General features: G+C 37.6%; 1 protein-coding gene across 4 annotated transcripts; it reads right to left on the bottom strand.

The window, feature by feature from the left end:
- Positions 1-20,868: 20,868 nt before the first annotated feature.
- On the bottom strand, positions 20,869-56,185 carry MRPS30 (mitochondrial ribosomal protein S30). 4 transcript variants are annotated; one of them, XM_032415253.1, is made up of 6 exons: positions 55,034-56,183; positions 53,511-53,656; positions 52,095-52,200; positions 50,627-50,803; positions 48,584-48,745; positions 20,869-21,912 (listed from the first exon to the last, which is right to left on the bottom strand). In XM_032415253.1, exons 1-6 carry the CDS (start codon positions 55,617-55,619, stop codon positions 21,890-21,892), a joined length of 1,200 nt encoding a protein of 399 aa, XP_032271144.1. In that variant the 5' UTR covers positions 55,620-56,183; the 3' UTR covers positions 20,869-21,889. The 4 variants fall into 4 exon arrangements, with proteins under 4 accessions (XP_032271144.1, XP_032271145.1, XP_032271143.1 ...); XM_032415252.1 differs by lacking the exon at positions 20,869-21,912 and adding an exon at positions 43,121-44,332; XM_032415254.1 differs by lacking the exon at positions 48,584-48,745 and having other exon boundaries at positions 55,034-56,185.
- Between the last annotated feature and the right edge of the window lie 15,904 nt (positions 56,186-72,089).

Here is a 72,089-nt window from a genome sequence, read left to right as displayed (position 1 = left end):
AGTATATTTTCAGTATACTATTCCAGTATTGTACCTTTCACAAATCGTATAACCAAAAGATATATAACTACACTTAGTCTAATTGCTGTCTGATGTTTTTTTTTTCCAGTGGCAGATGTAATCACATTTTGAAATTAATTGATGATGTAGTGAAATAAAAAAATCTATCTGAAGCTTGCTACCTTCTTCACTTACTATTTTTCTAATTACGTTGGTACAGAGGGACACACATTTGTCCTAAACTAATTGTGCCTTGCTCATTACATTTATACTAGAATATTTGCCAAGTCAGTATGCACATATTTTTTTCTAATTAGATTTTCATTTTAATCATATTGAGGTCCCAATCAATTCAAAATCTGCTGAAAAAGCTAAATAGGCACTAGAATATATGCAATTATACCACAATTAGCATAACAACATTGGGCAATAAATATATCCATAAATGTATTTTTGTTGAAGGATTTTCTTCTAGATCTGGACTTGTCTTGTTCTTCACTCCACTTTTCTGTGTGCAGGAGTCTCGTGGCTGCACCTCCGTCCCTGTGGGTTGGCTCTCTCTACTTGTTCTTAAATTCCCTTACTCCCTGCCTTGCTAACATGTCAAAACGTTTGGCCTATCATGTGTGAAATCATTAGACCATGGAAGCACTCAGTTACCAGTTACTGCTGCCTGAATCATCTGCTGCACTTACTGAAGAGGCTGATCCTCCTCAGGTACCTGCAGGGTCCACCCCTCTTTTCATTGGCTGCCGCTAAAACCTGCCCTGGATTCCTGACCGGTTATGGTAGTTCTGTCTACTTGCCAGGCCTAGCAACCCACAACGCCATGTGAATCCCAGTACTGACGGAAATCTATTCAACATGCTTTGTCAGGGAAAACACAGGAGGATTTGTTTTGCTTTGTTGGTCTTCTAAGAACGGGTTTTTATTTTTAAGATCCTCTCCTCTTCTCCCAACGAAAGTTGTGCTCAATAAAGAAGGGAGGGGAGGAAGAGGAATGAGTGGAAGAGGAAAAGAAGGAATTGGTGGAGAAATTAAAAGAAAGTTACATTAAAGGCTGTTTGTCATTAGAGGTGAACTTACAGAATTTTCTCTGAAAAAGATGTTAGAAGTCAACTCTGAATTAAAACTTCCGGCTTGCCTATGATCCTGCCCTACTTGAGGAGGCAAACGGGAAATGAGGTATGATCATTTTTCCCTAGCAGTTCAAGGAGCTTGCATTGTTTACTCGTGATTTATTGATGAAAAGATCAATAGCACTTTCTCTGTTTCTAGCCATTATTTCAGCAAATAACTGTGTAACCTTGCTTGGATTCAGTGCCCCAGACGCAAGAGAAAATGCAATTCATCAGTCTCCTTTTCTTTGACATTGTGTCCCAGACTGGTCCTTTTGTGGACAGATTGCAGAGTAGGTGAGATACAGAATTGGTTCCCACTATTCTTTTTGCTGGAATTTACTTTATACCTCACATGAAAATATTCAGCCGTAGGCATTTAGCAAAAATAGAATCACATAATTCAAATTAGGAAAACGACTATTTTCATACAACATTTACCATTTAGTTAAGGTTATATTGCTTTAAAAAAACTTTTCAGATAATAATTTTGAAACTAGTCATTGATAAATATCTATTTTTAAAGTACCAAATCAATTATATCTAATATTATTTCTCTAAATCATATAGCACTTACTCTATAATAAGAATATCATCAATTTCCATTACCACATCTAGATAACTCCACCTAGCTTCATTTGAGAAAAATTTTGTTCTCAAGTTTATTTATAGGCTCTATTTTCCTAAGGATTTGAACTGTCTTGGATAACACATAAAGTCGTAGAGAAATGCAACATGTTTGTGTCAGAAATAGGAAGCTGTGCAAAAACTAACGAAAAATCAGGTGTTGTTTAACTGTCCAACCATAGGGGAAGGATGGGATGAATTATGGGAGATCAACCCAATGAAATATTTTGCAGATATTTAAAACTATATCTGTGAGAAATTTACAATAATCGAGGAAAAATGTGATGTGTACTGGTTAAAAAAACACAGTTTGATATTGCTTTTTCACAATTGTGAAAATTTCTAGGGTAGACGTAGATAAGACACCAAAAGGAAATATATTGAAAGTTAAAAGACATTGCCTGGGAATGGTAAAATTTAGAGTGGTTTTTTTTTCTCTTATTTCTCCTTTTGGTATTTTCCAAAGTTTCTGTGATAAAAAAGTAAAATATATTTAAAAAATGGGAAACTATACAGCTCTTCTCCTTCCTTTTAGTCAGATCTCCCAGTAGGGCTTTATTATTTTATAACAATGGCATTTTCTGTTCTGGGAAATAACCTCAAAAGCAGGGAAACAACTTCAAAAACCAAATGTTCATTTGTTTTAAATTAACCATGATTTTGGATTCTTCATGATTAGTATACATAATCTAAAGCTAACATCAAAAAAAGGTAAAACTTGGAAGTCATGTAACTTTCTATTTAAATCCAACGTAGAGTGCTCATTGGGTAGCATGAAGAGTGTTATTTGAAATCATTGTTGTTATTTTTAAAGTGCCAAACTACCAAATGAAAACAAAGAAATGTCCCAGGAAAAAAGCCATTACTAATATTGGTACATGCGAATATAACAGATTTAGCTATGCAAAGACTAGACAAGTGATTTATATGTTTAATGAATTTATGCAGGAAACAAGTTATTTATAGACCTGTAATTTGGCTGAATATCCTAAGCTTTACTTGTATTAAAAAATTATCATATCATAGTTATCGCTTTCATTTTTTAAATTTATTATTCCTTTAATAATCACTGTTTGAGAAACTACCCTTCAAAATATGTCTTAGGGTCTCCTTCCATGTAAAACATATGACACCTAATATCATGTGAGCTCTTAATTTGAACAGATGAGAAATAATACTGTGTAATTACCTGCCGTTTTAATCTATCTTAGCCATTTCCAGATATTCATGACCATAACTTACAACTTAAAATACAACAACAATAATAAAAGGACTGACAACCATGTATTAGTTCTAATAGGATATAACGATATTCTGGGATGACAAAGAATAGAGTGAATTCTCCAAATATTTTATGCAGCTCATGGCCCATTCCAAAGTACTGGACAAATTAAATGCAAATCATTGTTATTTGATACCAAAAAATGAGAGTAGCACTTTCAAAATAAAGCAAATCTCCCATGAACTGAATGTGGCACATCTTGGCCTATTTCTATGATAGAGATTGCCATAAGGAGATGATATATATCTCATTCTTATCCAAGGACCTAGAGTTCATATTTATTTATGTATATATCTGTTTGATTTATTTAAAGTAATAGACCTAAGATAAGAGGTGTACTGTAAAATACATGTTTTGTGACCTAAGACAATTCATCTGTTGATATCCTGGATAACAACTGAAAGCAAAATATGCTTTAACATAACCATGTTTGGAGAGGCTACTAATTAGTACATAATTTAATTTCCCATAATTGCCTGAAGTCTTATTTTCTAATCAAAGTTTCAATTATCCTCCTCCATATTCTAGAACTTCTGAAGTCAAATGCAATCTCTGAAATATATAGATACTTGACCAGGGAAACACTGATGCACTCCAAGGGAAAAAATTTAGTGTGTGCTTTGGGGTGGGGGTGGGAGTGTGGTTGGGGGCAACAGAAAGAAAGTAAGAGAGAAAATTAGGTATCTAGATAGATTTAAACTACATGAAAAATATGTGTACAAAAATTAAGGACTGCAAGGAAATATTTCAAAACTCTTTGAAAAATCTCTTAGCGATATTTGGGGTTGAAGTAATCAACTGAATTCTATATGGTTAGGTCTGGTTTAATGGTTAAGAGTTCACAGTCTAGCAATTTTTATTTTGAAAATGAATAATCATTCTTCCTTTTGGGTGGAGAAATTGAAGGAGATTGAGCATTTAGACTTCTAACTACAAGATGCCTTCCAGAAGTTACTTTACCACACACACACCATCTCTACATACACTCATTTTCAGATGATTTGTCTCTTACCCTCAAAGAGGAATGCAGAAAATAAAACTAGCTTTTGAAATAGTTCTATTGAATTCATGTGATAACACATATGGAACTAGACCTAAATATCCTACTAACTGGCTTATATTAGGAATTCCAAAATATGAATTTTCTGTCCTTCAGGACAAATCAGATGCCTTTTGAATGAGAAATTAAGATATTGAATAAAGAAAACTTAGAAGTAGTGAAATAACAATAAATCCAATGTCATGGTTGGCTATGTAGTAAAATGGAATTTCTCCCACTCCCTTAGAGAGTTGGCAGTCAATTGAAAGATTACCCGAGGTAATTTTTATCACCACGCAAGTTTGGCAAATGCTCTATTAAAGAAAACTGGATCCCAAGTTTAAAGCTCAGAGGAGGTCTTCTTCCTAAAGGTCAGAGGCAAGAATGAGAGATCTGTTTGACTCCAGAGCCCCTAATATTTTACTACACCAAACAGAACCCCATTACTGCCCACCTCCAAACGCCTTCCAGCACCATAATCATCTAATCAAATTCAGTTAAGTATACCACACAGCATGGGAGTGGTAATTTACATTATAATGAAATGATGCTCTTGTCTGTAGAATTACAATTTGCAATTCTATCTCCATTTTCATTATAGTGACTTTTCTTAGACTAAATGGAAACTGTCTTTCCTCAGCATAAAAGAAGTTGAAAATGCAGTTAATAAGCTATACTATTTGAATTTTAGGATGCCTTTGAAAAAATATGCAGGCAATAGAGAACATATTTAAATTTGATATTGTTTTTATAAAGCAAAAAACAGAGAACTTTTTGCTCTAATGTGAAATTGGGCCTTTCAGCATGAATCACAACAAAGAAATAATTTCCTCTTTTTCTTGAAGCTAAATTGCTCTGAAGCCATGCTTCTGAGTCTCAGCTTAAGGCTTTTAAAAGACTTGGAAAATATGTCATTATATGGATCCATTTTAAATATCATAGGACTTTCTGGCTTATTCACTGTTGGTACTCAAGGTTCCTAATCAACAGTCTAAAGGCCAATGGAGTTCACTAATCCCCTATGACAATTAAACAGATTGCAGATTTCAGTACTCAATGGAAATTTAAAGACAAAGCTTGAAAAGATCAGGAAGCAGCTCTTTTGGTGTCTGTTATCTGGCCAACTCAAAGCATAAAGAAGCTCCCCACTTACTTTTTTGTATTCACTCAGGCAGGGAAGGAAAGTATATGGGCCACTTGCATCTTCTGGCTTTATCTCAGCTGTGCAATCTTACCTCACTGCAATTTCCTTTTAGCCTACCTTGTTCCAGACATACTGTTCCTTCTTGTTTCTCAAGGCTGAATCCTTCCTACCCTTAAGATTCCAACCCCAGTATTATATCCATAGAAAGGCCTTCTCTGATAACTATAAAATAGCCACTTCTGTTTATTTTCCATCATAGCACATATTTTTCTTCCATAGGACAGAGGATTTGTCTGTCTTGTTTACATCTGTATACCCAGACCATGTAACAGTCTCTGGATCACTAAAAGTGCTAATAGAAAGCAAATGAATGAATAAAAGAGTGAGTTAGTAAATCTATCCTATATCCAGCATTCATCCAAACTTTAGAGATGCAAAGTTGGATCATGTGGTAAACTCATGGAACTTACATGGTAAGTTGGATCGGACATGGTAAACTCATGGACCAAAAGAATGCTAGACAAATTTAAAATCCAAAGTTCATGTTTTAGAAAGATCACTGTGGATGGGGAATGTACAAAAATGGATTGGAAAAGAGCTGAACTGGAGGTAGGCTGAATATTTTGGAGGTTATTGCAGTAAAGTAAGCAAAATATTATGAGGCCCTGAAGTAAGACAGTGATATAGGGAAAGAAAGAGGGACTGATCCCAAATATGTTAAAGAGGGTGAGTTAATTGTCTGTAAGAAATGAAGAAGATGTCAGAGTTTTGATTCAGACTATAGTCTTAGATAGCTACCTAAATAAAGGTGACATGCACTGAAATAAGAATATAGTAAAAGGGCCATGTTGTCGTGAAAACATAGAAAGAGGGAAGATATTATGTGTTAAGATTCTAATATATTGTGTTTGAGCTGTCCAATATGTGTGTTTTTTCCACATCACCAAGCAATTAATTCAGTACTCCATGGACACTGACAAAGGGTCCCACAGATTTAACTCCATTCTGACACTATGCATCTGGAGTAAGCCATCACATCCCACTGGTTAAGGACTCACACCCACAAGACTGCCCTCCCCTACCCACTTTAGACACAGATTCTCATGTACAGGTTGTCAACTGGTTCTCTGACCAACAGGCTGTATAGAGTGGAGGTTCTGACTGTTGCCAGATGGACTGGGGAGACCTTGGGACCTGAGGCCTCAACCCAGCCCATCCAAAAGATGTCACTGGAGGTTCTTGGTCTCATCCTCACAAGAAAGAATTCAAGGACAGACATAACACAGCAGGGGAGCAGTGCAAGCAAGAAAGTTTATTAAAGGGAAAGTACATTTCCAAGATGTGAGAGCAGGTGAGCTCAAGGGAGAGCTCCACCCCCTGGGGTTGCAGTTTCTATCTTTTATTGACAGTTGTTAACAAATGGGTGGAATATTCATTACTAGAGGAGGGGATTTTTTGGAAGCAGGATGATCTCTTCAGGAATGGGGAATGCTACCAGGACAGGCCTGGTGGGGAGTGCTACCAGGACAGGCCTCTGACTTCCCCATGTTGGCCATGACTTCCTCTTTGCTGGCCTCCAGACATCCGGTTTTACAACCTAACCAACTACCTACTCTAACCACCCTCTCCTGGGGTTCAATTAATTTGTTAGAGCAGCTCACAGAATGTGGAGAAACATTTACTTACTAGACAACCAGTTTATTATAAAAGATACAGATGAAGAGTGAGATGGAAGACATAGGTCAAGGATGGGGAAAGGGGTGTGGAGCTTCCATGCTCTTAGAGTATACCATTTTCTCCAAATCTCCACATGTTCACCAACCTGGAAACTCTCTGAAGCCAGTCCTTTTGGGTTTTTATGGAGGCTTTATTTCTCAGGCATGACTGATTAAATCACTGACCATTGGTAATTGAACTTAATTTCCAGCTCTTCTCCCCTCCCTGGAAGTAAGAGTATGGGGTGGAGACTGAAAGTTCCAACCCTCTAATCAGATGGTGGTTGGTTCCCCTGGCAACCAGCTCCCATCCTGGGGTTAGCCAGCCTGTTTTCCAAAAGTCACCTCATTAACATAACAAAAGACACCTGCATTGCTCTCAGCACTTAGGAAATCCCAAGAGTATAGGATAGGAGCTCTGTGCCAAGAATAGAGACAGAGACCAAATATATGTTTCTTTTTGTAAACCTCAATACCACAGCTGTCGGTTGGGTATAGAAGTTGAGACATTCAGGGGACATTTAGATATATGCATCTGAGTATTCAGGACAGAAATATGGGTTAGAAATTTAAATTAGGTAGCTTTGGTACATATAGAATAGTACTAGAAACCATAGGAAGGAAGGAAATAAGCCAAAGAACATCAATAGAAATAGAAGGCAGAAAGGTCAAGGACAAAATCTAAAGGTGTAGGTGCGAACTGGCACTCAGAGAAACACATGCAACCTATGCATATGGGGGTGGCTGTCTTAGCATTCATGAAAGGAGTAAAAAAATCCCACAGCACCTGGCTAAAGCAGTTGCACATAACAGCATAATTATAAAGTAGAACAGTCCCCTTGGGAAAGCCATGTGCTGAATGGAGAGTTGGAATAAAGCCAGAAACTCTCTTCAGAGTAGAGCCGTACCAATACATCATAGCCTTTGGTAACTGTTGGCCTTTAAGAAAACAAAACAAAATAAAACAAACCTGACATTTACCCCAAATCTAAAATATTTTCCTTAGAAAATTCAGAATTGTCAATATAATTCAGTAGACTAGAAAAATAGAAAATAAGATGACGTAAGTTTTCATTCAGTCCGCTGATGTGTATCTGATCCTCCTCCTCCCAAACGAGTCTTCTTACTCTATAACTCCATACAATTGAGCTACAAAATTATAAGGGTAACATGTTTACCATGTATGTGCAAATTTAAAAGCCCCATGATTAAATCATTATGGTTTTTAATATCCAGTAAAGACCTGGTTTCACCCCCATCACTCTGCTGTATTCTAAATCACTACCTAAGAGACATGTATATTCATAATGATGGTTTGAAATGATACCTGGAATTATTTCTCTTTTTTTTAAGATTTTATTTATTTGAGAGACAGCACAAGCAGGGGCGTGGCAGAAGGAGAGGGAGAAGCAGGCTCCCCACTGAGCAGGGAGCCCATGCGGTGCCCGACTCCAGGACCCTGAGATCATGACCTGAGCGAAAGGCAGATGCTTAACCAACTGAGCCACCCAGGTGCCCTGATACTTGGAATTATTTCTTAAATGCAGAATTGTGAACGAGAGCAAAAATTTTTTTAATTTAATTAAAATTTAAAAGCAGCAGGTTGTTTTACTTTATATAGAACTACTTATTTAATGACATTTTAGTTCAGTGAATATAGTTTAACATAGACGTTTGAACTTCCATACAACTTAACTGTGCATACTCTCCCTTCATTCCTTCATCTCTATTCTAATCAAATAACCAAGTCAGTGAACACTTCAGTTGCCCTGTGTTAGATGGTGGGATCATAGCAATGAATTAGACTATGTGCCTGCCCACATATAGCTCACCATCAAGTTTATATAGCTCACCTCCTGCTGGATTTCCATGCTACTTCATTCCATCCATTATGATTCATTTTGGCAGATCCTTGCTTAGGGCTCTCACCTATTCTACCTCCTTTTTTTTTTTTTTTTTTAAAGATTTTATTTATTTATTTTGAGAGAACGAGAGAGAGCGAGCAAGAGAGAGCACGTGAGAGAGAGAGCGTGCAAATGCATGAGCAGGAGGAGGGGCAGAGGGAGAAGCAGACTCCCCATTGAGCAGTATGCCCAATGCAGGGCTGGATCCCAGGACTCCGGGATCATTACCTAAACCAAAGACAGATGCCTAACCGACTGAGCCACCCAGGCACCCCAAATCTATTCTACCTTCTAACAAAAGAGCCTTATCCTGATCCAGGATACTATACCACCTGACCCCCCCACCCCTGAGAGCAGGCAAACCCATGAATCCACTGGCCTGTTCTAGTTCTATAACTAGTTCTGCTTAGCATTTAGCTCCTTCTTAACATTTGTGTTTTTCCTCATTAATTTTGGCTCCAGAGCAGAAAAGACATCTTTTCAGAGGAGGTAACATTTGAGCTGGGACTTTGAAAAAAAGTAAATGGAAAAGAGCACAAGGAAAGGCAGAGAAGTCCCAGAATTACATGGATAATTTTTAAACTTTACCAATGTCTGGGGTCCCAAAAGGAAGTGGATACAATAAAGACATAAATACAGTGAGAATCTGTATTTTACTAGACTTCATTACAATGGTAGATAACAATGTCTTCTTTTTTATTGAGCAATTTTGCTTAGAAGCATGCACTGTACTAATAGTCCTTAACCCTCATTTAATCCACACAGACTCAATGAAATGAGTCCTGTAATTAGCACAATTTTATAGAGGAGGAAACTAACACTTAGAGAACTGGAATTTGAATCTAGCTCTTTCTTACCCCAGAGCACTTGCTTTTACATTAAATTTCTTGGACAAGCCATGACACCTTCTAGCACCTTGGGAATCTAAGTCCTATTTCTAACATTGCTTCCAGAGGAAAATAGGTTATAACTCCAAAAAATTAACTTTCAAATGAACTTCTAGAACACAACCTATTTATAACTAGATGTAATTGTCTATGTAGTTTAAAATGCCCTCTCTCCTCATGCAAAATGATGTTTCCTACAAGAATAGCAAAATTGCTAGATATGTGAAATCTTAAGGGAAAACATGTGAACTCATTGAACATAGTTTCTAATTCTAACCTGTTTGGAAAATGTAATTGAGCATTGTTTACTTATTGAGCATTGTTTGCTATATTACTTGTTCACTTTTTCTTTTCCATTAATTCATATTTATCCAAGACATGTCTTGTGGTAGTCTACAAATAAATTATCCAAAAGATGGCATTAAAAGATAATTACACTACATGGACTTATTGACCATTCACACCCAAATTTGGGTTCCTAATTTCTAATAACCTTTTACTTCAAAGCCTTTGCCACTTAACCCTTTGTTTTACAAACATTTTTCCATTTGATAATGCATGAATGAGTCTCTCTCATCTAAAAACCACACCACCACCACCACCCCCCCACACAAAATCACATTTGTAATATTCCCATTAATCAGACAAAGCTTACCCATCTAATAAATATTGAGATCCCCTTATATGCTGGACACTGTTCAGGTCCAGTGCTCTGTGCAGGATGCAGGATGTATGTAATCCATATGTATTTCAATAGAATCACACGCCCTCTCTAAGTTAAGGAAGTCCTGTGATTGAGACCATTGTCTTCTAAGACACAACCTTACTTGGACACAGATGCACTGCTTAAAATGTAAGGGACTTCATGTTTCTCCTATTTCCTATGGGTACTTTAGAGTTATTGATTTCAATACACACTCCAAAACAGTAAATGTTGGGAATGTAGAATTAAAATTTGTTAACACCAACTACTTCTAAAAACAAATAATATTGCCAGAGATGTTGTCAAAAGAATTAGTTAAGCATAAATCTGCAAACTTCAAAGGGAAAAATATGCAAATCCAATATTGTCCCTTAATTTATTATCAGTATAATATTTTGTCTTTGATTATCTACCATTTGTATAAGAGCTTTAGTGAAATTTTAACTGTAATTCTTTTATGGTGGCTTTTTCTCTAGCACTGGGAATAAGTACTAAAGTTTGAGACCCGTATATTAATAAAATCAAAGGGATTCTGGTTTTTCCATTTAAAACATTCATAATTTTGTGAAGTTTTCCATCAGAAACAAATAATACATTATATGTTAATAAAAAATAAATAAAAATAAAGACAAAAAGTAAGAAAAAAAAGACTTCCAGCCTCTTATCAATTCATTAATTAATGTTCATTGAACACATAGTACTTACCAGATATTGCTCTAGATGATAGGGTTACAAAAATGATTAAGACAGAATTCCTGTCCTCTTGGGGAGGACACATCTTCTTTATCCATTCGTCTGTTGATGGACATCTTGGCTCTTTCCATAGTTTGGCTATTGTGGACATTGCTGCTATAAACACTGGGGTGCATGTACCCGTTCAGATCACTACATTTGTATCTTTGAGGTAAATACCTAGTAGTGCAATTGCTGAGTCATAGGGTAGCTCTATTTTCAACATTTTGAGGAACCTCCATACTGTTTTCCAGAGCGGCTGCACCAGCTTGCATTCCCATCAACAGTGTAAGAGGGTTCCTCTTTCTCTGCGTAAGAGGCTGGAAGTCTTAAACCAACTCCAGTCACAATAACATGCAGAAAAAATGTTTTAAGATAGAAAAGTCCTTCAAGGGGTGCCTGGATGGTTTTTTCTGTTAAGCGTCTGCCTCAGCTCAGGTCATGATCCCAGGGTCTTGGGATTGAGCTCCACGTTTGGCTCCCTGATCAGCGGGGAGTCTGCTTCTCCCTCTGCCCTCTCCCTGCTCATGATCTCTTGCTCTCTATCTCAAATAAATGAATAAAATCTTTTTTTTTAAAAAAAAGAAAATTTCTTCAAAGTTTGGGATCAGTTATATAACAATATTTTTCCCCAAAGGTAAGAACAGGCTACATTTTTCTGCAGCAGTGATTTTCCTTTTTGCATGAGCAAATTACACATCAGAGCAGCCACATACAGTGTCTTACAAAAGAGAACAAATATGATATAGAAAGCATTTTACTGATTGTAAGGGGGAGAAAACACAAAATAAACAGTAGAGATAATAAATGTGTTGATGTCTATAATTGTAATAATCTACTACAGTTTCTAACTATATTTTTCCCAAAACGTCAATATATTGAAGTCAGATAGTTACATTCTTAAAATATACTGATTGATTATGAGTGAAACCAGTAAGAGATTCAATATATTTGTAACCCCAAAGTTTGTAAGTTAAATTTTATTGTAAGGTAAATTATATTTTAATTGCCTTTGTCAAGAGTTTTAATTAAGGAAATTCATTCATTCACTAGCCAGATATTTATGGAGCAATATTATGTACCAGGCACTGTGCAATGTACTAGAGACTGAACAAGGAACAGACACAATTCATACGCTGAGGAACAATAAAATACAATACAATGACAATATAATGGAAGTGCCCAAGGGGTAAATGAAAGGAGAGCCTCAGTCTGTGGAAGAGCCAGGGAAGGGTTCACAGATAAAGGCAAATCTGAAGCTATGCCATGAACCAATTCTCTATGAAGGTGAAAACAAACAAACAAACGTAAAGACAGAGAGCTCAGGGCCATAGTGTATTTAGTGAAAGGCAATTTTTCCAGTATTGTTAGCCCTTAGGAAATGAAAAATGATGGGATTTGAGGCTAGAAAGGAAACCAAGGACATGGATTAGAGAGTGTGAGACTGTTGGCAGGGGGACTTAGAGGACCTGTGAGACTGTCCAGTGGAGGAGTGATAAGGATCTGATACAGGGCAGAATTGGTAGGGGAAGAAATGAATGGTGAGTAGGAAACACCTTTAGATATTTGCAAGACTTAATATCTGACGGTGTGGGGAGAGGAACAAATGTAAAAAATGACTCCCAGCTTTCCCGATGTGAGACTGTGTAAACAGCAATGCTAAGCCCTGGATCTGAGAATACTGAAAAGGACAGGAAGCCGATGAGTCCATGTTGAATTTGAGCATATTTGGGACATCCAAGTGGTGATGTCTAGAAATGTGCTTAGGAGCAAACTTCTGGCTGAACAAAGAGATTTGAGAGTTTTTTGGGTCCACATGGCCATTGAAGACTTAAGAAAACACCACAAGTGTTACCTCCAATTTGTCTACAGTCTAAATCTAGATTTTCACATATGAAGGTTTGTTGAAAACAGTGGTTCACAAACTTTTGTTTCCTACTACAAAACATGCAGGAAACATGAAACACTCTTAACAAGTACTAGAAGCTTAGTACAACAGGATTTTCCCAAACAAAAGTTAAAGAAAATCATGACCACTAAACCAGCCCTACAAGAAATGCTGAAGTAGACTCTTTGAGTAGAAATGAAAGACTATAAAGAAGAGTAAGGAAATAGGAAGCAGAAAAGCAGGGGGAAAAAAGTATATCTGTAAAAATCAGTCAAGGGACTCACAAAATAAAAGAATATAAAGTATGACACCATGTACCTAAAACATGGGGTGGAGAGGAGTAAAGAATGAGCTCAAACTTAAGTGACCACCGACTTAATATAGACTGCTATATAAAGAAGATGTTATATAGAAGCTGAAGGGTAACCACAAATCAAAAAACCAGTAATAAATATGCAAAAGAGAGAGAGAGAGAGAGAAAGAAATCCAAGTATATCACTAAAGAAAGCCAACTTATCATGAGAGAAGAGAGTAAGGAAAGGAAGAAATAGACTAAAATTACAGGGGTGCCTGGGTGGCTCAGTCAGTTGGGCATCTGTCTTTGGCTCAGGTTGTGATCTCAGGGTCCTGGGATAGAGCCTCACATCAGGCTCCCTGCTCAGCGGGGAGTCTGCTTCTCCCTCTCCCTCTGCTCCTCGCCTCCTGCTCATGCTCTCTCTCTGTCTCATAAATAAATAAATAAATAAATAAATAAATAAATAAATAAATAAATCTTTAAAAAAATACAAAACAGCCACAAAACAATTAACAAGATGGTAATAAATACATACCTATTAATAATAACTTTGATGTAAATGGACTAAACACTCCAACCAAAAGACATGATGGTATGGATTAAAAAACAAAATCCATCTATATACATTGCTTACAAGAGACATATTTCAGACCTAAAGACACATGCAGATTGAAAGTAAAAGGATGGAGAAGCATTTATCATGCAAACGGATGTAAAACAAAGACTGTAACAGAGAAAAAGGACACTATATAATCATTCAGGGAACAATCCAACAAGAAGATATAACAACTGTAAATATTTATTCACCAAACATGGGAACACACAAATACTTAAAGCAGTTAATACCAAATGTAAAGGAAATAAATGATGGTAATACAATAATAGTAGGGGACTTTAACACCCCACTTACATCAAGGGACAGATCTTCCAAACAAAATCAACAAGGAAACAGTGGCTTTGAATGACACATTGGGCCAGATGGACTTAACAGATATATTCAGAAAACTCCACCGTGAAACAGCAGAATACATATTCATTTCAAGTGTACATGGAACATTTTCAAGAATAGATCATATATTAGGCCACATAACAAGTCTAATAAATTCAAAAAGATCAAAGTCATTCCATGCATCTTTTCTGACCACAATGCTATGAAATTAGAAATCAACCACAAGAAAAAAATCTGGAAAGAGCATAAATACATGGAGGTTAAATAATCTGCTACTAAACAATGAATGGGTCAGTCAAGAAAGCAAGGAGGAAATAAAAAAAATACATGGAGCCGTGGGGCACCTGGGTGGCTCAGTTGGTTAAGCATCCAACACTTGATCTCAGCTCAGGTCCTGACCTCAGGGTCTTGATTTTAAGCCCTGCGCTTTTAAAAAGAAAAATACATGGAGACAAATGAAAATAAAAACACAATGGTGCAAAAATCTTTGGGATGCAGCAAAAGCAGTTCAGAGAGAGAAGTTCATAGCAATACAGGCCTATCCCAAAAGCAAGAAAGATCTCAAATAAATAACTTAATCTTACACTGAAAGGAGCTAGAAAAAGAAAAAAATGCAAAGCCAGTAGAAGGAAGGAAAAAATAAAGATTAGAGCAGAAATAAGATAGAAACTAAAAAAACAATAGAACAGATCAATGAAATCAGGAGCTGGTTCTTTGAAAAGATCAACAAAATTGATAAACCTTTAGCCAGACTCATAAAAAAAAAAATAGGACTCAAATAAACAAAATCATAAATGAAAGAGGAGAAATAACAACTGCCATCAGAGAAATACAAAGGATTATAAGAGAATATTATAAAAAATTATATGCCAATAAATTGGACAACCTAGAAAAAAAAATGGATAAATTACTAGAAACATATAACTTCCCAAAATTGACTACATAGAAAACTCTAAAGACCCCACCAAAAAACTACTAGAACTGGTAAATGAATTCAGTAAGGTCACAGGATAAAAAAATCTATGTACAGAAATCTGTTGCACGTCTATACGCTAATAATAAAGCAACAGAAAGAGAAATTAAGAAAGCAATTCAATTTACAATTTAACCAAAAATAATAAAATACCTAGGAATAAACTTAACCAAGGAGGTAAAAGACCTGTACTCTAAACTAAAACACATTGATGAAAGAAATTGAAGATGACACAAATGGAAAGATATTCCATGCTCATGGATTGGAAGAACAAATATTGTTTAAATGTCCACACTACCCAAAGCAATCCACAGATTTAATACAATCCCTATCAAAATACCAACAGAATTTCCATAGAACTAAAACAAATAATCCTAAAGTTTATATGAAACCACAAAAGACCCCAAATAGCCAAAGCAATCTTGAAAAAGAAAAGCAAAGCTGGAGGTATTACAATTCCAGATTTCAAGTTACATTACAAAGCTATAGTAATCAAAACAGTATGGTACTGGCACAAAAACAGACACATAAATCAATAGAACAGGACAGAAAGTCCAGAAACAAACCCATGATTATATGGCCAATTAATCTTTGACAAAAGAGGCAAGAGTATACAATGGGAAAAAGACAGTCTCTTCAATAAATAGTATTGGGAAAACTGGAGAACTACATGCAAAAGAATGAAACTGGAACACTTTCTTACACCACACACAAAAATAAACTCAAAATGGACTAAAGACCTAAATGTGATACCTGACACCATTAAATCCTGGAAGAGAACACAGGCAGTAACTTCTTTGACATCAACCATAGCAATATTTTTCTAGATATGCCTCCTGAGGCAAGGGAAATAAAAGCAAAAATAAACTATTGGAACTACATCAAAATAAAAAGCTTCTGCACAGCGAAGGAAGCAATCAACAAAACTAGAAGATGACCTACTGAATGGGAGAAGACATTTGCAAATGACATATCTGATAAAGGGTTAATATCCAAAATATATAAAGAACATACACAATTCAACGCCAAAAAAAATCCCAAATGATCCAATTAAAAGTAGGCAGAAGACATGAACAGATATTTCTCCAAAGATGGCCAACAAACACATGAAAAGATGCTCAACATCACTCATCATCAGGGAAATGCAAATCAAAACTACAATGAGATATTACCTCACACCTGTCATAATGGCTAAAATCAATAACACAAGAAACAACAGGTGTTGGTGAGGACATGGAGAAAAAAGAACACTTGTGCACTATTGGTGGGAATGCAAACTGGTGCAGCCACTGTGCAAGACAGTGTGGAGGTTCCTCAAAAACTTAAAAATAGATCTACCTATGATCCAGTAATTGCACTACTGGGTATTTACCCAAAGACTACAAAAACACTAATTTGCAAGGTTATAGTCACCTCTATGTTTATTGCAGCATTAGTTACAATAGTCAAATTTGCCAGAGAAAGACAAATGTCATATGATTTCACTCATATGTGGAATTTAAGAAACAAAAGGAAAAAGAAAGAGAGAGAGACAAACCAAGAAACAGACTCTTAGCTATATAGAGCAGACTGATGGTTACCAGAGGGGATGCAGGGAGTGATGGGTGAAATAGATGATGGGTATTAAAGAGTACACTTCTAATGATGAGCACTGAGTAATATATACAATTGTTGAATGACTATATTGTACACCTGAAACTATTATAACAGTGTGTGCTAACTATACTGGGATTAAAATTAAAAACTTAAAAAAAATTTAGTCCTTCTTGATCACAAAGTTTATGTTAGTTTATTAAAAGTATTTTAAGAATATTATTTCTAAGACTTGAAGAATTTTGTGGCCTTGTTTCTATTATATGAATTCTCGTTTTACACACACACACACACACACACACAGTTTGCATTAACAAAACATTTCCCTTTTTTCTTTTTACATTCTAATTCATATTTTGTATCAAATGCTAGAAGTATCAATTATAGCTCCCTGGCTATAATTTGTTTTAAATTACTTTGCTGGAAGGATGATTATTTCAGGGTTTTTGTTACTAAGACATTTGTGCTTACTTAATGTGTTATGGCAAAAATAATAGCACTATTTTATGTTTAAATTTTAATTATATTTGCTTCATATAAATGAGAAGAAAGTAGATCTCAGAAATAAACAAGGAGGGATTGGACTGAAATTCTCAAAATCTATACGCATCTAAAAATATTTTACTTCTTTACTATTTTTTAATTAGGAAAAGTAAACCTGAATATCAAGAATATGAACACTTATCCTCTGAAAGCCCATTATGTCTGAGCTGTTTCCAAACAGGCCCATCACTTTCACCAAATTTAATCTTTGTAGATTTAATTTAAGAGTAATCAAAACAACTCTATGTCTTCCCTTACTGTCATCCTTTTCCTTCCCACCTTCCCTTCCCCTTTCTTGCCCCCTACATCCAAGCCTGAAGACATTGGAGTATAAGGGAGAGAGGGGAGAGAGGATGGTACACAGAGTTCTCAGTGTCTGAAGAAGCAGACTGTTGAATGAGGTGGGGTACTCAAGAGAGCAATTAGCATAGACATGGCAGGTGGTCTAAGAATCAGGGGATCCAGGCCTGCATGGATGAGGGAAAAGGTGGAGGGGGCAATGGTAGTCGTCAGAAAAACAGTTGTTTCCTTGAGTAAATCAGGTAATTTATAGAATAAAGAAGGATTCTATACAAGAAGAGCCAGTTTTCTCACCATTCAGAAAGGATTTACAAAGAAGAGGGGAAGACTACTGTAGAAAAAAAATTGTGAAAGACTTTGAAATGGACCAAAACTACAATGAATGTCTTTGGAGGAAAACTAGCACTAAGTACACCCTTCTGGGAATACTTAGTTTCTAAGGGGTCTTTGTGCCTTTTTTTGACTTTGAGCTACTTTACAGCTCTATAAGCTGTAGATAACAGTATCAGTGAAGATTTTCTTGTTTGTAAACAAGTAAAGGAATTTTGTCAAATGGAAACAATTGATCTCCCCCTCATACCTCCCCCAATGACCACCCATGGAATAAGCCAGTTTTGTATCTACTTTTAAAGTTATTTAAGCCTTCCTTATCTGCATATATACATGTGTGGTTCTTTGACTTCTCTTTTTAGCCAGTTGCAGTATCATGCTATTCACTCATTAATTTGAGTTAAATAAAATATTTGGGAAGTGTTCATCTTTTAACTGTATGAGACTTCTAATTTTACTCTTAAAATCTTTTAACACTATTAAACAATCCTGAGGGGTTGAATTAGAATTGAAAGTATCTGCATGTACTCATTGGGTTTTTAAAATATTCACATAGATTTAGAAATAGTCATGGCAGTATGTATTTAATGTTCTCGCTCCTGTTTTCCACTGAATGGAACCTGGGCTTCCTGGAGACATGGCTGACTCAAGGGAGAAACAGGGAAAGAAGAAAAAATAAAGTTGGGGCATTTTTTATGCAATAAAATAAAAATATTTTGAAAGGAGTCAGTTTGAAGGATCTCTTGCGTGTCAAAACTTATATAATTTGAACATCAAAATAAATAATGAGTATATAGAATTACAACTTATTGAATAAAATAGGGACCTATTGTTCCATGCTGAAATAAATAAATACATTTTCTTATTTCGAATAAATAAAAAATAATACAAATGAATAATCAGTTTGGGGCAACTGTTACAGTGCTAGTGATAGATGGAAACTATCAATAAATCCTAAAACTGATGAGATTTGATGAAGACAGCGTGTTGGGGTAGTGTCAGAATAACTTGACACAAAATACAAATCAAATTCAGAGGGAAAATGATGACTTCACATTGATGAAATTTGGCAAACACCAAATTGACCAGGTAACCAGTGGTGGAAATTAGCTGAAATTGTGGGCATCCTGATGTGGTACGTGGAGAATGAGAACATTTGTTTTTCCTTGTTGTTGTTGTTGTTTAATATTCTTGCCAAGAATGCAGGAATACATTCTTGGATTCAGAGTCTGGTCTCGAGAAAACATCAGTCAGACTCAGGTTAAGAGCCATCCTACATAATGAATGGCCTGGACTCTTTAAGGCTGTCAAGGGAAGGGGAGACAGGAGAAGTGAGGAACTATTTCCAACTGCAGGAAACTGAGGACACCTAGCAACTAAATGCAATGTGTGTTTCTGAACTGGATCCTGACCCAGGAAGGAAAAGGATGTTGATATGATGTTTGGTAAAATTTGAATGGGATTTATGGATTGTATGGTAGGGTCACCTTACTATTGATTTGCTAATTTGAAAGGTTGCATGGTGATAATGTAGGAGAGTTTTTATGTCTTAGGGCAATACGTCCTGGAATTTAAATATGAACTACATGCCAAGGAAAAGCCTCACATAAATGTGAACAAAATAACAAGAAGGCCATGTTGTCTGGTGAACATTCTCAGCATGAACTGATCAGGGTCTAGGAGGAAACAGATTTTGAATTGGGCAATTTAGGATAATTTAATCAATGGACTATTTTAAAAGATGTGGGTTTTATGTGGAGAAACCACAAGTAAGAGTGTGCAAAACTCTCAGACAAGGAATGGCAAGATACCTTGTGGAGAGGTTCATCAGTGATTCAGGTGACATGAAGGGAACCAGTATCTTTTCTCATATTATTTGACTCCAGTGATTTCAGTTGCATCCCACATTTCCCTGGTGCTGGATAACTCCAAAATCCTCACTGCAGCATTCACTCTGAAGCCACAATGACAATGATGGAATGCTCTCTTCAGAACCAGAATCCTTGCTCTATTTTGGTTGGCCCAGGGACCAGAGAGTAAGATATTTTACTTCTTCCCTTTTCCTTGAGGCTAAGTGAGTATGCTACCCTTGATTAACCACTCAGCTTATAGCCTGCCAAAATCAGACTGGTCACTAGCATTGTTTCTGGCACTAAGCAATTTGGTTAACAAAGGACGATTTGAGTGACCATGAAGAATCTTAAGAGATTCCAACTGTTGGCATAATTAACTTGTAATGCAGAAGCCAACATCTGTTCCGATAATCTGCATACAATTGCTGCTGAACTTTTCTGGAAGTGCTTAGTGATTATGCAACCAACTCCATCCAATGCTATTGCTCCAACAATCAACAGATAATACAATTTTTACCTTTGGGTTCATGGATAATAATTTAAATTGTGTCTTTTTAGGAACATAATTGAATTTGAAGAGACTGGCCAGTGATATCAACAGAATTGTTACATATGGTCGTTGTCCAAACAACCCTCCCATGTAAGGGCTGCCGCTAACACATCAGCCTTCCTTTATTTGCATCACATATCACTCTTTGTTACTTGTTAGGATTTGCCTCCAATTCTGACAAATGCCAAAATTCAAAAGTGGAAGAAATGGCAAAGATATTATAAATAAATCAAGTCACCATTTTGCTATAGTTTTCAACACTTTGTTCCCAACCCCAAGTACTTGAATGAACCTATGCTTCAAAGCAGGACTTTGAAGCTCATTATAATATAAATAAATACTTGTCTTTGTTTAGATGAATCACCAAGGCCTTTTGTTTCACTGCACCAATATTGTTTCATTTTTATTTATGCATGCTGATACACGTGACATGTGGTCAGTGAGAAGGGGGGCAATGTGTGTAATAAGATCGGGGGAGAAAAATGAAGGGGTGTAGAAGGGAGGAAAAGAGAGGAGAGGAAAAGAACAATTGTTTAGGGATAGATACAGTATAAATAGACATGTCCAAACATAACTGAGAATATGGTAGTCATCAAAAAATTAAGAGCAACAAGACTATATTCACATCTTTATAGGTTATTCCCCACTATATTAATTTTGTGTGGCTCCTGTAACAAGTTACCACAAACTTTGTGGCTTACAACATGGAAATTTATTCTGACTGTGTGGGAGGCGAAAAGTCCCAAATCTGTTTCCCTGGGCCCAAATCAAGGTGTCAGCAAAGGCTCTTTTTTACAAATAATGTAACATTCACAGGTTCCAGGGGATGTGGGTCTCTTTGGTGGGCTCTTTTTCAGCCTACCACACCCACTAACACACCGTTACACCCACTCCTCTTCCACTGTTGTTAAAACTTGGAAAAGGTTTTTGGACACAAAGCACTAGATCATTCTGGGAAAAAGGCTGAGCCTGAAATGATGAGACAAATCTTTATTATTTGTGGTACATGACCCATAGCTAGAAATACAGTCTTTCCTTTTCACTCTGGTCTGAGAACTCCTTGAAAATGCAGTCCATCTTGTTATCTCGGGATCTTCCATGATCAGCTCAGTATTTCCCACCAGTAATATGCTATAAGTGTCTATGCGATAAATAAGCAAATGCATGAATGATGATCATGAATCATCTCGTCGTGTCCATACTTCCTTCTACATTGACAAGATCAACAATGGAGGTCTCAGTTACAGTGAAGGTAACCAATGGGTTCTTTAGTCCTGGGGCTTTGTACCTCTGATCCTTAGGGCCTGTCTTGTTCCTTTTCCCAGTACAGTGTCATCAGGCTTTTTCTTCTTTCTGTGTCTTCCTCACTCTTCCAACCACAGCAGCCAGCAACTGGCTCTTTACCCAGTGCTGTCACCTCCAGCGACATAGCTCTTGAGTGGAGACCCAGTGTGTGGCAATCCTTCAAGGGTAGACCACAAAAGGCCCTGCAGAGAAACACTGCTGTCAGCCAAGACACACTGTCAAAACCCATGTTCTGCCTTCATCTGTGTCCTGGTTTCTTTCTGTGACATCCTTTTCTAAAACTGGGAGAAAGTCTTTTCTTCTATGAATCAGCAAATCACACTGAGTATCTTTGGTCAGGGAAGTTTTTTTCACTTTTTTTTCCCCCTAAAATGAAAGCTTTTGCTCAGCTTTGAATGCTGTATTAAGAGAATTCCTCTGATTTCTGCCACCATTCCACCCACTGACCATGACCCCTACACTCACCATAACCCCTGCACTGACCTTCACACTCAGCCACATCATTCTTTCTCATACCTTATTTTTGATTCCTTTACTCTAAGAACTTCATCTTCAGACTTTGTTTTTTGATTTCTCATCTCTGTTCACCCAGAAGAAAAGTATATATTCAGCTATGGGGCTTAGGGAGAGATAACCAAAGTGGAATCATGTCATGTTTGTGTCACACATTTTTGCTTAAAAGGAAAGTTTCTCTCAGGCTTCCTTCCCTCACTGTTGCAGTAAAAGTGTTTGTGAATTTACTGTAGGATTTGGGGTACCAGTTGAGCAGCTGCAATCTTTTTATTTAGGTTTGGATTTCAACCCATGAAATTGTTCTAAGTAGCTGACATGTTTCTTTCTATGATGGCTCCCAAACAGCATTTTCTTGTAGAAATTGCAAGACGGACAAAATAGAAATCACCTAAATCCTCACTCAGAACATTTTGTAGGCAAGAAGGGACCATCTCTTAAAGATGATCTGCTTTGTTGACATAAAAAGGACACTAAGGTCAGTATTATTAATGAAAAATATGAAAACTATTTCATAGGGAGAAGAATGGCAGAGGAATAAATGAGTAAATGGAGAAAGGGAAGTGAGACCAGAGGAAGCACTAAATAATGGGACAACTGATTTGCCCAAGATCACATGACCAGTGGTCATAAAGATAGGGTTGGAATCCCAGTCTCCAGAGCCTTAGTCCAGAGGTATTTCCTCTATTAAGAGTGTCAAGAATGAGCCATAAGTACAGGAAATATTGGGATGCCTGGGTGGCTCAGTGGTTAAGTGACTGCCTTCAGCTCAGGTCATGATCCTGGAGTCCCGGGATCGAGTCCTGCATCGGGCTCCCTATTCAGCAGGGAGTTTGCTTCTCCCTCTGACCCTCCCCCCTCTCATGCTCTCTCTCATTGTCTCTCTCTTAAATAAATAAATAAATTTTAAAAAAAAGAATTAAAAAAATTACAGGAAATATTGATTACAAAGGAATCCTTTTGCACAGCCAGATGGAGCCTGGGATGCGAGGACTCTGTAAGTCAGTTGCTGCTACCAAAATAGCCCTGTTCTATTTACAACAGTGTGCTATGTAAATATAAATTTACTTGTGTTCTGTGATATAAAAAATGTTTGGAAGCACTGTGGAGTCTTGGCAAGACTTGTGAGGCTTCGTGAGACCCGGAGGGAAAATTCTTGACTAGGAGGGTAGGTCGGCGTCTTCGCAAAAATGCCTTGTTTTCATGAACCTGAGAGGACATAGGATCTGTGTCAGGCAGGGATCCTGAAGCCAAGTACCCCCAAGGTTCTGTGGTAGGCATAAAGCCAGGTAGTACTCCCGGAGGACAATATCATATTGAGAAGACCTACAGTAAGGAAGAAGAGTACTTGAAATCGCAGTAAAAAGCAGACTTGATATGTGAACAGGAATTGAGTCATCTAATGCACAATAAGTAGGCTGATGTGAGGACCAGCAAGTAAGCTTGTGGGGAGCTCCCATTTTTGGCTTCTCCCTTCTAGCAGGTGACAGAGACCACTTAACGTGGCTGATGTTAGGGGTTCTTATTGTCCCTGCTAATGTAACGTTACTAACAAGGGCTTCCTGAAACAAGAGTGAGAACCTCACCTCAGAAAAATCTCCAAAGCAACTGTGGATAAGCAGCAGTATCTACAGCTTAATTACAGCCATACCTTCACAGCAGCCTGTTGAGCAAAGAGGGCAGAGTTTCTCATCACGATTTTCCTTTCGTGGTCTTTTTTCCTGCTTTCGGTGGCCTTTAATTCACAAAGCCTATGTCAGGCTCAAAACAGGAATCCAAATTGCCTTCAATGCCCCCTTCTCTTGACCATCGGTGGACTCAGAACTGCTTTGACCAATTGATTACAGTGAAATGATGCTGTGGGACCTGAGACTCAGTCAGAAAAGGCCATGCAGCCCCCACTTGTTCTTTTAAGGAACTTGCTTATGGAGCCCTGAGCCATCATGTAAAAAGTCCAACTACCCTAAAATTACTCCATCCTGTGAGGAGGCCCAGGCCACATAGAGAGGCCAAGTGTATGTGCTCTGGTCAACCAGCCCCAGCTAAGATCCCAGCCAACCACTAGCATTAATTGCCAGGCATGTAAGTGAAGATGGCTCCAGATGATCCCAATATCTAGGTGTTAAGTCATTCCCAGTAGCTGAGTCTTAGCAGGTGAAAACCAGACACCCAAATCATTCCTGCCATAGGCCTTGTGACCTCCAAATATATCATGTAAGCTCTAGTACTGCTCCATGTGTAAGATCGACACTGATTCCAACTCCCTGCTGAAGCCAGCCCCCGTTTAGATGTTTTGTTACTTTCTCCATGTCCAATGCCCCTCTGTTGCGGATCTTTTACCATTTTCAAACAAACATTAATGCTAAAGACTTATAATAACTATGTTTAATAAGTACTTCTTAATAACTTCTCATGTTGTATCTCTGGATTATTTAGCATTAAAATCCACTTTTCTGGCGAAGAAATGAGATATGGCAAATAATGGATACAAGTGGAATTATCAGAATATCGAGAATTTACTTCCTAATACCCAGCTCTGTGTTCCATGCCTAGGAAATGCTTTGTGACTACAAATACAGGACAAAAAGGATGGGTACAATAAACGGCCTCCATCTCTTGTCGTTTATTTTAATGCTTCCATGTTCAGTACTTTTCCCAGAGGAAATAATTCCTTTACTAAAAATACAGCCCCTTGTGCCCAGAATCTATGTGGTTCTATAAAGTATTTGACAACACTGAAGATATTCCATTTTGCTAGTCACAGGTCCATTTATCTAGGTTGTCAAAGAAAGATTATAAGACAGTCTTTTAATCCAAAAAGTTGGGTAGTTAATACACAGACCAGCCAAACTCTTAGACAACTTACCTTTTGATGTAACATGGCTCACAAGTACGACTCTATGCTGGCTTGAAAAACAGAATAGGTCAATAACTGATTGATTTTACATTGTGAAAATTACCAAAAGCTAATTATCACTTGAGCCTCAAGCTTGATACTAACTGGAAAATTCCTATATGGAAGTAAATGGTATCATCTGAGAGTTACTCTGGGCACCCTAGTATTAATACCATATCAAACATATATGTAACCTTGGGCAAATCCCTTAACCTCTCTGGCTTCTTATTACTTTAAAACCAGAAAAGTGTACTAGATCATCATGTGGGAATGTGGATTCTCAAATAAGTTTGTACATTTAGGCCAACTTCTTATTCTTAGGATCACTCCATGTTTATGCTACCCAGAAGTTTGTCCTGCCTGTGTTTGCCTGTTTGCCTGTTTCTCTCTCTCTCTCTCTCTCTCTCTCTCTCTCTCTCACACACACACACACACACGCACACACACACACAGCTTTTGCTATACACAACATGTTATTTATTTAGTTATATTTGTATAAACGTAGTATAAGTGCTAATTGTTTTTTTCTTTTCTGTACTATGAGTGCCTTACTTACACTTTGACTGCCTGCGCATCCACTTCAAAGACAGCTATCTCTAATAAACACCTTGTCCACCGCACAGCTAGATAGAGAGCCAGGCTGTCTCCCCACACCTGAGGCTCCTTTGTTTTAGAGATCTTTTTTGATTTCCTTAACTGACCATTTGGCCATTTGTTTTTTTCTCTTCCCACTTTAAATTCCTGCTCTTATGTTTTAAATTTGCCAATAATGAGTGAGCCTGGGGCACCTGTTTGGCTCAGTCGGTAGAGCATGTGACTCTTGATCTCGGGGATCTCCATGTCGGGCATGGAGCCTACTTAAAAAAAAAGGTGACACTGTGAAACCCCAGACCCCTAATCTCCACCCGAATAAAAGTGGAACCCCAGGCTCACATTCCTCTCCCCTTCAACCTCTCTGTTTGGCCAAGTAATTTCCATGACTTGTAGGTAATAAACCTTCTTTTTCCCAAAGTTTCCTGATGGTTATTATTATTATTCCTGAGGGCATCTTGCAATCATAAGAACTCCGAGAGCTAGTCCAGCCACAACACTGGTTATCGATAGGCTGAAAATGGCAGAAAACACTGTATTTATGTAAAGCTTACATATATATTTCAAGCATTCAGAAAAACATAGTAAATGTTGAATGAGAACCAACATACCCATCATCCAGTCTTAAAATATACCTTTACCTTTATTTTAGCATACATATTTTTGATCCTCCTTCTTTTAAAAAATAAATAAAATGTTGCAAATATAACTAAGCAAACATAACCATAGAACATACCCACCACCCCACTCTATTGCTATCCTACTTCCCGACTTATCATACTATAATATCCTGAAGGGTGTACAGAGCTTTCAATTCAGATTTTTATATTTTATCACAGATGTTGAATCCCACCACCAATATAATATTCTCTGGATTTTTAAAACTTACATAAATGGGATGATACTGACCATATTTTTCAACAACTTGCTTTTTTCCAGATTCATTCATGTTCATACATATATACATTCATTCACTTAAGCACTAGTTAGTACACTTAAATGAACATATTACAACTTATGTATCTCTTCCTTTATTGTTAGAGATTTAGAGGTTTTCCATTCTGCCCGCTACAAGCAGTGTCCCAAGGAATATCCTCTTACCTATCTTCTTGTGCACCTGAGCGAGAGTACATTTCAAGTATTGATCTAGAAGTGCAGTTGCTGTGTCGCAGGGCATGTTCATCTTCAACTGCACTGGTCACTACAGAGCAGCAATCCAAAGTGACTACATCAATTTAAATGCCTGCTGGAGGGCGCAAGAGCCCCCATTTCCCCACATCCAAAGTGATAGATGGTATTTAGACATCCAACTTTTTTTCCAATCCAATGAGAATGATATAGTAATTCATTATTTCCATTTGCATTTCCTACACTGATACAGAGACTAAGGATTTTTATTGTTTTTCTTATATCTCTTGGCCACATGACTTCATTTTCTGTGAATTGCCTTTCTTCTAGTCCCTTTCATGGATAGGAGCCGCTTGGAGGAGTCAGATTATACTAGGATTGGGGGTGAGGTCTGTTTTCCAGTCTCTGAGCTCAAGTCTTTAGTCATGTCCATGCCTCTTTTCCCCAACCAAGTGTTTAAATACTTAACCTTCACAGTCCATTTCCAGGTATGCTATCACCCAGGCTGCTGAAGCACCACACAGTGCTTACTAGCTTTGAATACCCTGCCTGGTTCCCGCTTATAGATTGATCCCTCCTTCCCTCCTTTCCCTCCTTCCTTCCCTCCTTCCAGCTTAGTCATATTTTAACTTCTTTTGTGGTACATTTTTTTCATAAAGAATCTATAATAGAGGAAGAAAATGGTTGATGCCTTAGTCTACTACGTTGCTTGAACTAGAAATCCCTGCTATTTTTATTTCATTTTAGGTCAGTATCTCTACCTATTGTTCTGCCTGATTTCCTTTTTCTCTCCAAGATAGCCGTGGAAAAGCCCCACATTTCAAAACTTCTGTATCCTGGTTTTCTGGACATTTTAGAAAACTACTAGTTGATCTATTAACAACTACATAAGAACACTAATTTTAATGAAATGGGGAAAAAATGGTGGAAGAGATTGTGAGAGAGATACAGTGGGACAGAGAAAGATTGGTCTTTAAATCTTACCTGTGCTGAAAATTGAGCCCTTTCTTGGCATAGAGTAAGACTAATTCTATTTGGCTACAAGCCATGGATTGCTCTTAGTGTAAAGTTTAGTTTTCTTGATCAAGTTACTGAAATTTCAGATCACAAAAGATTCCAGTTGACACTAGGCACAATCTAGGAAAATCTTAGTCCTCCCCAAAATTGTTATTTTGGTTGTGGAATCCCAAGACATTCTACTGTAGCTTTAAGCAAACTTCAGTTTAAAGCCACAGTACTTCTGGGCTAAAAAGTACCTCAAGGATCAAGGAAAAAGTGTACATTGATAAAAGCAATCATCATGGTTTCAAAAAAACTTGTTAATGCTGGATGCTTTCAGAATTCAGATACCCTGTTCCCTAACTTAGAGGTTTTTGATTTTTTTTTAAACTACCTATGTTAACAAAGTACCACAGACTAGATGCCTAAAACAGCAGTTTATTATTTCATGGCCTAGAGGCTGCAAGTCCAAAATCAAGGTATAGGCAGGGCCATGTTCCTCTGAAACCTGTGGGGGAGAATCCTTCCTTGCTTCTTCCTGGTCTCTTTGTGGTTTATTGGCAATCTTTGCCATTCTTTGGCCTATAGCTACAACTCTTTAATCTCTGCCTTGTTGTCACATGGTGTTCTCCCTCCTATTTCCAGGTCTCTTTTTCTTACAAGGATACCAGTCATATTAGATTAAGAGCCTACCCTACCCCCAATATGAACTCATCTTAACTGATTTTATCTGTAGTGCCTCTTTTTCCAAATAAGGTCACATACTGAGGTACTAGGAATTAGGACATATCTTTTTGGGGACTCAATTCAACATATAACACTACACGATTTTGATAATTTGCAAGAAAGAGCTTAATGGTCATAGACTTGTTAAAATAGGATTTTCCTGAACCATCAATGAGAACCAGTGTCTGCTCCTGTAAGACATTATATGACCAAAAGGGTATTTATGCATTTCATCATTTTAAGTAGTAGTTTTATATAAATATTTGTCATGGGTTGAATAGTATCACTCCAAAATTCATCACTCCAAAATTCATAGGCCTAAATTAGGGAAGTTCCATCACTCCTGGAACATCAGAATATGACCTTATTTGGAAATAGGGTCTTTGCAGATGTAATTAAAGATCTTGAAATGAAATCATTCTGGATTAAAGGTTAACCTTAAATCCAATCACTGGCATACTTAAAAGAGAGAACACACACAGTCACAGGGAAGGAGGCTGTGTGAAGACAAAGCAAAAATTGGAGTTATGCTGGCATAAACCAAGGAATGCCAGGAACCACCAAGAGCTTGAAGAGACAAGGGAAGATTCTCCCCTAGAACCTTTAGAAGGAGCAGGACTCTGCCGGAACTTTGACTTTAGACTTGTGGCCTCCAGAAGTGTGCAAGAATAAATTTCTGTCATTTGAAGCCATCAAGTATGTGGTAATTTGTCATGGCGGCTCTAAGAAACTAAAGCAGTATTCCTTTTATATAGATTGAGAAAAGTTAAGTTCGCCAACCCCTTACTGGTGAACAATCAGGTGGTTTCCAATTAGAAAATAACAATTAGTTTTTTTTTTATTTTTTTGTGTGAGTTTTTATTTTCACTATGATAAACAACGAAGTGAAAACTGTACATACTTCTTTGTGCAGGTATCTAGAACTTTCACTAAGGATAAATTTCTATACATGGAATTGCTGTTCAAAGGATTTTCAGACTCCTATGTTTAGCAAAGGAGCTCTCCACAAAAGGCTACAGCAATGCATATTTCTAGAATATTCAAAAGTACCTCTTTTGTCATTCCCATGATACTGGATATTACTATTTTTCATCTTTGCAGGGGATGAAAATTTTTTAATCATTGTTTTAACTAGTATATTCTTTATCTTCAAAAATATTGAATATTTTTTATACATTCCTTCACCATTTGCAGTCCTCCCTAAGTGAATTGCCTATTTATACATTTAAGTCATTATTCTATTCATTAAAGTCATATATGTTGTAAAATTTTTTTTTACATATCTCACACATTTGTGAGATATGCTTTAAATTTTGCTTATGAGTATTTTCTAAATCCCCTGCATAGTTTTCATTTCTGATTATGGGATCAGACTTCTTTATCTTTATCTACCTCAAGCTTTTATAAATTATATCACCTCATTCTTGTGTTATCATAATTTTATTTTTACATTTTAATCAAGGTATTTTACTCTGCTATAACTTGTATGTTATATATCAAATTTTACTTTTTATTCTAATTAGCTGGCCAATGTGACAATATTATTTGCTGCGATCCTTTCCCATTAATTTGAAATGATCCTTTATTATATACTATATTCATATATGTAATCAGATCTATTTATGGACTTTCTATTATATTCTATAGAATATTCTCATGTCACTGAAATGTCTTTTTTTAACTTGCAGTTTTACATTATGTTGGGAGAATGGATCAAAGGGGAGAAATTGAGAGAAGAGGAACAGTTGGGAGTATTTTGCAATGGTTCATATGATGAAGGCCTAAATTAGGGAAGTAGTCATAGGACAGAAAAAAAGGATAGATTTTAGAAATATTTATGGAGTAAAATCAGCAAGATGTCTTGCTTAATTGGATGTGTGGGAGGTGAATAAAGAAAGAAAGAGAAACATCTAAGATGAACATAAAGTTTTTCACTTTGTTTTGCTTTTTTCTACATAAGCAGTTGAATAAATGGTAATGTTATTAACTATTAAAATGAGTTTTGGGGCAGAAAGATAAGATGTCATTGTTAATATAATTATCTTGAAGTGCCTATAAGCAAAAATACTCATTAAGCATCAAAGTGTATGATTGTGACTTACAGGGTTAAGCTCAGGGCTGGTAATCAGAACTCAAGGGTCTTGATTAAGAATGTGTTTATTAAAATCATGACAATGGACATAATTTCCCAAGGAAAAGACATAAAGCAGGACTTCTCAAACTTCATTGCACATAATAATCATTTGGAGATCTAGATAAAAAAAATACAGGCTCCACTCACAGAGATTCTCATTCATTGGGTCAAGGGCGAGGGCCAGGAATCATCTTCGTCCAGTGATCCAGGAGGTACTGATAGAGGGTTGTGGTTCTTTGCGAGATATGTTTTTATAGAAGTAAAGCTATGGACCTGAATAAAACACCAAAGAGCTAATGACACTTAACATAGTCCAGGAAAGAGAACCAAGGAGGGAGTGTGTGAGGAATAATCAAAAAGGTGGAAAGGTGATGAGAAGAAGGTAGAATAGAAGAAGAAATGGAGCATGGCCCTTCAGGACCAAGGAGGGGGAGCCAGCAGCAGTAAATGCAGCACAGGGGCCAAAGAGTTTAAGGAGCCAAAAGAGTGCTGTGATTAAGAATCTTAGCCTTTCATGACTTGAAGGGGCAAGGGGTTGAGTCAGAAGGAAAACCACTGTGAAATTGTGGTATTTCATTCTCAACAAGAGTGACAAAATTCATGTTCCATGTGGACCTGGTGCAGGCAGGAGGGCTCCGGGGACCCAGAAGCGGTCCCCGCAGGACTAGCCAAGAGGGTCCCTGATAGCACCTAAGATGGAAAATCAAATGCAAGCCAGCAGGGCGTGAAAGCAGAGTTTACTGAAGAGATAGAGAAAACAGCAACAACAGAGTGTCCAGGAGACTCAGAAAGGAAAGGAGGGAGTCTTTGACCCAGTGAATGAGAATCTCTGTTCAGGGTTGAGGACAGTGGTCTGGTGTACATGTCCTCTCAGGCATCCAGGAACTGGTCAGAATAAAGATGAGGGCCCCAGCGTTATTCCTTGGAGTCAGGGGGTCTTGGCGTGGAGATGTCTAGCGCCAGTGGGGTGTGATGACTTCATCTGGTCATTCTCACCCGGTCCTTCTGAGGTAGTTTTGGCCTGTTGGTGAGGTCTGGAGTGGACGGCCAAGAAAGAATTCTTGAGATGTCTTTGGTGCAAAAAGGTGATTTTATTAAAGCACAGGGACAGAACCCATGGGCTGATAGAGCTGCTGCGCGGGGTTGTGAGGGGTGCCTGATTATATACCTGGGAGCTGGGGCAGGTAAGGAGAAAGGGAGGTGTCCAAAAGGGCTTTGTTAAGCTAAAGAAGGCTCTCGGGATACCAGAGGCCTTGATTGTCAAGCTAAGGTTGTTTTTCCCTCTAGCAAAGCATTGACATTAAGACAGGAGTTTCCCGGAGGAATGTTAGACTGCCTATATCAAGTATTTGTCAATGGGCTGCAGGTTATAAAGAAATTTAATTTTATTTACATTTCCTTCTGACTTTGTTTCTCACATCTCTATGGAGGGGAGGGTGATGTTAGGGCTCCAGGAAATTGAGTTATGGGTCTCTGAAAGTTAGGCAATTGATAAGAATGCTTTTTCCTTATAAATGACTAAGACATTGGCAAACTGATGGAGACTTGTGTCCTGCAGGGCTGTGATCTCTATCAGTTAACCATTTGTTTCTCCTTCCCTGTTTTAGGACAGCCAGGAGTGACAGAGAAATGTCACACATATTCCATTGGGGGGAGGGGTGGTTTGCAGGGTGTCAGCTTGTACTATGTCCTCAGCTTGCCTTCTGCTCCTTCATCACTTCTTTAGATGTTACCAATTCTAGAGAAATCATTAACTCCTTGTCCCTTACAGGGAGGACATATGCAATTTACATTACAAGGCATGTGTAAAGACCTGGGGTAGGGATGCAGGTCCTAGCAAAGAATAGAAGTAGGAAAAGGTTTAAAAAGCAGATTTTTAGGGGTGCCTGGGTGGCTCAGTCAGTTAAGCATCTGCTTTTGGCTCAGGGTCCTGAGATCAGTGCAGCCCCACATCTGGGCTCCCTGCTCAGCGGGGAGTCTGCTTCTCCCCCTCCCTCTGTCCCTCCCCCCAACTTGTGCTCTCTCCCTCTCTCAAATAAATAAATAAAATCTTTTAAAAAACAAAAAACAACAGATTTTTATGAAGTCCTTCAGTTTCCTTGTCTCAGACAGGAAATGTGTGTTTGTTTGGGTTCATACTCCATATTTTTTTGAATCTTTAGAAAGCATAGTGACCTCTTTGAGATGTGAAATGCTTAGTTTGAAGAAATCTTTGTTTATCAAACATGTGTTTCAGTAATTTTCAAGTTAGATCAAATGTAGAATAAGAGCCATTCAGTTTTCTATTTCAATATGAGTTTGACACAATTGTGTACAAAACCAAGCAGTGTAAGTTTGATTTGAAACTGAGCTACAAGAATAATAATGAAGACATTTCTTCCATATGGACAATTTAAAACTTATGCCAATCCCCCTACTCTCCACAGAGGGAAAAAAACTATTGACGAAAAAAACTGCTTAAAATTCCTGGGAGTTTTACTAAACAACAAATGAATTTTCATATGTAGAATAAAACAGATGCATTCATACAAATAACTAATTCATGAAGATATAGCAAAAAAGGAGAAGAATAAACAGCATGATTTTCTTTAATAACTTATCATAAAATAAGTCAATAAAAACATTCACCTTCCTTCTTTTTTTTTTTAAATTTTTTTAAGATTTTTATTTATTTATTTGACAGAGAGACATAGCGAGAGAGGGAACACAAGCTGGGGGGAGTGAGGGAGGGAGAAGCAGGCTTCCCGAAGAGCAGGGAGCCCGATGCGGGGCTTGATCCCAGGACCCTGGGATCATGACCTGAGCCGAAGGCAGACGCTTAACAACTGAGCCACCCAGGCGCACCTCACCTTCCTTCTTGAAAAATGCTTTTACCTTCATTCTAGGAGGTACATACCAAGTATTTACTAAGTATTGTTTGAGATCTGACAGCTATTGTCATTAATACAAAGAACTGCATTTGAGAAGCAAAAAACAGGAACAGTGACATTTCCTTTGAAGAAGAGCTGTTTGGAAGAGTAAACGACATTACTGCATGTGATTAAGTACTTTGCATATGGTAGTTACTCAGTGAATGTTAGTGGCTCTCCTCTTCTTTTTCACAAGATAAAGGAAATAAGGGAACAGCTACACAAAGGCCTGATTGTAATTAGTAAGAAGGAAATAACTGTCATAACAAAATCGACAAATTCCTTGGTAAAACAATGACCACATAATCTCAAAATTGATTGGGAAGTTGGCCAAGTTGGGGGAAACTGAGCATTGTAACATTTTAGACTTTAAGAATTAAATATCCAAAATTTCAGAGAAAATATTGGCATCAAACCCTCAATGGGGAAAAAATAACATAGCAGGAAGCTAAAAAACACTTGAACCTGCTGAAAAGAATAGAGGAGATACCCAAATAACCATTGAGTTAGAGCCAAGATGAATGGGAAGAAGCTACAAGAAAACAATTTCAACTCAAAATAAACATTGTTTAGTAATCAGTACCATTCAAATTGGGAAAATGGCAGCCTTGGGAGAGAGGATACATCTTCATCCTTCAGGCCCAGAGAGGAGTGAGTATTTGGTGTGAGTGTTTAGGGGCTATTCGGGCATTGAATAGTGAGTTGGACTTGATGACCATTAAATTTCCTTTTATTCTAAAAGTTTATGAGTCTAGCCTCGGGAGATAGTGCTATGAGGAAGAAAAGTAGGAAAGAGTAATATCACAATGGAGGAAATCCATTGAAAGAACAAGCCAAACTCCACACAACTCTCTAGTGCAGAAGAACATTACCACTTTGTCATTTAGAAACAGGAGGTTTAAAAAAGAAGTTTTAAAAAATAATGTTAATGGCAAATTACATCTGCCCATGACAGGCTTAGAAAGACTGATTCATCATGCATCATTTTAGGGGGGATTTTGCAGACCATCTTATCCAATCCCCTCAATGGATGAGATGCAGAAACTCAATTCAAAAAAGAGTGATTGGGTGGGGGGGCGCCTGGGTGGCTCAGTTGGTTAAGCATCCGACTCTTGATTTTGGCTCAGGTCATGATCTCAGGGTCTTGGGATGGAGCCAGGCAAGGGCTTTGCGCTCAGCAGGGAGTCTGCCTCTCTGCCTCTCTCTCTCTCTCTCTTTCCATCCTTTCACCCCTCCCCCACTCCCACACTTGCTAGCACTCTCTCTTTCAAATGAATAAATAAATCTTAAAAAAAAAAATAAAAAGAAAAGAAAAGAAAGAGTGATTGGTCCTAAATCACTTAGCTAGTTAATGACAGAAGCAAGACTTCAATCTCGACTTTCAGATCCAACTGCCAAACTGATTTTAAAACTTCTTTACATTTTTAGGTGACAGAATTAGCCTGAAAGAATTTTTTTGGCATTGTTCTTTCAACTGACATTTAAAACTTTAGGTTCCAAAGGTTGTAACAAATTACACTCTACCAGAGGATAACTGTATAGATATTTTCACTTCTTTTAGGGCTTTCCAAATACACAGAACCTTTATTTTCCAATTATGAATCACACCCAGGTGGTGAGATACGGAAATCTTGCAAATATGTTGAAAGTCAGAATTTAAGCATCTGCGTGCTTGTGAACTATTCCAACATTAAATATATTTACACCCACATTAGCTAATCTTATATAATTATCATGCTGAAGTGTTTATAATAAAAAAATGTGTGATTCTTTTTCCCCTTGTAAATGAATGTGAACTGAATATTATGGAAATGTCATGTTTATTTCTCCTTTAGTGCGTAATACTGCTATTAGTCAACCACCTCCAAAATACCCCAAAAGACTATTTATATAATACAGAAACTTATAGTAATTTGGGAAAGTGATTATGAAATAAGAATATAAAAACATGTATGATCTCAAAAACACAAAATATCAACAAAAATGCATGGATATAAGGCAATAGATCAAAACGCTAACAGCATGAGATTATCCACTCTTCTGTGTTTTTCAAATTTTCTATAATGATCACGTATCTCACAGCAATAATAAAAATAATATATTCTACAGATTAAATGAACCTAAAAAAACAAAACAGTATGAAAATCTGATTTCTAAACTAAATCATAAAGCTCATCTATTCTCCACCTAAAGGGATAAAAATTCATTAATACATAAGATATGACTTGATATATACAAATACATTTTCTTATTTTTTTAAAGATTTTACTTATTTATTTGAGAGAGACAGAGATAGTGACAGAGATAGCCAGAGAGAGCATGGGTGGGGTGGAGAGGGAGAAGCAGGCTCCCAGCTGAGTGGGGAACCGGATGCGGGGCTAGATCCAAGCACCCTGGAATCATGACCTGAGACGAAGGCAGACGTTTAACTGACTGAGCCACCCAGGCACCCCTACAAATACATTTTTAAATCTTAGAGTGCTTCTACAGAGGGTTGTTGTAAATAAGTATTTATCTATATGTCCCCTTGAGTAGTTCATGATAAGTTAACTGAACAATCTCATCAAGTTTCAAATGAATATGAATGCTGAATGTAGAATGCTTTAATGTTAATGCAGTACCTGGCATTAAAAAATTTGCTCACCATATGCTTTCCTTTTCCTCCTTAGCTTCCTGTGCATCTATTCAGATGATGAAGAAAGCTTCTGGATCTTATTCAGCATGAATCCAGCTGGAGATCATTTTCAAATTAATATGCAACTGATTGAACATTAAATTTATAAATTCTTTAAAAAGAATTATAATGACTTAGTTTAGAGGTCTTTGTTTATCAAATGGTTACAGGTAACTTGATTTTCCATATTACTATTTCTCATCCAATTTTGTCAATTATAATTGGTCTTTCAGATATAGCACTGGTTTATTCTAAAGAAATCCTATCAACATTAAAGAGATTTTCCATTATAATTAAACCAAAGAAAGAAAGAACACCTATGAGATAAACTAAAACTGGTTCTTAACCTGCAGTTGTATCTAGGAGGTTTTTTTTTTTTAATTTAAAAATTTAAACAATTTACTGAAATGTATGCTAATTTAAAATATATTTACAAATATTATCCTCCCATGAGGACCATATACTTCTCAGAAATAAATATGTGTGCACCTTGAAAATCATGTGCAAAAAAAAAAAATAGGGAAGATAAAATATCATGTGCAGTAGCTAGTAGTTTATAGACACATATGTCCACTGATTATGTGCTGGCATATTATTAATCAATATCAAAAATATCAGCTAAGTTGCAAATTATGTAGACTTCATTATAAAGAGTACTATAGATTGGGTATCCACTGGTCTCCAGAACAAGAATAAATGGCATTCCTAAATGCCTCATTTGATCCCTCATTTCTTTCCCTAATAGTCTCCTTACTTCTTTTTTTTTAACTTAATTTTTTTTAAGTAGGCTCCATGCCCAACATGGGGCTTGAACTCACAAGGCTGAGATCAAAGGTCTCATGCTCTACTGAGCCAGCCAGGTGTCCCTAGTCTCCGTACTTCTAAACTCCTACATTCAATTAACGTATATCCCTATTTATCCTCTCTCTACACTACTGCTGCCATTGTTTCTGGGCATGAGTAAATACCAACCCCACCTTACAGGCGATGGCAGAGTAACAAAGCTTATGAAGACGTTTATTATGAGTATTTTATTCTGACTTTCCAATTCAGTAGTTCTCTCCAGATGTGTTTATAATCTTTTGGGGGGCAGATCCTAAGATGGTCCCCAATGAGTCACACCTCCTCCTATTCATGCCCTTGTGTAATCCCCTCTCCTTGTTTATGGACTGGACATAGTGACTTGGCTTCTGACCAATAGTCGTTAGCAGACTCTCTCTATAGGTTCTCTCTGGCAAGCTGCCATGTTATAAGCTGCTGTAATGGAGAGGCCCAAATGGCAAAAAACTGAAGGATGCCTCCTTCCAATGGCCAGGAAAGGACTGAGGCCCTCAGTGCAACAATCTGCTAGTGACTACATACATGTGAAGCAGATCTCTCCCTAGCTGAGCCTTGAGATGAGACCTTCCCCCTGGCCAATAAATACCTTGACTGCAGCTTTGCGAGAGACTCTGAAGCAGGCCCAGGTAAGCCATGCCTGGACTCCTTACCCACAGAAACTAAAACAATAAATGTGTGTTGTTTTAAGAAGTTAAGTCTGCAATTAATTATGCAGATTGGATAACTAATACAATGTTTTGAGTTCTTGATTTTATTTCCTTTTTTTAAAATTCTCAAATATTTGACTCTTTTGCAAGTCTTCAGTAATATTTTTTTATAATTTTCAGTTCTCTACTGAAATTTTCAATCTTTTATCTCCTTGAACACAGTAACCATATTAATTTTAAAGTCTATCTCATCATCCAAATATTTGCCACCACTTTGGGTCTGTTTCTATTGTCTACTGTTTCTGTTTGTTTGCATTCCTGTTGTCTTCCTCCTCCTGTGCCCAGTTATTATATGGAGATACTGTTAATTTGAAATTTGAATAATTATTTGTAAAAATAATTTGAGGCCTAAGAAAATGTTCTCTTTCTCCAGATTTGCATCTTTCAGATTCCTAGGGACACTAGAAATCACAGGTCATATCAATCCACTTTCAAAAGTTCAGATTTTTCTGAGATGTCTAGATGACTCAATTGTAAACTATATTCTGCGTGAATGGACTACTTCTTTCTGGCTCACCCTTACTGCTAGGATGTGGTCCTTCAATTTTCACACCAAAGAATTCTACCAGTCTCAAATTTAGAGGTCTTATACTCTAACTTTTGTCCTTCTGGTCTCGAAAGCTATTAAAATGTTAATCCTCCTCTTAGCTTCCTCTTCTTGATTAACAAATCCCCCTCTCCAGAGCAAATGTATTCTCAATACCAGGCTCATCTTTCTGGATTTCCATTTTCTTCCAGATATCAGCTTGACAATGATTCACTACCTTATTAGCTCTCTAATGTCTCAAGAGGGTGTTATATTGGGTCAGATGTTATAGCAGAAAGATCAGAATAATCTAGTCCACCATTTCTGGAAGTAGAAGTTGAAGTTTTGGGTTTTTTCTTTTTTAATGGGTTACCTCACAGTTTTCTAGCCAGCCTGTGTTTGAGTCACCATTTGGGCATCTCCTCTGAGTGCTCAACTCTGTAAGAGCATCCTAACTATTCTACAACAGGGGAGGTCAATGCTAGAGACAACCCAATTTAGGTTAGACAAAGAAACTAATACTCAGTGTAGTGTCCGAATATTTTTTGGTTGCCAATTCTGATTCTATGAAAATGGACAAAATTCCTCCCAACTTTGTGATAACTGTCAAAACAAAACAAATCTGGATTCACTTTGCCATTCATTTAGCAGAAGAGGAAGGGAACAGAAGTTTGTATGTTTTGCTGAGTAACTATATATATCATCCTTCAACTCAAAGACCAGGTTTTGTTTAATTTTCTCAAATGAAACTGAATTCCTCTGAATTTATCATTACTATTACATCTGTTGTTAAAAAACTGAGATTTCTAAAGCCTAAAATGTAATTGTAAAGGTTGACTTTTGCCATCAATAATACAAATTCTTAAGAGCAATCTGGACCTCACGGATCATCATCTCAATGCCTCAGGCACAAAACATTTAACTGAAATTAGTGAGGTATGCCCAATGATGTTGGCCAAGTAAAGAGAAGAAATAAGTAGGTGGGGGGGGGGGGACTGTGATACCCTGCAGAGAGTATGTCCCCTCTCAAGGGACCCAGAGCAGATAATTTCCAGCTCCTGTCTATTGTTAACACGCAGAGTGTATGTAGACCTGGCGTAGAATGGGAACCTGGAGCCACCAGATCTTACAATTTTTCAAAAGAATCTGAAAACTGGATGTTTTATAACCCTTCTCTCTTTTATTGTTGACAATTAAAACAAAAAACCCATACTGTGTGGGGCAAAGATAAATAGCATAAACAAAGCTCAATTGCTAAACTAAATTGTCCCTGCTGCCTATTTCAGCTTTAAATCCTGGCCACCTTCTTTATTAGTACTACTTATGACTGCAAAACAACACTTCTTGAAAGACTTCAGAAAATCCTAATAAAGTGCTTATAACATAAATATTGTTAGTTTACAAATAAAAGCACTATTTTACATGGGCAGAACACCCAAAGAAATATTTCCCAAGTGGCTAAGTATCATGCAAGCTTTCCTTTTCCTAAGATCAGGACAGTTTTTAGTAATTCAAACCTGGAATTAAAATGATAATTAAAAAGTACAGCTAGTTCATTCTAAAGCTATTTGGGGTACATATTGCTGCATTATGAAATATCTCTACAATATGAAAAAAGACATAAGGCCATAGCAAAAATGAATATGATGATCCTCATTTTGTATATATGTAGCACATCTAAAAGATGCTAAATTTGCATCTTTATATCACACACAATTATCATAAAAATATTCTGAGGGTGTATTTTGAATTAAAATATTAAAGCATCAAGTTTATAACCATTTACACTGTTATCTAATTCAAAAATAAAGATGGTTAGTTTCTTCTGTCTTCAGAATTTTTCTAAACTGGCTGATGTATTGGCTTTTGCTGATTAAGTATATATGTTGCCAAGCGAGCACTAAGGTAAAACTTCATTTATTTTGTTCCAAAACTAAAAAGGTAAAACAAAAACAAAAACAAAACCTAATGAGATCCCATTTGCATTAATCAACTTGGAATTCCCATCAATTTAATTCATTTCTAGAGAATATTGCATTTTAAAAAATCCAATGGCAGTTCCTTTACATAATTTTAGAAACAAATCAAATTACTATAACCATAACCTTCTTTTAAAAATGTAGAAAGCCAAAATCACAACCTGTACATTAAACCTCAGACTTAACAACTATTATACAAGTTTCAGAAGCCAGTTTCAAGTGTCAAATACTATTTACAACAATTTTACAAAGTGACATGCAGAATTCTGTAGGATGACAACAAACACAAAATGCAATCAAGATCTGAGACAGAATTCAGTATTTTTTACACAGAGGAAAAGAACAAACAGAAATGTGGTTGAGAAATGGAGATTAATTTGTACTAAAAAGAATGGCTTACAGAAGCATTTAAAGCAGGCTAATTATGAAAGTACTCCTAAAGTTATCTACTTATATAAGCTACATTTAATGCAAAGATAAGCTTATTTAAATAGTAACTACTGCCAAATAGTCTACTTATTATTCCAAGACAGTAACCATGTCTATATATTTGGAATATAATTACCTATACATTCTCATTCTTTGTGGAATTACTTATTCTTCCCCAGTTTGGGTTTTTTTTTTTTTAAATTGCTATTGTTGGTTTTATATGATGAATTTTGTTGAATAAACATTTTCTCAAATAACTAATATAATCAAGAAATACTTTTTCAAATACAATTTCACAATGAGGTTGTTTATGATGGAGTGGAATCTGACATAAAATGTTTGATCCATATTAGAGTCCATTTAAGAAAGATAACTAATTTCAATTAAAATGAAATTATTTTTTCTGATTATAAAAATAGTATGTATTTTCTAGGAATTCAGAAAATTGAAAAATTAGGAAAAAAATCACCAGTAATATAATCACTCACACTTGTTCAGTTACAATGGTGATGTATACAGTTCAAATAAGAAACAAAGTTGAAATCAAATTATAATTCTGAATGTGTTTATAAATATATTTAAATCCATGGGAATTGGTAAGGTTATTCAGGGAAAAGATGGAGCCTAGACAGAACCTGGAGGTATACCAATATTTGAACGAAGATTAGAGGAAGAACAGAAAGGGGGAATTTGAAAGAATGGTCAATGAGAAAGGAGGAAAACCAAGAGTATTTTTCATTGGAGGCAATAGGAGACACTACAACACTACATGAAGAATGAAGGAGTGGTCAACCACGCCAAATGAGTCAGATGTACTGAGTAAAATAAGGTAGAACTAACTGACCAGTGGATTTTGCTACATGAAGGTTAATGACTGTCTATGCTAATAAGCAGTTTTAGAGGAACCCAAATCAGATTGGACCTATACACCTCGAGAGAATCAACTAAAACATTCTTTTTTTTTTTAAGGTTTTTACATTTTTTTAAGATTTATTTATTTATTTGAGAGAGAGAGAGGGTGCGCCTACATTGGGGTAGGGGCAGAGGGTGAGAATCTTCAAGAGGACTCTGCACTGAGTGTAGAGCCTGACTCGGGCTTGATCCCATGACCCTGAGATCACGACCTGAGCCGAAACCAAGAGTCAGCCGCTCAACTGACTGAGCCACCCAGGCGCCCCTCAACTAAAAAATTATTGATTTAATGAGCTAATTAGATTGCCTTTTACAAAATAAACATATATCAATCAATAGTAGTACAAAAGCCATTTTTAAAAACTATGAACATAATTGGAAAGAAAATATTCATTCACAATTACACAAAATCTAGTCATAAATAAATGTGTGGCAATCTTTATAAAGAAAACCCTAGGGCGCCTGGGTGGCTCAGTCGTTAAGCGTCTGCCTTCGGCTCAGGTCATGATCCCAGGGTCCTGGGATCGAGTCCCACATCGGGCTCCCTGCTCGGCGGGAAGCCTGCTTCTCCCTCTCCCACTCCCCCTGCTTGTGTTCCTGCTCTCACTCTCTCTCTCTGTCAAATAAATAAATAAAATCTTTAAAAGAAAAAAAAAAAGAAAACCCTAAATTTTGCTGAGATATAAAAGGTGCAAATAAATAAGGAGATACACCAAATATCAAACTAGAAAGTTCATTAGTTCATTAGTTTACATCCATTCAACAAACCTTAAGTTAATACCTACTTCTATGATTCTAGCACTTGGACTGGATCAGAAAACAAAACACATAAAGGTCAAAGTTGGTAGTCTTACTTGACTTCAGTGGGAATAACACTTATGTTTCACCATTAAATTAAGTCAGGAGTTAACTAATATAAGGCTCTCATTAAAATATCTTTCTATTAATACTTACCTATGTTTCTTTCCTTTTTTAAACAAGAGTAAGAATTTTATCAAAAGCCTTATTTTTCTCCTTTGAACCACTAATGTCCTCTATTAGCATATGCTATTTCCTAACATCCTAACATCCATCCATTACCAAATTTCCATGATTAAATCTACCTTACTAGGATGGATTCTTTTAATAACTGTTGAATTTGGTATGTAAGCATTTTATTTGGGATTTCAGCATTTATAATGAAATGTGCACTTAACTTATACATTTCTTAGTGATTTTTTTTTAACTGGAAAAATGAGCATTTAATAAAACGAACTGAGTAGCATTCCAAAATTTAGGTTGTTTCCTGGAAATTCTTAAGAATCTATGGGTAGGGCGCCTGGGTGGCTCAGATGGTTAAGCGTCTGCCTTCGGCTCAGGTCATGATCTCAGGGTCCTTGGATCGAGTCCCGCATCGGGCTCCCTGCTCCTTGGGAGTCTGCTTCTCCCTCTGCCTCTCTCTCTCTCTGTCTCTCATGAATAAATAAATAAAATCTTTAAAAAAAAAGAATCTATGGGTAAACTCTGTCACTCTGGGCCCTTGCAGGAAGTTTCTCGGAAACATTTTCAGTTTCTTCCATGGCCAATTTTTCTATCTTTACTTGCTTTAATTTTATATACATTTCTCAGTGAAAAATGTCCAAATTTTCTATTTTTGTATTTTCTTATCCAGAGTCTCCATCATATATATTACATCACCTTTTCCAATTTTAAGTGTTTTCTTTTCCCTCTTGATTAGATTTGCCAGAATATTATCTTTTACTGACACGGGAAAGGCTAGAATATAGAACCAGTTACCACATCTATTTGTCAATTCTGTTTTCTTTTCTGTGTAATCATCTTCTACATTTATATTTTTGTTCTAATTTTCCTTATTTTTTTTAACTCTCTGGCAAATGCTGATTTTCTTATTTTATATAAACACATAGCATTATAAATTTGCCATTAAGTAAACTGACAAATGGGTCTCAAATCTAAGACTGAAGAGCCAAAGATCTGAAGCTCTTCTAGAGTGTTGGGGTTAATGTAGAATATGAAATCATCCATAGTACCCGGCTTGCTAAAATGTAACACGGAAGCCGCTGGGGGCAGGGAAGGTTTCTGAGAAGGGCGTAGGCCTTGGAATGCTGGGGCCTGCAAATCACTCTGCCCGAGGAATGCCGTGGGGAGTTACCTTCCCTGAAGCTAGCTTAGCCCAAACAGCCACCCTGTGATCTAAGAGATGTATGCATTGTCCCCTAAAGCTATGTTTAGCAGAACTCCTTGAACAGGCTGATCAGCGCATTGTATCTTTCCCGTAATCAGTCTTCTATTTTCTGCAAGACTCCTTGCCACACATCACTTGCTTGAGAAACAGAGTAATAAAGATTTAGGATTATCCTGAAGCACGAATAAAGGTGAGAGCAAAGAAGAGCAAAGGGTCTTCGTCTCTGACCGTTGACCCCCTTGCCTTCTCGTCTCTTTCACGGCAAAGTTTGGAGTCATCTTTCATCTGTCGGTACGGGGATTGCTGGCCATTCCTGGCACCAGAGTTCTGAGATTAGTGAAAATTTCTTTGAACTTCTCGTTTTCTCTCTTAAAAAATGTGGCTTTTTACATTCTACTCCATGTGTTTTAATAGAAATATCATTTTTCTCAGGGTATTAAAGCACGTTGGTTGACAGCTGCAGAGGGAAGATGGATTATATTTATTTAGTGGTTATATCCGGCAGCATCTTCACGTATCCCTAAGAGTAAACGTGTTCGGAATAACTTTGGCTATAACCTACTAACTTTATATGTAATTTATTACATTTTAAAATTTAAAAATTTTATTTTTACATTAATAAAATGCTTTCTTGGTCAAAGAAATAAATTTGTCAAGCATAGGAAATGTACAAATGTCTAGATTATATAAAAATGTATCTGTTTAAAAATGAAAAGGCAAGTAAGATAGCTTTCATTTTTATTTTTTAAATTTTTTTTAAAGGTTTTATTTATTTATTCGACAGAGAGAGATAGCGAGAGCAGGAACACAAGCAGGGGGAGTGGGAGAGGGAGAAGCAGGCTTCCTGCAGAGCAGGGAGCCCGATGCGGGACTTGATCCCAGGACCCTGGGATCATGACCTAAGCCAAAGGCAGACGCTTATGACTGAGCCACCCAGGCACCCCTTGATAGCATTCATTTTTAGATTGTGATATAGCTCTAGGAATGTTTGATTATATATTGAATATTCTGTCCAGGCAAACTAATAGCAACTCTATAAAAGACACTTTTTTCAAATGATTACGTTTCTGATTATAAAACTGTAACTTTTAGATATGCTGTGGTGTGGATAGAGTTCATGACCTATATAATTCTGGCTTTTAAGAATTCCCTGAAGTGGCGCCTGGGTGGCTCAGTAGGTTAAGCGTCCCCCTTCAGCTCAGGTCATGATCCCAGAGTCCTGGGCTCATGTCCTGCATTGGGCTCCCTGCTCAGCAGGGAGCCTGCTTCTTCCTCTGCCTTTGTGTTCTCTGACAAATAAGTAGATGAAATGTTTAAAAAAAAAAAAATTTCCTGAGACTTTCTATAATCTAATCAATGATTTTGTATACAAGTTCTATGACATTTTGGGGGTGCCTGGGTGACTCAGTTGTTAAGCATCTGCCTTCGGCTCAGGTCATGATCCCAGGGTCCTGGGATTGAGCCTCGCGTCGGGCTCCCTGCTCAGCCGGGAAGCCTGCTTCTCCCTCTCCCACTCCTCCTGCTTGTGTTCCCTCTCTCGCTCACTGTTGCTGTCTGTCAAATAAATAAAATCTTAAAAAAAAAAAAAAGTTCTATCACATTTTTAAAACTTTTTTCTAAAGTACCAAACTTTAGGGACACCTGGGTGGCTCAGTCGGTTGAGTGTCTGCCTTTGGCTCAGGTTATGATCCCAGAGTCCTGGGATCAAGTCCCATATCGGGCTCTTTGCTCAGTGGGGAGCCTGCTTCTCCCTCTGCCTGGAGCTCCCTCTGCTTGTGCTCGCTCTGACAAATAAATAAATAAATCTTTAAAAAAAAAAAAGTACCAAACTTTAATTTTACTAGTTATTCCTTATTTTTAGTTACTCCAACTTGATTTACATTAACATTTCATATACTGATAGCAATTTACAACATATTAATGACCTTTTAACACTGGAGTTTTGTTTTTGCCTTAAATTGCTTGAAATTAATATTGCTAGCTCTGCTTTATGCTTAATTTTGCCTGATATGACTTTGTGTACTCATTATATTCATTTTGATTCTCCATTCATTAGTTCCTCCTATCATTTGCTAATCAACTATAGTACACTTCCACAAACTGATTTTGTAAGTGACTTGGGCATCCTGACATTTTTTTTTTTCAATTGTTCTACATTGTCTATTATCTTGGCTGGTTCTAGACTTCTTGTTGTAGCTTTTCCTCTGGAAGTCTAGGACACTGCTGCACTGTTTCCTAATGCTCAGTGTTATGCAGAAGTCTGAGACCAGTTAGATTTTTGTTTCTTGGTAAGTAATTTTTCTCCCCAACTGCTTTTAGGCCACATCTAACTTGCGTAAATGAAGTTACTGCCTATTTCCCCAGTCCGTCCTGCAGCTTCCCACCTTCACTCAGAGTTCCATCCACTTACTGTCCTCTTGTTGGAAAATACCCTCTCTCAAGAACCAATTCAAATACCACTTGCTCCGAAACACATTTCCAGGATTCATACTCGTCAGAATTAACCCATCCTTTATCTAATTTATGTCACTGTTGCACTTCTGTAGCACTGACGTCTACATGTATTAGTAAAGAATACACACCAGAGTGGTTGTAAGGAGGTCTGGAGTCAGATCACCAGGGCTGACATTTCAAACCTGCCACATTGTAGTATATGTTCTTCAGTAAGTTATTGGGTTTTCTGTGCCGTTAACTCATCTGCAAAATAGTGCCTAGCTCATGGCATGTTTGTGAGGATTAAATAAGCTAATATACGTAAAATATCTAGACCACTCTCTAGAATATAGTGTTAGGTGAGGTCCTGATGTGTATTATGGTATGTATGTGGTATGTGTTCTCCATCTGGGATGAGAAAAATTATTACGAGAGAATGAAACAGGTGCTACGAAAGGTTTAAGTATTCAAAGGATGGGACAATTAAACATGAATTAAATATAATCAGCTTAGGGAAAGCAATGGCATTTCAACTGAATCCTAAGTATTTTAATTACATAGAATTTTAAAAGCACTTTTGCATGCACTAGTTCATTTAATCCTTAAACTCTGTAAGGTAATTTTGTTTTATGGGGGCAGAAATAAAGGATGGCAACTCAAATTGCCCAAGACGCAAAGAGTTAGAACGTGAAAGCTAACATTAAGAGAAATATCACTGTACTTGGAGTTTGGTAAGGTTGCTCTCTATACATCTGCATTTTTCCATCAAGGATGAATGGGGACGCAATATATGGATTGAACAGACAGGACCAAAGGTAGAGGACAGTATTCCAAGCTTTGTAAACTGCTTAAATAAACAAATGGTGGTGTGAAATGACATGGCTTTCTGGGTAAACTGAAAATAATGTGCTAAAGATGGAACACAGCACAAAGCCTTGCAAAGCAAGCCTTTGGCTGAACTGAGTAACATCTTTCAGGTGCTATTCCTTCAGTTTAGCAATCATCTATGGCAATAATCCCTAGGCTTCTAGCTGAGGAATCAATCAATATAACTGTGGCCTCTGTCTTGAAAGAGAGAGAGCAAGAGAGGGAGGGAGGGAGGGAGAAAGGTAGGGAAGGAAGGAAGGAAGGAAGGGAGGAAGGGAGGCAATCTGTCATATGACTACAGTACCTAATTGGGTGTTTTAAAAATTCACAACAGGAGGTTCTAAAATAAAAACAGTAAGCATGATTATACAAAGGTAATTCCTTTTTCTCACTAAAAATGTTTTGAATGAAATCTTAATTCTCAACAAGATTAACAATTTTACTAACTGACAACTGATTCTGAAACATAGCAAACCCAGTTTCCTCATCTCTGGGATAGAGCAAAACACGAACAGAATACGTTAACATTACTTCTTCTTCATCTTTTTTTTTTTAATATAAAGATTTTATTTTTAAGTAATCTCTACACCCAACATGGGGCTTGAACTTACAATCCTGAGATCAGGAGTCGCATGTTCTACTGAATGAGCCAGCCCGGTGCCCGTGGGTCAAATATGTATCGAGTACCCTGCGCCATGTGTTAGGTGCTGGCGTTAAATAACAGTCCTGCGCTTGTTAACGTTACTTCTGAGTGCTAAGAACCTAAGTTGCATATAATTCATCAGTTATATTATTAATCAACTGTGAAATTGTGGAAAAGTCACTTAACTCCTCTGGGCCTCAGTTTCCTATACTTGCAAAATATTGTTCCAATTTTAAAGCAGTTTGGGTAGGACTCTGAAACTCTGTATTATTTATCAATGAAAAAATTAAAAACAAAAAATAAAAATATAACACATCTACCTATTCTCAAACTTTTGAATTACTGTCCTTCCATTACTTTCAAAATCACATGCAACTAATACCAGGTATTGTAGATAGCTCAATTGGTCTCATCAATTAGTCATATATGAATAAAATCACCTTAAAACAACATATTCTATCTAAAATTAAATCCTTCAGTGTGTACTCTGAGCAAAATGAGAGGTCTAATCACAGGTTAACATAAGAAATATTTGTCTCAAAATAATGCATTTGACAAGTCTCATCATTAAAACTCCCTTTATTTTTCCTTCAGTGAAACTCAAGTATTCCCAAAGTCCTGAATCAATTATTTCTTCTTAGTTTTCCAACAGCTGTCATTTGTCTTCTTTTGGTCTGTTCAGTAGAAAGTGAACTACCTGGAGCAGGACATCATCATTAAAACCTTTCACATTATTATCTTCAATTGTTTCATAAAGAGGCTTACTTTGTGTCCCCCAACATATATTTTTACGAGGGTTATTTCGATCAGCTTGTGCAGTCAGTGCCAAAGTATTTAACTGGTAGCAGAAAAAGGAAAAGTATTTTCCATCTGTGATCACGCCCTGAGAGACAAAAGGCCGAGTAACATCTGCTTCACTCCAAAAGCCTACAGAAAAAAGTTATACTGAAATTTACACATAGAATATATTTTATCAAAACAAAACATTTACACATTAGAAGGTATCAAATATCCTAAAACCTAAATTATTTTACCTACCAAACTCCCGAAGATCTCAAAGTTTCCTCATCTTCTCCATTCTAATCCTATATTCTATTTCTGCATCAAAAATTATTTCCTCCTTTCTGATATCCCCAAACTCATGACACATTCTCAACAACTTCACTCTTCAACAGCTTTCAACCTTAACTCACTTCATCTAAAAAAAGCAGCAAGCTCTATCGATGCAGATCTCCCCTACATCTAGTACTAACTTCGTTCATTTTCCCGGTACCAGTAGCATCTAGCACCCAATAACCATTATGGCCATTTACTTCACCAAAATCTACAAAAAAAATACCTTCAGAAAAAAACGGACTTTCTAAGGACTTCAATCATGTCCTTAGACAAATTCTATTCTTCCTTTACATATTTTGAAATTGGTTTTATGAGCTGCTGTTATTTCACCTTGTGTTATCTTGTGTCATAGGTTCCAGGATGCCTTTAATACCTTTACTACTCATATTTTCTGGCTTCTTGTTCTAGACTGACTGGCTTTAACCTAGGACCAAGCAGTAATGTTCTTTCCTCATACATATTTTCTATCAGCCTTCATGAAGACAGCCAATGAATAATATTGTTAGCATTTGTAATTAAATATAGGAAAAAAGAAGCACTTTACTTTTAAAGTGTAAACAGTGCCATTCTAATGCCTTTGAGAAAGACTCCTGTTTCTGCTTCTGTCTAATCCTATTCCTATTCTCTCCATTTAAGTCAAAAATTGTGAGTAAAAGACTAAATTATATATATGTATGAAGAAAACAGGTGAGCCTAGAAATAATTAAATCTGTATTAAATTCCTCCTGGGAACTCATATAGGATCAATCTGGTTACATATTACAGTTTACTACTTAAGGTTCTGTAATAAAATCCCAATGCCTCACAATGAGCTCTGAGATCTGGCGTCTGGCTTCCTTTATCTCATCCTCCATCATTGTCCCCCCTCTCCTTTCTTCATTGTTCTTTAAACACCTCAAGCCTGTTCCTACCTCAGAGACTTGTATTTCTTTTGCCTGGAAGTGTCTTTCCCCCAAGTTTGTGCTCAGGCAGCTCCTCAACAGTCAGGTCTTCGTTCAAATGTCATTTTTTAGAGACCACCCCCTGAATTACTCCATTTAAATGGATTTGGCCCCGTATCTCATTTATACCTGCACCCGGTAAGCCATTCTATCCCTTATGTAGTGTATTTCCTCCCTACTATTACCACTAGCTAAAAATACTACATGTTTATTATCTTTTACTCTCCTCACTATAAGCTCCAAGACAGTAGGATCTGCCTGCCTCATTCAACACTGCATCTCCAAGGCCAACACCGCCTGGTTCCTAAAAAGCATTCACTATTTATTGGATGAATAAACAATCTCTTAATCCACATCCTGGATATAGCCTTCAAAGATATTATACAGAATAGTTGTGATTTAATCTAAAATTTAATCCACCAAAGCATTTCCTTTTCCAGCTTCAGAAAGCTGCTATCATCTACAGAGTTGACTTAGTTGGCTACAGTCTTTCACCTACTTGAGAACATCAGAAAATAATTCATTCACACGAAAGTGGTCAAAGTAAAAGATCAAAGTAACTATCTACACACCACCTGCCAATTGCAAATGTAAAATACTTAATTATGAATTTTAAAACAACCGTGTTTTGTGTCACTGCAAGTTTTCAAAATGTTAAGATTCAACCTACAACACTTAACCCAAAGAAACAATTAAATTCTTAAAATGTCACAGATACCTTCCAAGAACAACGCCATGAAATTAGCTTTACCTTGATACACAGCTTGTGCTCCAGTCCAAGCAAAGAGGCTTGCGATAGCATTAGCTCGAAAAACAACTTCTATCTGATCAGCACAGTTCTGTTTCAAAAGCCTTTCCCTTTTTAATTTGTCAGGTAACAGATGAAACTGTGTGTGACCATAACAGTATGGGTCTGCTGTCTTTGTGCCTGAAGAGCAAAATAAAAACATTTCAGATGAAAAGTACATGTGAACATCTGGAGCACACATCCTTAGTCTCTGCTTCAAACCCATCCTTCTCCTCCACACATCCTGTGATCAGTATTCGAAATATACAAGTGGGAAGGTTGATTTATTTCATTGATTATAATGAAGTTAAACTTCACATGAAAGTACAGTCTGCTAGCTATCATCAAGCCCACTCTGATGACACAGGATAAGTCAAAAGAATGTATGTGAAATTTATTTAAAATTCCCTATTTAGTTTTTTCAAACCTTTTATTCATCATTGGGAGCTACGTTATTTTCTTTGTCTTACTCTCCACATGATACCAACATTTCATTAAAAAGTCTCCTTTAGGGGAGCCTGGGTGGCTCAGTCGGTTAAGCGGCTGCCTTCGGCTCAGGTCATGATCCCAGGGTCCTGGGATCGAGCCCCGCATCAGGGTCCCTGCTCAGTGGAGAGTCTGCTTCTCCTTCTCCCTCTGCCTGCCTCTCTGCCTACTTGTGCTATCTCTCTGTCAAATAAATAAATAAAATCTTTAAAAAAAAAAGTCTCCTTTATCATTTTAGTGTAATAATTACATACCTTGCTCCTAATTTTTTTTTTTAAAATGATTTTTATACTATATTTCCAAGTAAGGAAAATGAGAGCCAATATTTTATGATGTGTTGATATTCTTGACTTTAGTAGTAAAGTTTTTTCAACCAAAAGTTCCACAGTTCACACTCTAAGACCACAGTGACACTGAAGGGGCTGATAAAATACGTCTGGAGGACTAGTATAAAGCTGGTTTCTTAAAATCTTCAACTTTTGTCTATTAATTCAACTTGGAATTAATAGACAAAAAGATAGCAAAAGTATAAGCCACACAAGGGCAGACATCAGGCCTTATTAATTTTTATATTCCTAATGGTTATCACAGAGCGTGGCACAAACAGAAGACTTTTATAAAAAAGTCAATCACTGCCTCAAGTCTGGCTATACTGGTTTACTCCCGAAAAAGGACAAATTACTTTTTCTACATAATGAATCAATAAAAATACGTAAAACTATTTTTTAAAGTTAAATGCTGCTAGTTCAGTAGAAACAAGTAAAATTTTAAATGGTGAGCTGAAAGAATATTTTCCCCCCAATTTTCATGCATATTACAACAACCTGAGATTATGAATTATATTGCTTGTAAACTACCTGAACTTCTTGGTCATCAAGAATTATGTAAATCTGCACAGGATACTTCGGACACATTGATGGCAAAATATTTCAAAAGAAAAACTTACCAATAAATATGGTATTTTCATATTGTCGTTTGAATAAGGGAAGTTTGTCTGGCTTACAAGTTATAACAGGGATTTCGACAGGTATAGAATAATCCAGCGGCACAAACTTCAAGAAAAAGAAAAGTCATAAATGAATTCACAGCAACACTAGTACTAATGTATAAATTTTACTCACTTTTTTTTTTTTTTTTTAAGATTTTATTTATTTATTTGTCAGAGAGAGAGAGCGCACAAGCAGGGAGAGCGGCAGGGAGAGCGGCAGGGAGAAGGGGAAGCAGGCTCCCTGCTGAACAAGGAGCCTGATGCAGGACTCGATCCCAGGACCCTGGGATCATGACCTGAGCCGAAGGCGGACGTTTAACCGACTGAACCACCCAGGCATCCCAACTCACATTCTTAATAGACTTAAAAATCTTAAGATGAGATGTTTTTTACAAAATGATTTGGTAACACCACCATCTTGTGATGGGCCAAATCCAGCCAGCCACCTGATTGTACAAATAAAGTTTTACTGCAACACAGTCAGGCACATTCATTTACATATGGTACATCTGTAGGATCAATCTGGTTACATATTACAGTTTACTACTTAAGGTTCTGTAATAAAATCCCAATGCCTCACAATGAGCTCTGAGATCTGGCGTCTGGCTTCCTTTATCTCATCCTCCATCATTGTCCCCCCTCTCCTTTCTTCATTGTTCTTTCTTATTTAAGAACTAAGATGAATAGTTGCAACACAGACTTGTGGCCCCCCAAAGCCTAAGATATTTACTGTCTGGACTTTTACAGAAAAAATGTGCGTGTGCGTGTGTATTCAGACACACAGACAACACTCAAAATATACTTATTTTCTCCACAAGAACTATAAATAAAAAAAAATGACCAGTTTATAATTATAAAAATGCCTTGATTTATGATTAGGTAGTGTAGTCTATCATAAATTACAATCATAAACTATTATCAATTGTTTATAGGTATTTTTAAAGATTTTATTTATTTGAGAGAGAGAGAGAACGCGCACACACACAAGCGGCGGGGGGTGGGGGGGGAGGCAAAGGAAGAGGGAGAAGCAGACTCCCCCGCTGAACAGGGAGCCGGATGGGGACTTGATCCCAGGACCCTCACTGACTGAGCCACCCAGGCAGCCCAAAGTTTTTTATAGTAAGAAAAAGAAAAGATTTGTATGATCCTGAAAACTGATGCCTTAATCCTGCTTAAAAATTATTATTTGACCTTTGAGCACTATACATACCATAACAGGTTAAAAAGCTGAAAAAGAATTTCAGATGAGAAGTATGTGAAAGAAACTCGAAAGGGATCCATCTAAAACTTTTTATTCTACTAAGCCCATTACCTAGGCTGCCTATGACATTTCCTCATCAGATATCAGTAGATATATATGCAATAAATCCTTACCTGTGGGAGTTGTTTGGATATTCGAATCTGATTGTGTGGTTTATCATTTATTTGGTATCGCAAAGCATCAACTCGACCTTTCCGATGACCACTAGGAATAATTTCTTCACCTCGCAACCAGTAAAAGTGAACTGGGCGTTTACAATCTATCAAAAGATATTCAAAATTTTATTTAATCATTTAGATCCATTTGGTTATTATTAGAATACCATCAATGCAGAACTTAATAACTGTGGAAGTTAAAAATTATCAAAAATTACTCTTTGTTGTAAGATAGAGTCTGGGTTATACGATGATTTAACTTAAATGACTGTGACTTAAATATAATGCTCAAACATTTATTGTCTACTTGTGCCATCCATCACACACTAAACACTGTCATGGAAGAGGTTTGTCGGTTAAGAATAAACATAAAGAAAATAAGACCAAAAGGAGTATCACTCACCAGAAATAAAAAGTTTTTATAGGAGTCAGAATTACTAAATCAATCTTCACAATAACTCTCAAAGGTATGCGTACAGTTGTCATCACCTCCGTTTTATAGAAGAGGGACCTGGGTCTTGACAAAGTCAAGTTCTCCTAGGCCAACAGTCAGTAGCCAAAATCCCCAAGGCTGCTCTCAAGACCACTTCCTTCCCAACTGAGACAGAAGTAACACGCACACTACAGGACTCAGCTGAACACACATCTACAGTTATAACAACATTAAGTCCATAAATATTTATTAAAACACCTACCAGACAGTAGACATAAAGTAATGAATACCTCAAAAACACTGATTTTTAAAAACTGTCCGTTAATTTTTCATGTCTGCACTGAGCAGTTAAAAGAAGTTTCTGATTGTTTCCTGGGAACCCAAAATGGCTAGGTTTGAATCCTGAACTCAAATCTACCAGCGACAGGCTCTCCGACTAGGTTCATTTTACCGTCTGTACCTCAGGGTGGTTTTCCCATTCATAAAACAATGCTACCTACTATAAACGGTCATCGCGAAGATTAAATTGGTTGGCACATAAAAATTTAGAACAGGGCTTGGTACATAGTTAAGTACTGAGTAAATGTTAATTTTACTCAGTATCACCTTTAATGTTCACTTCTACGAGAAAGTACTATTACCGTAATTCTCATCTTGAGAATGAGAAAAACTACTTTAACCCAAAAGAGGTTAATGAACTGACCTGCAGTCATGTAACTTTTTGGTGGAAGGGCCAAAAGCCAACTTCCGGCCTGCCCCGCCCTCTAAGAGCCCCTTCTCCTAACCAGCACTGTTCTTCCATTCCATTTGGCTGGACCTTCACAGAGCAGAACCAAACCCTGGAATCGCGGAAGGCTGTACAGCTAGTAGGCGGCAGCCCAGGGCCGGAAGGGAACCCAGTCTCCAGATTCTTGGCGCAGTGACTGCTATTAAACCTGGCGGCGCCCAGCGAGGCGCGAAAGGACTAGAAATATAATTAACAATGCAGAAAGAAAGAAAGGAACAGCCCCCCCCCGCCCCCGCCCGGCGTGGCAGCCCCAAGGCTCACCGAGGGTGGCGGTGGCCAGGGCGGGGTTGTGCGCGCTGAGCAGGCCCATGAGGGTGGCCACCAGCTGATCCAGGAAGGGCGAGGCCATAGCCTCGCGGTCCTGGTAGAGGGGAGGGCGCCGCTTGCGCCGCAGGTAGAAGTGCTCCTGCAGGAGGCAGTCACACGCGGCGGCGCGCAAGGCCTCCAGGTCCAGGACGGGCGCGGGCTCCGCGGGCTCGGCTGGCGGCGGCGGCAGGCCCGACAGGAACGCGGTCTTGGTGAAACTCTGATACCAGCGGTCAGCGTTCAGAGCGAAAGTCTGCGGATAAACCACGTACTTCATGAACTGCATCTTGGTGAGGATTCGCAGCTTCTCGTCCACCGACACGGCCGCGTGCACCGTCGCCTGCCACCGCTCCACTCGCCGCTGCCGTGCCGCCTTGCTCTTGGCAGTCAGGGAGGCCACAATCGGCGGGTAGCGCGCGACGGGGGCCGCCGTGACATCGGGGCCGGTCACTTCTGGAGCCGTGACGGCGGCCCCTGCCGCAGTGTGCAATGACAGCCCCGGCCCGCGGAGGGCTAGCCTGCAGCACCTGGCCGCCGCCATCTTTGCTCAAGGTTTCGGACCCAGGGGTTAATTTCAGGAAATGTCGCTGCGCTCTTGACGTTAAGGACCAATCGAAAGCGGCATTTGAGCCAGGCTTGGGGAGGCGGATTCTCAGTGGGCCTGAGATACGTTGCGTCATTCATTTCTTAGCCAATCAGATCCCTTCTCCAACTTAGTTTCCAGCGCCCCGGAGCGTTCGTAGACCCGAGGCAGAACTCGCTTCCTGTAGGTTTTCCGCGGGCCGGGCTGGGAGGAGTGAAAGTTTTAAGTAGGAGTTGCCGCCACCTAGGTTGCTCTTCCGACCGCGGCACGAACCCCTTGCCAAAAATCATTTAGGAACTTTCTGCACCGGAACCTCTAGCATTTATTGGCTTCATTTGTGTGTGGCACATCCCACCTCTTGTCTTAGTTCTTAGAGTTGAAATTTAATGGAAAATATTGTTCTAAATGTTTTATGGCTAATACGTGCTTACTTTTAAAATGACGCAAGCATAACTCATAGATGACCACTGCTAATCTGTGGAAAAATAATTCCATATGTTTCTCTATGTTAATTGATATATAATTTGTTTTAATTCCCCTAATTTACAAAACGGGGAATATACGTTTAGTTGGATTTAACTGGAAAAAAAGGAAATAACAATAAAAACCACAAAAGGATTTTGTGAACCCTCTCTACTTCATTCTTCAGTAAGTATTTATCAAGTGACTGCTATATGCCAGCACCGTTCTAGGTACAAAGGAAACAGCAGTGAAAATGGCCTTCATGGAGCTTACGTGCTAGTGGATAAAATCATCTAATCAAATATATCAAATGATCAGATATAGATGTTCTATGTTAGGCAGGGATAGGAGACAATAGGAAAATACAGCAGGGAAGGAGACCAAATCGTATTGGGTGGAGTGGAGTGATTTCAATAGACAGGGCAGAGAAGGCCCCCTGAGAAGGCGACATTTGAATAACATCTGAAGGAGATGAAGGATAGAGCCATGTGGATATCCAGAGGACAAATCTGAGCCAGGGCAAAAGCCACAGTGTATCTGGAAAATGGGAGGAACAGCAAGGAGGGCAGTGGGCTAACGTGGAAAGGGACACTGGCATTTTGTCAGTGATAGCCAATATCTTATTCAGAAACAAATTCTGATGAGTTGCGTGATGTTTATAATCACAGGTTTGTTTTTTGTTTTTATTTTTTTCCCTCTTGTGGTTGGGCATCAGAACAGTTCTGTTGATGTTTGGATGAAATGGAAACTGCCCAGGTGATTGTAGTCCTTACCAGAGCTTCTTATATCTAAAGTTGAGGATATGGGAAGGAAATGGCAACAGGATATTATCTATGTACAGATGTGGATGAGAGTGACAGCTCGTCCTTTTCAGCTATTTCCTTCACACACACACACACACACACACACACATTTTTTTTTACCCAAGGCATATTTCTTACCTGGTTGCATATATAACACATTTACATAAAACTGAAAACATAATATAAAGTACCACTAGGGGAGAGGTGTGTATGAGTGTGTGTGTGTGTGTGTGAACAATTTGGTTTAGAATCAACAGGAAGGAAGCTAAGTGTTTACATCTTATGCCAGGTACTATATTAAATACTTCATATAGGTCATCTCTCATAATCTCACAATCATTCTCCAAAGAGAATATTATTTTTCTTCTGACTTTTTTTTTGTGCAAAATCACAGAACTCTTGCTCACAACAGATAAGGAATAGCTAAAACATTTTTTAAAGGATTTTATTCATTTATGAGAGACAGAGCGTGAACACGAGGGGAGGGAGGGGCCCAGAGAGAGGGAGAAGCAGACTCCCCGCTAAGCAGGGAGCCCAATGCAGGGCAGGATCCCAGACCCTGAGATCATGACCTGAGCCCAAGTAAGAAGCTTAACCAACAGAGCCACCCAGATGCCCCTACCTAAAACAATTTTGAAAAAGAAGAATAAAGTGGGAGGATCAGTTTACTTGATTTCAAGGCTTTTGAGACCATAATCAAGGGAGGAAAGCTAGCCTTTTCAACAAATGGTGCTGGAGCAATTGGACATGGACAGGCCAAAAATGAAACAAAATAAAAAACCTTGACCTATCTCTTCCATCTTTTGGAAAAATTAACTTGAAGTGGATCAAAGGCTTAAATTTAAACATAAAATTATTAGAAAAAAACAAGAGAAAACATCTGTAGGTGCCAGAGCTAGGCAAAGAATTCTTAGAGTTGACCGAAAGTATGATCCATAAAAGGAAAAATTAATAAATCGGGCATCATCAGATTAAAACTTTTGCTTTGCAAAACACCCCATTAATACCCTTAGTAAGGAGTGCACTTGTGATGAGCACTGGGTGTTGTATGTAAGTGATGAACCACTGAGTTCTCCTGAAACCAATATTGCACTGTATGTTAACTAACTAGAATTTAAATAAAAATTTGAAAAAAATTAAGTAAAAACACTCTGTTAAGGGATCTAAAAGATAAGCTACAGAGTGAGTGAAAATAATTGCAAACCATATACCTGACAAACAACTGGTATCTGGCTTTGTCACTTTCACTTTCCTTATTTAGACCAGATTAATAACACCCACTTTACAAGTTTGCTACAGCGATGTATGAGGTGACATATGTAAATGACGCAGAACAACATTTGCCGAGTACCAAATACTTTATATATGCCAATGGTTTCAATTTCCTCAGCAACATACTTTAAATCAGAGCACTGATTTTCCTGAGAGGTAAGGGATTTGCTCAAGCTCATAAGCTCCAGAACCAGCATTAAACCATGATCTCTGACCATGAAGCCTGTGCTCTTTACACCAGTGGTTTTGTAAATTAGAATGATTCTTCTGGAAGAGATCTAGGAATTCTTAAAAGGTAGTAAGTCAACTTCCTAAGACCATATGCACAATTTAGTAATAATAGGAAATTGGAATAATATGAAAGTCATCTATAACTACTTAGCATAAAAGAAAATATTTCAGAATTTCTTGTGTGTTATTTTGACTAGTTCATGATTCTTCCTATCCAAGAAATAAGCAACATGAGGGAAACTGAAATATTTTCTCTTGGCCTCAAAAATCTTATCAGAAATACAGGGATAATAGGACAGCACAGCAATGGTCAGCCAGTTTTAAGTTTGCTAAGGTACTGAACACAGGAGATCACGATGGAATTTTTATGAATAATGTGATGTGATACCAGAGGCAAACCTAAGTCAACTCAAAACGATATAGATTGGGGTGCCTGGGTGGCTTGGTCTTTAAGCGTCTGCCTTCGGCTCAGGTCATAACCCTAGGGTCCTTGGATGGAGTCCCTCATCCAGCTCCCTGCTCAGTGGGAAGCCTGCTTCTCCCTGCCCCTCTCTCCCTGCTTGTGTTCCCTCTCTCTCTCAAATAAATAAATAAAATCTTAAAAAAAAAAAAAGACATAGATTGTGTGGATGAGTGGAGAAAGTTAGCTGCCACAGCAAATAATTATTTATCTAATTTTGCTCCCATGAAATAAAAGCATTTCAACTTTTATTATAATTAATATAATCATTTCAACTTTTATTAGTGGAGGATAGAGTCCCCCACTGTGGGTGAACAACTCAGGCTTTAGTGTCCTGCAAATCTACATAACAACAAGCAAATATGATCATAACAAAGGATGATTCACTAAATAAAAAGTAGTAATTGGGATCAACTTCTATAGTCCATATCAATAGCATAATGTGGCAGTTTCCCACAGAAATTAAGGTTAATACATCAATTTAAAAAAACCCACAAAATTTATCAGATTCCAGAGAAAATTTTTACCCCAGGCACTACCAAAATTTGTAGGAATAAATTGGGACTGCTTTTCTTACTGACTGATATTTTGGATCATGATTATAACATAGCACTGAGCTTTCACATTATAATGGTTTGTCTTAAAAGGGTGGGTTGAAAAATAACCTGCAAAGTACCTTCGTAAGAACTTGAAAAGTACAAGTATGTATTTATTGTTGCTGTTGTTGGTGTTGGTCTTGTTGGTAGTAGTAGTTAAGCACTACACATATTGATAAGAGGTTTAACTCTTGCTCTGACAAAGTATATATGTTGGTCATATTCATAACTGAAAATTTCAATTTCAAAAATAACTAAAATGAGAACACTTCTGTGATTTTCACTTCTCAAGATAAGTTTGATTAACAAGTAGATAAACATTTCAGATTTACAAGAAACTGCTAATTCAGGATTCTCAAACTTCTTGGTTAGCGTCTTCTGTCAGTATCCTATTGATCAAAACTTGCTGCTTTTCAGCATGTTTACATAATTTATAATTGATGTTTACAAAGGTAAATCAGAGCCGCTGCAGAGGTTCAGTGGCCCTTTCGAAATCAACTTTTCTTAAATAATAAATGCTCAAGGAAAACAATTCAGAGTCCAAGGGATGGGCAGTGAAAATCTCTCTTCCTTCTTCACTCCCAGTCCCTCCTTTTCCTTCTCCGGAGGCAGCCTCCTGTACTTTCTTCTAAAGCATTATATTCCTGTGTAAGAATATCTTCATATATACACACACACACACTCAAAAGGACATGTGAGATGCTATTTATTCTTGTTACTGACTGCCTATTCAAACTTGCTCTGAAAAGCTATTTCTTTTCTGCATCTTGGAAAAAATTTAAGGCAAGTTCTATTATTTTTCTAATCGATCTTAGATAAGTCCTCCAGTTGCTTCTAGGCACAAATATATCTTAGTTCTGTAATTCCATGCTCAGCTCAATGCAATAAGAAACAGAAAAAAAAAATGCTGTCAACTTTATTTAAAGTTCTATGTTCTCTCCACCCCTATCTCAGTCTGCCTATGCTGTCTGCTTGCTATAGGAGGGGGCTAGGGTGGGCTTCTGTCTCCCCACAGCAGCTTCTCCCCCAGCTCACTGGGCTGCCAGGTTGTGAAGCAGGCACCAGTCCACTATGCTCTCAAACACCAGAAGACCAATACTAAGCTCCTCCAAAGAGTCCCAGTACAAGGTCATTTTCTAGCTAAGCTGGGGATAAGGGAAAATCACCTCTCCTACCCTCTCAATGATGAGGTTGGGTGGGGGAGACTCTTGGCATACCCTCTCAGTCTCTCCTGTCTTTTGGGTTGAGGGGAGGGGTCAAAAAATACAAAATCATGTTTCATAAAGTTCTTTGAAATTCCTGCATGGATAGCCTGGTAATTTACCTAATATGGAACTAGTTGGTACCTCATGTTTGGGGGCTTCAGCTGAAAATAAGAAATAGCCATATATACACACATATATACATATATATATGATATTATTATTACATGTAGTATATAATTAGTATAGTATGTATTATACTATAGTGTAATATATAATAGTATATGCTCTAATGTTATGTATGTATGTGTGTATATAAGAGAAAATGAGAGAGAGAAATGGGGTGGAAGGGAGAGAGAGAAAGAGAGCTTTGTCCTCTTTTTTGAAACCATTTTAGGTATATCATCAAGGAACCAAATATACTCAACATAATTTTTGAGTTTTATTACAGTCTAATACAAGCATTGATCACCCACTGGTATGTATGGTCATTTTCTAAGAATAAACACATTTGATTAATCAAATCACCCGTTCCCCAACTTTTGCCTTACTAAGGAAGTCCCTGGGGAAAGCAATCTTTCCAGAACATAAAGGCAAGCTTCACAAGGAGAGGCTCCCTGCCCCTCACTCTTTTTTTTTTTTCCTTCCTGGAATGAAGATGCAGGAAGACATAAACCATCAGGATAAAAGCCCCATTCTAAGAATGGATAAGAGGCAGAAAGAGGTGTGTCGGGGACATTAATATCTTCTTTAAGTCATTCACTAATCCAGATGCTTGCTTCCAGACTTTTTGTTATGGGAGGGGAAAAAATGAGCAATACTGGTTTATTGCTATGCTGTAGATATGTTTATCTGCAATCTGCTTTCTTTTACTCTTGGCTTCAGAGCAGCAGACCTGATCACTGCCTCCCACAAAGCTCATAAAGCTATAAATATTTTATATTGATGCTTATATAGAGAGAAAACATATGATTTCTTTTCCTGTTTGAGAAGGATTTGTTTTAAATAAAAAGAGAATTAATCTCATACATACCATGAACAGTCCTCTAGGGCAACAGATAAAAATGTAACTCACTGGGGCGCCTGGGTGGCTCAGTTGGCTGAGCGACTGCCTTCAGCTCAGGTCATGATCCTGGAGTCCTGGGATCGAGTCCTGCATCGGGCTCCCCGCTCAGCAGGGAGTCTGCTTCTCCCTCTGACCCTCCCCCCTCTCATGTGCTCTCTCTCTCTCTCTCATTCTCTCTCTCAAATAAATAAATAAAATCTTTAAAAAAAAAAAAAAATGTAACTCACTTTTTTTCTGTAGCTGCATTATAGTCCATGGTATGCATTTGCCATAATGTATTTAGGCAATCTCTTGGATGAACATTCAGGTTAATTCATTTTTTTCTAATTTCTTTTTTCTTTTTCTTTTTTTTTTTAACGTAACAAGTAATACTGTAATAAATATTTTAAAGTACTGATGTTTTTATTTTTGTGGGCTAGACTCGAAGAGTGGAGTTTCTGTGACACAGGTAATATGAATTTATATTTTTAGACGTATTACCAACAATTTATGCTCCTACCATAGTGTATAAAGTACACATTTTCTCACCCTCTCACCGTGTTTGCCAAGGTATGTGAAATGTCACCATTTGGGGTACCTGGGTGGCTCAGTCGGTTAAGCGTCTACCTTCAGCTCAGGTCATGATCCCGGGGTCCTGGGATGGGCTCCCCGCTGAGCAGGGAGCCTGCCTCTCTCTGTCTATTGCTCCCCCTGCTTGTGCACTCTCTCTGTGTCAAATAAATAAAATCTTTGAAATGTCATTTTTTTTTTTTAAAGATTTTATCTATTTATTTGAGAGAGAGAGTGAGAGAGAGCACGAGCAGGGGGAGGGGCAGAGGGGGAAGCAGACCCCCCGCTGAGCAGGGAGCCTGACGTGGGGCTCCTTCTCGGACCGGGAGATCACGACCTCAGCCAAAGGCAGATGCTTAACCGACTGAGTCACCCAGGGGCCCTGAAACGTCACTATTCTTTATCATATCTATATATATATCTCCCATAATGTAAATTCCACAAGAGCCAAAATCTTGTCTTTTTCACAGCTATCTCCCTAGCGCCTGGAGAATATATATTTCCATTGTAAACAACTAAGAAGAGATCTTATCTCTGGGTGTATTCTTTTTAAACATATGCATATACCCTAAGAATAATAATGTAATTACCCTTCAACATTCACGTGCCATATCTTGTCTACAACTAGCTAGGAGAAGAACATCTAGGAATACAATGTATTTAAGACTTACTTGGTGGTGGGTGAGGTAAGAAAGAATGGAAACCTTTGGAAACATGAAAAGCAGCCCAAGGAGGAAAGGTCTGGTTGGAGAATATAGCAGGAGCTTCTGATTCTTTTGGTGGCCACATTAATATGCTGCCCTCCTGAGCAGAGACAGGACTACAGGGGAGAAAACAGTAAGTGGGGCAAGCCTGCGAACCAGTAGTGAGGTGTCTCACTCATCTCCAGGACAAACTCTTAAGGGGCTCAAAACACTCAGTAATCAATATACATAATACTTTAATGAAACATCTTTAAACCAATCAAAATTAATATCAAAAAGTCCATGAGGAACAAACTATGAACATTTTAAATAAAGACAGGATCAGCAGAAGCACTGATGTACTCACAATCTACTCAGAGTGAGTCTAGAAGTGAGCCCCTTGCTTCCTAAAATGGTAAACTGGTGAGTTTCCCTTCATCCTATTCTCTGCCTGTTGTTTCTGGTCCTTCATCCCCAACAAGGACTTCTTGGGAGGACACCAATGAAATTGAATATACTTTTGTTGGGGGGGAGAGGGAGAGGGAGAATCTTAAGCAGGCCAGGGGACTCAATCTCATGACCCTGAGATCATGACCTGAGCTGAAATCAAGTGTTGGTTGCTCAACCGACTGAGCCACCCAGGCGCTCCATGAATATATGTTTGTTTGTTTTTTTTATATACAGGGCCAGATTTTAATATGGCTTAGTACTCCACCAAACTGATTATACCCTAAGCATGAGGCTATATATTTTCCTATTTTTTTGTCATTGAAATATGAACATGTCTGCAATATGAACTGTCTGAAATCCAAACATATATTTCAAATGTTCTTTCAACTTACACAACACAATGTTCCTTAACTTATGCACATGGCAGTAATCTGTTATATTTAGAACATATGGCTGCATTTGATATATCAAATGTCTTTTGCAAGTGAAGTCATCATCCCAGTTTTATGGAAACTTGTCTGCAATATGACATAGGGGGAAAACAATGACTTTCCTCTCATTATACATTAGATTTTTTTTTTTCATATTCACATCAATATGAGTTGGTCTAAAAATTAATTTTTCCTAAAATAACTCGAGACTGTTAAAAGAGTCTTAACTTATAAACAACCATCAAAGTGTGTTATTCACGGTGGGAAAGTAAATTGTTACCTCTTTTTGGGAGAGGATTTTGGTGATATAGTTCAGCCTCGTAAAATGTCTATTACTTCTGACGTTGAGGAAATAACATAATTCAAAGACAGTGACTCAATATAATTTCAGAAATTAAAAAATATATATATATATATATATACACAAAACTTGTAAGGATGACCATAGGTCAACTGCTGCCCACTCCCAGGAAAAAGTTTAGCTTTGCCCAGGTGGGGCCAGAGACTCACCTCTCATTGCACCATTAGCCCCACCCCTCCCCACAGCAGATCTAAGTCCCTGCTTTCTTATCAGAATATTTAAAGATCCCAGAACCATTGAACTGCATATAGGAACATTCCTTCTTCTAGGACAGCTAGTCTGTGAATCCTTCCACCCAGCTCCCTGGTTCTCCACCAACGTCACTTTTCCCTTCTCTTCCCAAATAGTGTGCCTTCTGCCCTTTCTCTCCTGCATTTGAGTTTGCCTCTTCTCCTTCCTCTATGTTATATAGTCATGTGTGAGAGGGGAAAACAGCCCTGAAAACACGGCCTTTACTTGGGGGTTACAGGAATCCAATCACTGTTTATCTTTCAGTAAACTCTGAGGTGGAGCAAATGGTCTCCAGGTAAAAGAGAAAGATGTCAAGAATAACTTGCTTGGCACTTGGCAATATAACCTTCATTATTTGTAATAGGAAATTTGTGATTGTAAATAGTAGACATTTCTAATAGCAAATAGCACCCGTACACACAATATCGAACAACAGGGGACTGTTTAGGTAAGTTGTCGTACATTTACATTAAAAAATCCTATGAAACCATTAAAATAAAATTTATAAAAATAATAAAATGCTTTTGAAATAAAGATACATTTAAAATCCAAAATTAAAAAAACCCTGCAGAAACAGCATGATCTAATAAGAAATATATGCACACAAAGACACATAGAAAAACCCAGGAAAGAAGTACAATTAAAATGTTGACAAAAGTTGAAAGCAGGCAATGAAATTATTGGCATTTTTCTTCCCTGTAATTTCTAATTTATCTTTACTGGATGTTTCTTTACTCTTTCTTTCTTTTACAAATCAGAACAAGATTTAACTTAGAAGAAGTTAAGAAAAAAAGTAAGATATTACCAGAATCTCAATAGATGCCTCACATATTATTCCATCAGATGGCCAACTACCTGCTAAATATATCGGATCATATAGTAAAATTCTCACCCAAAGTAGAATTCTGGCCTACACCTTGAGCTGACAAAAACAAAACAACCACAACAGAACAGTTGCAGGGGTATCACAAGAAGACAGGTAGCAGGAAGAGGACCAAGATAGAAGGCACAGTGTCATGTCTGCTCTACATCAGTGGGAGAGTAAACAGAATCTTAGACTTGTGCCCACAACACGTCATGAACTAGAAAGTGATGCCCTTGGCAGAAGAATTTCTTCTTTTATAGCTTCACCTCCATGACTCCCTGAGCCCAGCAGTCATCAGAACACGAAATCTTTGATGTGGGCTGATTTTGGACCTGAGTTTATCCTTTATATTATAACGACCATATCTTCTGTGTAGAGCCTTGTATGCAACGTAAATTTTGCCTATGATTTTTGAGGTGATGGTCAACTATGGGAGAACTATGAGCAGGGACATTATGCCTTATGGAACAGTAAGTGCTGGTAGCAAAGAGTAAATGTAAGGGGTCAGAGTGGAGGTGTAGGAATTGTCAAGAAAAAAATGTTGAGACTCTGAACAAAGCTGGCTGAAGTGATGGTGGGAAGAGCCATCTATAGGAGAGATATTTTGCATGTATAATGGACTAAACTTGTATGTGGGAAATAAAGGAAAATGAGACATCTTCTAGAACAATCGTAAGGGAAACAACACAGATGGTAGCATCATTTTCCAAATGTGAAGGAAAGAAGGTATTTGTGGGGGAAGATGATGAATCCAGTTTTGGATAGCCTCTTACCAACTATTTGATATATGACAATGGAACTCAGGACATAGGACTAGGCTAGAAATATAGATGTTGGTGTCAATAAATATGTGGTAGGTTGAAACCATGGGCATCAGTGAGACTGCTTTGAGACATTATTGAGAATGAGAAGAGAGTAGTTTGGACCTTGATGGACACCAGTATTTTAGGAGTTGACAGATTAGAGAAACTTTGCCAAGGCAAAGGAAGAGAAACATCTTCAAAGGTAGGGAGAAGGCCAGAAAGAGTAGTTTGGTAGAAATCATACTAGAGAATCCCAAGTAGTGTTGAACCATGAAGAGAACCCCAATAAGAAACAGATCATTCCCATTGATTTGAGAACAAAGAAGCTATGAGTGACATTAGTCAGAACACAATTATGGGGTGAACTGAAAACTACTTTGCTCTGTGTTGTATAGGTGAGGAAGTGGAGTCTGTAAGTCCTTTTCAAAAACTGAATTTAATAACGAATACATGCAAGATGATATTGATAATATTTTTCTAAAATTTAAAGAATAAAACAAAATAAACAGCCAGGTATGCATCACTCAGTTCAGGAAATAGAACATTACCAGTAGCTTTGAAGAATTCCCCCTCTACTGACACCCCAATCCATCCCTCCTTCTCCTCACCCAGAGGTAGCGACTATCCTGAACTTTCTGTTTGCAGTTCTTTCGTTTGTCTACATGGTTTTATCATGAGTGGATACGCTTAAATATTTACTTTCTGAATGTGAGCCCTGGACTTGTGCAGTGAACAACTTGTGTGATTGTTCAAGGTAGTCCTAGTTCTATATTGTTTAGTTGTGATGGTTTGGAACTTTTTATAAATGGAGTCACGCTATATGTATTTTCATCTGTGATGAGCCTAACCATTTAACTTTAAGTTTCTGAGATTTATCCATTTTGAATATAATAATTGTAGTTTGCTTTTATGTTATATAGTATTATCTTTTATGGAAGGACTTAAATAGGGTAATCCTCCTGTTGTTCAACACATTGTTTCTCATTTTTGGCTATTTCAAATAATCCTCCTTGAATGTACCTTCTCAATGGTATATGCTGGAAGTGGAATGGTTGGGTCATCTTCAACTTTATTAAGTGTCAAATATTTTTTCAAAGAAATTATTTTCACTTACTAGAAGTTTATCATCAGCAACACTTGATATTGTCAGACTTAAATATTTGCTCATTTGGTGTGTGTAAAATGATATTTTTAGGTGTGGTTCTAATTTACATCTCCCTGACCACTGGTGAATTGGAACATACTTTGATATATTTATTGATCATTTATATTTCCTCTGCTATGACATGCCTGTTCAGGAGTTATTCATCTGTTTTTAAATGATTTATAAGTGTTTTTCCAGTTTGTGGCCTGACTTTTCACTTTCTTTTTTGTATCATTTGATAAATATAATTTCTTAACTTTAATGTGGTCATTTTTATGTTTTGCTCATTTTAAAAATCTGACTGAAGAGATACTTCTCAACCCTGATGTTATAGATATATTATCTCTGTTTTATTGATTTTTTTTCACATTTTAGTCTTTAATTCATCTGGAGTTGATTTTTCTGGATGGTGTGAGATAAGGATCCATTTTCCATGTGTTTCCTTATGACTAATAAATCGTTTCTCTCCATACTACAGGCAGCTGAGACCAGCAGGGATGACATCCTGCACCATGAATAGCTGCATTTCTGGATTTCCTAAAAGCAACCTTCCTGCCTCTAATTTTCTGCATTAAAACATTCTGCTCTAAACAGTCAGGCTGAACTCTGAGTGTTACAAGATCGCTGAGGGAATAGTCAAGGGTAAAAACTTGAATTTGCTAGCAATAATCCAGATGATTCTAAATTTTTTCCCAAGCAATGGAGTAAAATAGATAGCTGGGGACAGTAGAGAAGGGTATGCAAGCTTCATGAGACAATGGGACATTAAGGTTTATAGACTGAGTGATTAGAATAATGCACCACGGGGTCCAGATTGGACAGGAAGAAGGTGTCTGTTCATACATGCCCACGTGAGCACACACGTGTGTGTACACACAGGCAACACTCAACATTCTCATTTTGGTTTTTGTACATTATTCAGGAAATATTAATATTCCTCAAATTGTCTTTTGTACAATGAATTTGAACTTTAATGCATCAGAAAAGAGGAGACTTCAACCTTTAGTTCAAAAAGTAGATGGCAAAGATCCTTAGAATTGATAGCACTTAGAAATCTATGAGGATCAGTATATTTCATTGAGGGACTTAAATTATGTGAATTATCCAGTTCATCTTTAAATGGAAACAATAGCATTTCTACCTGATAATGATATTATTATGTTTAAATAATACTTCAACATGCTTAAAAGAGTGATAAGCGCATTGTGAGTGTTCAATAAATTTTAGCCGTTATCATGATTATCTAGCGCCCTGTCATCTTTGGGAGAGGGATCAGGAAGATGAACTAGTCCAGACATCTTAATGAGATAAAACACACTATTTTTCCTGAGCCTGCCCTCAACTCCTCATCCTCTGACACTCACACAATATCTATTTTATGTTTGTGGGAAGTTTTCATTTATAACACCCCAACATATGCCACTTAGGATTATAATAAATATTCCGTAGAGCAGTGATAACGTTGCTATAATATATGGTCCTCAAACTAACAGTATTAGCATCACCTGGGAACTCATGAGAAATGTATATTTGGGAGTCTCACCCTAGATCGACTAAAACAGAAACTCTGGGGCACCTGGGTGGCTCAGATGGTTAAGCGTCTGCCTTCGGCTCAGGTCATGATCCCAGTGTCCTGGGATCGAGTCCCGCATCGGGCTCTCTGCTCAGCGGGGAGCCTGCTTCTCCCTCTGCCTCTCTCTCTGTCTTTTATGAATAAATAAATAAAATCTTTAAAAAAGAAAAATAAAAAATAAAACAGAAACTCTGGGGGGTGGTGCCCAGCAATCCATATTTTAGCAAATGCCTTAGTTCATTCTGATGCATGCTAAAATTTGAGAACCACTGCTTTAGGGTGTCATTCTGGGTCATGGTTGGAAAAAGAATTTACCCCATATGGTACACATAGATTTCAGTTAACAGGCTACTTACAGAGGTGTGGGCAGGGTTAAGTGAGCAAACGAGGGATGGTGAAATACTCAGAGACTAGCAATAGTAGGCGGACATGCCCACCTCAAGTTCTGAAGGGGCAAAAAAAGAAAGCTCATTACCAGAGCCCAGAGAGACCTGTCCTCTGAAGGAGGAACCACTTGATGGGACCTGTCATCATGGGAAATCCAGGTACAAAGCAGGGAGGACATAAGGAAGAAACACCCTAACTTCTCTCTTCAGACTCTTTACCCAAGCCAGCTAGAAACCAGTCAGAAAAGGAGCCCCCCGGGGGAAGGCAGTTCTCAGGACTCAGCTTCCCAGTGCAGGGAGCATGGCAGAGAAGGGCAGAGAATAGATTTGGAAGCCGGGTGCAGATGGAGAATGACCAGTGCGTATATTGGGAAGCCTGTGCGAAGAGAAATGGGAGGTGAGGGCGTCACTAATAGAGGCTGTAATTGGAAAGACAGATCAGGTATCTCCTCAGTGTCTCCTCTTTGAACGTGCAGTTAGTTAGAAGGACTGGAATAGTAGACACTAGTTTCAGATGAGAAAATTTTGGCCTCATCGAACAAATACCGAGTGCATGTCATGTGCTTGACACTGTATTAGGCACGGGGGAGTCAGCTGTGACTAAAATAAAACTCTTGCTCTCCCGAAGCTTAGGTCCTGAAGCCAGGGAGATAGGAAATCAACAAATGTGTAATAGTTCACGTGGTGGATAAGCACTCCGGAGGATAATAAAATATAAGACACGGGAACAGAGAACGATGGTGGATGTTGCTTTTTTTTATCTAAGTTGATCAGGAAAAACTTTGCTAAGGGACAGTTGAACAGAGAACTGAAGGGAATGAAGGAGTGAGCCTTGAAGGTATCCAAGGAAGGAGTTCCTAGGCAGACAAAGGAGCAAGTGCAAAGGTTCTCACATGAATAGGAGAAGGACGAAGGAGGAGGAACAGGAGACAATATCAAAGGTAGCAGGAGTTACTTCCATTGTATTCATAATCCCATAATGAAATCATCTTGTTTATGGTTGGTATCCAGGGTTAAGCCCTAAGCCTTCTTTCTGTAAAGAAATAAGGTTTTTATTAATTGCATATTTATAGCAATACAAATTCACTGCATAAAATCTGGAACATTTAGAAACGGCTAAGATCTTTTTCTCTCTGTAAATCTTTGTTGTTGTTATTTGTCTCTTATTTTGGGAAAGGGTGATATGTCCCATCCAATAAATCCAATGATATTTCATAATTTGAGAGTATTTTAAAATTTAAATAAATTTCAAAAAATTTTAGAATAGTTTTAGATTTATAGAACAGTTGCAAAGATATTATAGAATTCTATTTCCGTATTCCCCTCAACCAGGTTCTCCTGTTTTCGACATTTTACATTACTGTGGTGCGTATGTCACAGCTAAGAAACCAGCCCTGGTGCATTTCTATTAACTAAACTCCACTCTATTTGGAATCCAATAGTCTTTCCATAATGTCCCTTTTCTGTTCCAAGATCCCATCCAAGATACTACATTACATTTAGTCTTCACGTCTCTTTAGCATCCCCTGGTCTGTGATAGCTTCCCAGATTTTCCTACATTCTCATGACCTTGACAGTTGGGAGAAGTACTGGTCAGCTTATTTGGAAAGTACCTCTCAAATAGGTTTGTTTAATATTTTCTTCATGGTTAGTTTGGGGTTATGGGTCTCAGGGAAGAACACCACAGAAGTAAAGTGCCATTCTTATCAAATAACATCAAGCACGCATGCTATCAACATGACACATTTTTGTGATGATTTTAAACAAGGAATTTAACAACTATCGAAGATTTGCATAGGGGATAAGCATCACAAAAACATTTGGAAGTGCCAGGAGAAATTGGGTATTTTTGCAGTAAAACAAAAGGATATACTTCTGTACTTTGCATACACCCACACACATACACACACACACACATAGTTATACACACCAAAGGATACATGTTTGTATTTTACATATGGATGCATATACAAGCTTTTGTAAAAGTAAAAACTGACCACAAGATGTCGCTGTTAACTAATGTTTGAGCAAGAAGGTTGCCTCAAAGAGCCGTTACGTTTTGCAGGGCCTATGTGGTTAGAAACCATTATTTAAAAAATTTTGGTAATAAATAACCCCCCAAATGTTTCAGTTTTACAAAACCACTAGAATATTTTGAGTTTGGGATACTACTTTTTTTTTTCTTTGAGTTTCACAAAACATTTTTCCTTGAATTCACACCCAAGTATATTTATTTGGAAATTTAATTTAAAAAATAGGGTTAGCTAATGAAGTTGAATGCTCTATTCTTAAATAGAAAAAAAATCCACAGAAATCACTCTGAGTTTATATTACCCTTTTGACCAGTAACAATAGTGTTATTTTCATTAATGAACATTTCCTCGAGAAAAAATTCAATAGAAGATGAAAGGAGAGCATCATACAGGATGCTTGACATAACTAGAATTGGTCTTATCCCCAAACAATAACTTAGAAACAAAATTATTAAATTTGTATTGTTTACTTTTCCACTACGTAATTTTAAAAAATGACTGCAGGTAAAGTGGAAAGAAGTCTATTTTTAACCCTCTATTTCCAGCATATCCATATTTAAACTTTCCTGGATAGAACAGTTTTGATTTCCAAAGCAGATCCCATAACTCTGACTCTCTGATGGTTTTGCCACTTCCTCACCCTGCTTTCTCCAGAATCCTCTCTCCCTTCGTTTTTCTTCTGCCCCTGACAGTTCCTTTCACTTTTTCCATTCTTTGTGAATTTAGGTTAGCCTCATCATTTGCTGAATAGCAATAATGACTAGAAAGTTCTTCTAGTCGAGCTAGCTATCTACTTCTCTGTAGCTTTTACCCACTGGTCCTACTTT

The sequence above is a fragment of the Phoca vitulina genome, unplaced genomic scaffold, assembly GCF_004348235.1.
Source record: "Phoca vitulina isolate PV1807 unplaced genomic scaffold, GSC_HSeal_1.0 scaffold17, whole genome shotgun sequence".
Classification (NCBI taxonomy): Eukaryota; Metazoa; Chordata; class Mammalia; order Carnivora; family Phocidae; genus Phoca; species Phoca vitulina.
Note: the sequence above shows the minus strand (reverse complement) of the source record. Positions and strands in the feature narration are given on the sequence as shown.

Coding starts and splice junctions, on each gene's coding strand:
- MRPS30 (XM_032415251.1), bottom strand. CDS start 55,619: ATGGCGGCGGCCAGGTGCTGCAGGCTAGCCCTCCGCGGGCCGGGGCTG. Junction 52,201..53,510: donor TATCCAAACAACTCCCACAG/GTAAGGATTTAT, acceptor TTTTTCTTGAAG/TTTGTGCCGCTGGATTATTC. Junction 50,804..52,094: donor TGAAAATACCATATTTATTG/GTAAGTTTTTCT, acceptor TTTGCTCTTCAG/GCACAAAGACAGCAGACCCA.